Here is a 72,089-nt window from a genome sequence, read left to right on the forward strand (position 1 = left end):
CGTTCTTCACCTGATCTAGTTGTCAGCTTGTTCAGCCGATCCGGCCCATGTTGAGCTTGCCTCTCAACACTCCCCCTCAAGCTCAACTTGAGGTTGCTTCTGCTCTGCTGGTTTCTTGCCTCGGCTTCTCTTGGCGTCTTCACGCCTTGCTCACGCTCCTTGTCAGGTCCGGTCTCACGTTCCACGACCCCACTGGTCCTGTGCTTCTTGACCCATCCGACTCCGCCCATCTCGACCGCTACGATCAACTTGTCTATTCATCATGCATATCTCAGGTCCTTTGCTATTGTGACATTGGCACTTGTCAACCCGTCGGTTCCTCCGTGTCAGCATCAACTTCTGTTGCCTTCCTGTCCACTTGGCCTTCACTTGATTTGGCTCGTCAGAATCGAACCACTCGATCAAATCGACTGTCTCTGATTCGCCATCCATCTTCAATACCTTGACCACATCCGACCATGTCTTGATCCTAGTCTTTTTCTTCAAGTCGGCTTTGTCCTTCTTGAATTTGTCGCCTTTCCTGTTTGTTTCGAATCTATCAGATGCATCGACTTCTTCAATTGATTCAACATCTTGTTCTTTTTCGGCTTTCTCCTATTGCACTCCCCTTTTTTCTTTATCTGTTCTCCCCCTCAAGTGTGGCACGTCGAGATATTGTAACCCAAGCATCTTCGAAAATTGTTGCAACTTGTCCGATACGAGCACTTTATTGAAGATGTCGGCCACCTGTTGATCGGTTCGAACATACCGGATATCAACCTCACCGCTTATGACCCGCTCGCGCACAAAGTGATAATGTACCTCTATGTGCTTTGTGCGAGCATGGAACACGGGGTTCTTGGCCAACTGCATGCTACTGATGTTGTCATAGTAGATCAGGATCAGAGTGGGAACTTCGATCCGTAAGTCTTGCAGCAGTCGTCGGGGCCATATAGCTTCACAGGTCGTGACGGTGCCTCCTCGATATTCAGCCTTAGTGCTTGATAGGGCCACTGTCGGCTACTTCTAGCTGCTCCAAGCTATAAGTTGCGCTTCCAAGAGTGAATATGAAACTTGATGTCGATCGGCGATTCGACGCATCTTTGGCCTAGTCGGCATCCGTATAGCCGACTAATTGTTCTGCTATACTGTGTCGGTATAGTAGTTCTCGATCCTTCGTGCCACTCATATATCTCAGTAGTCAATGCACTTACTGAAGGTGCTCGATGGTCGGTCGCTGCATGAATTGAGTAATCACCCCGACCGGATAACTAAGGTTAGGCCGGGTGATGGTTAAGTATATAAGCCTTCTGACAATTTGTGGATGTGGATCACTTTGATCACTTTCATCCCGAAGAAGTAGTGAAGGTGCCCCTTCATCTCAAATGCGTCTGACAACTAAGACTTTACTCGGCCGATTTCAACGAGGTCGGGTCTGGTGACAACCAAGTCGTCGACATATAGTAGAATGCAAACTAGACCCTTCAGACCTTTCCAAATGAACGAGGAAGTGTCGGATTTGGAGACCGCAAACCTCATCTTACGCAATCGATGCGTGATCTTCGAGTTCCAAGCACAGGGGGGCTTGCTTCAAGCCGTTGTCGTGGGGAATTCCGTCTACACAAAGAAAATTCGTCGGATGCACGTGAATGGGGGTGTGTGTGAGTGCACACAAAATTTGTCTTTATGAACAAAGGTGTATAAATATCTAGGACTAAGAAGTACTAGGTAGTGAGACTCAGATGGGTACTTTAATGTCCCATGGAAGTAAGGAATAAAATATATGATGTGAGAGAGAATCAAGGGGGAAAAGCTGGCAGAAACGGTTGTCATTAATCGTGATGTAACGATGTAACGACCTCCCCTTGTTCTATAAAAGGGGAGGCTCTGCACTGTGTTAGGGATTCACGTTTTGGAGAATGAAGTGTTGCCGGACCGAGCTTTGCAGATTTTTGTTTTCTCTCATTCTCTATTTCAGTTTCTGGTTGTGCTGTGAGGCCTCCGTTTTGCATTGGTAGCCCGTGTGCTCCCAATCGGAGGCTCACCAACGTCAGTGTGTGTGAGTGTGAGGAGTTAGTAGCATTGTTGTTGGCCAAGTCTAGTTGTAACTCTTTCCCCATTGATTAATATATTATTTTGTTATCTTCATATTTTATGTCGTCTTCATTTTTGTAGTGTTCTTGTCACCTTCCCTTCTTGCTTGTGTGCGCATGCCCAAGTGTGTGAGCTCGTGAGCTCATTATTCGTTGTCTAGCGCTGCTCCAGAACCAATAAAGCATGTTGCCCCGTGCACGCACCATAAGGCAACCAGAGACCGGTCTGGTCCGGATACTTGTCCGGACTGCGCTTTGGCGAACTTATCTAGGAACTGAACCGGGTAATCCCTTTTCCTTACCAGCTCCGGAGCTGTGCTCTAGAGACAATCAACCAGACACTGATCCGGATAATCCTTCTTCCGTTACTGGCAGCTCGGTCTGAGACCCTGATGGTCCCACCCCGTTCCAACACATCCACGCAGAAATCCATGACACTGTAAAGCGACTTCTTCAGTTGACATACTACCGACATGTTCACCTCCGACTAAAATCTGGGTGGTTGGACTATGTATACTTGTTCTTCAAGATCTCCTTGAAGAAACTCATTCTTCACGTTGTCGTGAAGATTTCTGGCAATGGTAAGAAAATTGGGTACGACGAATAAAACAAGGATGTGCAACGACTTGCACATGCACAGGAGAAAATGTGTATAAGAATAAGAAAGAGGGAAAATTAAATGGGAAGGGGCACCTCTCCCCTTGGGCTATAGAAGGGGAAGGGTGCTCAAAAGAGAAGGGTCACCCCATTTTGGTGAGGGGGAGGTGCACCATGTAGATCTAGGGTTTCTCTTTCTTCCCCTTCTTTAGGGTTTGGTAGTTTTGTTGTTCTTCTTACTTTCGGGGTTCTTCTTTGAGTGAAGGTTTAGGGTTTCTTTTGGTTCTCCTCTCTCTTCTTGGTTAGGCTTTCAGTTGTTCTAGGTTTCTTCTTCTCCCTATTTCGGTTTTAGGGTTTTGGGTTTCTTCTTCCTTGTCATCTTGAAGAGTAGATTTAGGGTTTCTTCTTGTGGGTTTTGGGTTCTTCATTTTCGTGTGAGTTAGGGAGGGTCATGGTAGGGTTTCAGGCGTTACTCTCTTCTTCTTATTTGTGTGAGAGTTTGGTTTGTTTTGGGGTTTCTACAATGGCGGCTCTTTCGGTATTCCGGTGGCAGCCTTCTCAGTGGTTTGGGCGTCCTCTCCTCAACGGAGAGCATTTGGTGCGGTGGAGATTTTGAAAAGAATGGCGTGTGGAAGCAATATAGGAAACTAAACAACAGAAAATGCAGGTTTAATGGAAAGCTTAGGTTTGCATAGTACACACGAGAGAGAGAGAGAGAGAGAGAGTAAAACACAAGAACTTAATTCAAAATAATGCTCAATCTATACATCGTGTGTGTTCAATGAACACTTTTATACAAGTCCTTTTCGGACTGACAAAAGTATTGATAGTACTTCATTGCTCATTGAGGAACCCCTACACTAACTCCCAAATATATTCCTTGCGGAATATCTTTTCGATGGCCTCTCGGTTTCTGCACCGATCCGGCCTTCCTACGCACTGGTCTGCGTACCGGTTTCCAACCGATCCGGCCTAACCGATTGGTCCCAACCGATCCGGTCCTCGGCTTGCTCAGCCGATCCGGCCGATGTTGAGCTTGTCTCTCAACACTCCCCCTCAAGCTCAACTTGAGGCTCTTCGGGATCTTCCGGATCACCGCTCCGGTTCCTCTTGGCTCCACGCCTTGCTCGCGCTCCTCGGCCTGTTCGACTCCGCGCGCTTCGACCCTTCCGGTCGGCTTGTGTGCTCCCATGGCCCTTCACAGCTCTCTTGCTGTCACGGTGTTGGCGCCTCTCCTGCTGCCTTCTTTTCCGCTTGGCCCTCAGTTGATTCAGTGTATCTGAATCAAACATCCGAACCGACTCGGCTACCTTCGATTGGTTTTCGCTCTCGTCCGAGTTGGCTGTCTCCAACTCATCTTCGGTCTTCTCGCCCTTGACGGCGTCATCTCCCCCATGCTTGATTGGCTTCGGCTCTTTCTTTCGGTTGTTCCCCTTATGTCCACTTTTGGACTCTTCCGCGGATCCGCCCTCGGCTTCTACAGCCGATCCAAAGTCAAATTCGTCATCCGACTTGGCGTCGCGGTCTTCTCTCCCCCTTCCATGGTCATTCGAGACATCTCTCCCCTTGAAGTTCGGCACGTCGAGGCGACGCAACCCAAGAGCACCCGAGAATTGCCACAACTTTTCCAGACCAAGAGGCTTGGTGAAGATGTCGGCGGTCTGCCGATCCATCCGAACATACTGAAGTTCGACTTCACCAAAAAGGACACGCTCACGGACAAAATGGTAGTGCACCTCAATGTGCTTGGTTCGTGCATGGAAAACGGGGTTCTTCGCGAGCTGGATGTTGCTGAGGTTGTCGCAGTAGATCGTTGTCAGATCGGACACCTCCTCTTGCAGGTCCTTAAGTAGCCGCTTCAACCATATGGCTTTGCATGTCACGATAGCCGCTCCTCGATACTCAACTTCGGTGCTTGACAGTGCAACTGTCGGCTGCTTCTTGCTACACCACGCGATCGCGACACTCCCAAGAGAGAACGTGTATCTAGACGTGGATCGCCTATCGGCGGCATTGCCAACCCAATCAGCATCGGTGTAGCCGACCAACTGCGAGGCTGTACCGGTCCAATATAGCAATCCCCGGTCCTTAGTGCCGCTTACGTACCACAATATGCGTTGCGCACACGGGCTTGCTTCAGTCCGTAAAGGGACTTCTTCAATCGGCACACTGTCGATGTGTTCGTTCCGGAGTGAAATCCGGGGGGTTGTACCATGTACACCTGTTCCTCAAGCTCACCTTGCAGGAACGCATTCTTTACATCCATCTGATGCAAGTGCCACCCCTTTGTCGCAGCTACCACGAGCAAAACACGAACGATCGTCATCTTCGCGACCGACGCAAACGTCTCATCACAGTCGATGCCGTGTTTCTACGCGTAGCCTTTTGCCACTAACTGGGCCTTGTATCATTGAGTCTCCACTACTCGCCGACTCTTCATCGGACTGGTTGAACCGACTCAGTCGTCCATGTGGTCCACTTAAGTGAACTGAAGTCGGACTCTCTTCGCGGGTCCCGATTTCAGGCTCATCCGGAGGCATCTCGGCCTCGCTGACGTCATTGTCAGAACTCGGATTGGAGGTGAGGTCCGGAGTCGGAGGCAAGTACTAGGACGCGGACTCGTCAAACACAACATTGCGGCTCACGCGCGCTTGTTTGGTGCATGGGTTATAACACTTATAACCCTTCTGCTTGTCTGAATAGCCGACCAAGATACTCTTCTCGGCCTTTGCGTCCAACTTCCTCCATTTCTCCTTCGGCACATGCACATACGCAATGCTACCGAAAACTCTCAAGTGTCGTAAATCCGGCTTCCTTCCGAAATATAGCTCATGCGCCAACACTTTGTCTCCGATCCGGTTCTGGATGTATACCGCGGTCCTTACCGCCTCGGCCCAGTAGAACTTGGGCAAGCTCTTCTCCTCCAGCATTGCCCGTGCCGCTTCCACAACCGACCGATTTTTCCTCTCGGCCACGCCGTTTTGCTCCGGCGTGTATCTACAACTGAATTCGCGCCGAATTCCCATATGTTGTAGATAACCGTTGAATTGACCGGAAAAGTATTCTTTTCCGTCATCCGACCGCAGAAACTTGATCTTCCTTCCTGTTTCCGTTTCCACGAACCCTTTAAGGTCCTAGAAACAGTCGAAGACTTCGCTCTTCCTCTCAATGAGGTAGATCCACGTGTGCCGCGTGTAGTCGTCGATGAAGGAGACAAAATATCGGCTCCCGCCAAGACTAACGTTTTGTGTTGGCCCCCACAAATCAGAGTGTATCAAGTCGAGCTTGTTCCGGCTCCGGTTATGCTCATTGGGGAAAGGAAGTCGGTGTTGCTTCCCAAGCTGGCAAGCTTCACAAATTTGTGCCTTCCGGCCACTAAATTTGGGCAATCCGAACACCACCTATTTCGATTGCAGGTCCTAAAGCCGTTGGTAGTTGACGTGGCCTATCCGCTTGTGCCATAAGTCGATGTCTGACTCGACTTTTTGTCCCTTCGCGAACATTGCGGTGCCACCGTCAGTAGAGTCGAGGATAAACATCCTCCCATCTTTGCGCCCTTGTGCAATAACACGACCTTCTTCCTCAATGAAGCACCCGAGGTGTGTAAACCGGACCTCCATCCCTTGGTCGACGATTTGTCTGACCGACACCAAATTCTTCGTGATTGTCGGAACGTGTAGCACGTTCATGAGTTTCCCTTTCTGCCTGACATGGCTCAGGGGAACTTCTCCTACATTCGCGATCGGATGCTGAGTGTTGTCTCCGGTTGCGACTACTCCCGGTTGCATCAGTTTTTCTAGGTACGAGAACCACTCCTTATGGCTCGTCATGTGATTTGACGCGCTGGAGTCGACGTACCACACCTCGTCCGATTTCGGGGTGGTCTGCTTCATTGAGTTTGCTTTGTGTCTCGTCACGAAGGTAGACACTTTTCCGGCTTTTCCGGATCCTTCGGCGTAGTGCGATCATTGCAGATTTCCTTTGTCGGTCTGTCCGGAACCTGTTCCGGACCCGGTTCTCTCCAAATCGGCGTGCTTCTTCCAACAATCACTCTCCCTGTGGCCTTTCTTGCCACAATACCAGCATTCCGCGACAGATTTCCCTTGCCGGTTCTTGTCGCCTCAACTCCCCCTGTTTCTGGAGGGTCCGGAATTGTTGTCGGCATCATTTCGGTGCCTCCTTCCTTGATCTCGTCGGCCGCCTCCATTGCGCAACGATTTGCCTCGTCCTCCACGTCCATGGGGCCTATCTCCCTCTGTGTACAACATCTTGCTGTCGGTGTGCATGCTCGTTGACGCACCCGCATGGTTCTCCTCTACCAGGAGCATTGACTGTAAGTCGAAAAAGGACGACGTATTCTCCCGGGTACACACAGCAGTTCGGAACGCCCCGAACTTCAACGCCAAACCCCCGAGACAGACCTGGACCATCTCGCTTTCCTCAATGTTCACATCGATGGAGGCTAAGGAGTCGCATATGTCCTTGATCTTCGAGGTATAGTTAGCCACCGACAAATCGCGTTGTCGTAGGTTGCTCAACTCCTATCAGAGCTGAAGTTGGTTGTGGTGCTCGCCACGAAGATCTTCTTCAAATTTTCCCACGCACCCTTCGGTGTTTTTGCATCCCGAACGTAGCTTAATAGCTGTTCACCCACACAAGACGCGAGACAGTACAACACTCTACTCGCCGATTGTTCCCACGTCGGGAAGTCTTTGTGTGTCGAATCGGGTGTTGTGTCATTTGCTCCATCGACATAGCTCCAGTAACCGTGTCCGAGCAGGTACTAGTGCATCTTGTAGGACCAAGATGCGTAGTTGGTTCTGTCGAGCTTCTCCGTCGGAAGCGAGCTGGCTATTCCTCTGTCCATCGGTTTTCTTATTCTTCTTCGTTGGTTTTTCCTTCAAGCAAAGTCGACTGCAAAGGTTCTCAACCCTCGCGCTCTGATACCATGAAAAGAATGGCGCGCTCTGAAACCGAACAACAAAAAACACAGGTTTAATGGAAAGCTTAGGTTTGCGTAGTACACACGGGAGAGAGAGAGAGAGAGAGAGAGTAAAACACAAGAACTTAATTCAAAATAATGCTCAATCTATACATCGTGTGTGTTCAATGAACACTTTTATACAAGTCCTTTTTGGACTGACAGAAGTACTGGCAGTACTTCATTGCTCATTGAGGAGCCCCTACACCAACTCCCAAATATATTCCTTGCGGAATATCTTTCTGATGGCCTCCCGGTTTCTGCACCGATCTGGCCTTCCTACGCACTAGTCTACGTACCGGTTTTCAACCGATCCGACCTAACCGATCGGTCCCAACTGATCTGGTCCTCGACTTGCTCAGCCAATCCGACCGATGTTGAGCTTGTCTCTCAACAGATTTTGACAAAGGCGGACTAACTCGGCGGCCGGTCGTCGAAGGGAGACCAGACTGACACGAGAACACTCCATTGTCTTCGGGGCTTGACCAATGGTGGGAGTCGCGGTTCCGGTGGCTCACTCGACTCACCTTCACCGGTCTCGTTTAGCCCGTTGTTGTATCTCGTTTAGCCTTTTGTTGTACCTTAGCTTATTATTTGTAAAAAGCTACCAGAATCGTGGCATTAAGCCGGTTCATTGTAACCCATTTTTCTTGTATCATAAATCGTGTATATTCGTTTCCCAAAAAATTTGTCTAATCTTGTGCTTGATCCCTAACCACGGGTTAATCTTCATGATGGTCTCAGAGCTAATCGAATAGAAACCCTAGGTTTGTTTGAGGAAATGAACGCCGATGTGGTCGGAAGACAACGTGGACGAAACGTGACCTTCCCCCCACCAACTCCCTAGTCAAAGATTTCCACAACAATGTCCATTTGGTGGAGATGCCACCCTCTTGCTGTTGTCGTCCTCTTCACCACCGGTGCGAAGGTCTCGTCGTAGTCGATTCCGTGGGTCTATGCATATCCTTTAGCCACCAATCGGGCCTTGTACCGGTTGACCAAACTGTCAGTGTTCTATTTCGCCTTATATACCCATTTGCAACCGATTGGTTTGCAATGTCGGGGAGGGTCAACCAGGTCTCATGCGTCGTTGGCATCCAGTGTCCACATTTCTGCCTCCATAGCGGCACACCAATTCGCGTCTTTCGTCGCTTCTGCGTAGCTCTTCAGCTCACACACTTCCGCCACCTTCGTCATATACGCATAATAATGCACCATGTATTCATTATACCTGTACCATCATGGCTACACCGTTTTACTCTGATGTATATATACAACTGAATTCTTGCTGAATTCCCATATGTTGTAGGTAACAATTGAACTAGCCGAAAAAGTATTATTTTCCGCCATCCAACCGTAGACACTTGATCTTTCTCCCAATTTTCACTTTCAACAAGGCTTTTCAAATTCCGAAAACAGTCAAAGACTTCGTTTTTCTTCTCTATGAGATAGATCCATGCGTGTTGGCTGTAGATGTCGATGAAGGAGACAAAATATTGGCTCCCGCCTAGGCTCATGTTCTGTGTCGGTCCTCATGTTCTGCAACATGTATCACAAGTCCGAACAAAATCCTCGACAAATTGTCGCATACAGGGCCACCAGAATGATCGTTGTACTAAATGTAATGTTTTAGTACTACCAAAATGCCCAGCTGTATATGTGTCATGACAGTTTTGTACTACTCGAAGGTGGCAAGAACCATTAGGAACATTCAAAAGTTCTTTAAAGAAGAGTAATCCATCATGGTATTTGAATTTCCGATAGTCCGTACCTGGTGGTTGCGACTGTGAACACGACGCTCGAGAGGGATCAATTTGTGCTAGTATAGCTTGGGCGAACGCATCTGTCTTCAAGTCTTCACGTATGGTATCGATAACGCGGGAATCCATAGGCATGTCAAAGATTTGTGTTGCTTGTAATCGTGCCGGTCCCAAGATGACTTGTTTTTGGTTATCGAAAGCTGGCTCGCCGGGACGGGGTGCTAGATACGAACGTCGTGATAATGCATCTGCCTTCCCTTGGTGCCTCCCCGGACGATATGTAATTTTGAAGTCGAAACGCATGAGGAAGTGGGCCCACCGAGCTTGACGTCGATTCAACACACGAGCATCCTGAAAGTAGGCAAGATTCTTGTGGTCACTAAATACGGTGACTGGATGAGAGGATCCCTCCAGCAAATGCCTCCATTGCATAAAAGAATCCACTATTGCCAACAGCTCCTTATCATGGATTTCGTAGTTGATTTCGGCGGCATCAAACTTGCGTGAGTGAAAAGCCACAGGATGTAGCTTTTCATCATTCCCCTGTTGTGACAGAATGCTCCCCAATGCAAAATCCGATGCGTCAGCTTCGATAATGAATGGTTTCTCCAGATCGACATGAGCTAGAATTGGAGCCGATGTAAATGCTTTTTTAAGACTCTCGAAAGCCATGTCCGTTTCTTCAGACCAGGTGAACGGTTGTCCCTTCCTGGTAAGTTGTGTGAGAGGTAGAACGATCTTTGAGTAATCCTGTATGAACTTCCGGTAAAAATTGGCAAAGCCTAAGAAGCATTGCACATCCCGTACCGAACGCGGAGTCTGCCATTCTACCACCGTTCTGACCTTAGCTGGGTCCATGGAGATGCCTTCTGACGAAATGATGTAGCCGAGAAATTCCACTTGGTTGCACCCGAAACTACATTTTTCTAGCTTTGCATACAGACCATGTTCTCGAAGTCGTTTTAGTACTAATAATACATGAGAATCATGTTCTTCTTGGGTCTTTGAATAAACCAGTAGATCATCCAAATAGATGATCAAACAATCATCCAATAGATCTCGGAATATATCATTAGCCATGTGCTGGAAGACTGCCGGCGCATTAGTGAGGCCGAACGGCATGACAGTATACTCGAAGTGCCCATATCTGGTGCGAAACGCGGTCTTCCATTCGTCTCCTGGTCGGATCCGTACGAGGTTATATGCTCCTCGTAAGTCGATCTTCGTGAAGAACCTGGCACCATTGATCCGTTCTAAAAGACTTGAGATAAGGGGAAGAGCATACCTATTCCTGATTGTAACCTTATTCAAGCCACGGTAATCTACAACGAGACGAAGCGATCCATCTTTTTTCTTGACGAAGAAAATGGGCGCACCGGCTGGAGATTTCGAATGCCGAATGAAACCATTTTCCAAATTCTCCTCTATATAGGCCCGAAGGACTTCCAGCTCGGTTGGTGACAAATTGTAGATCGGTCCCCATGGCGGCTCTTTTCCCGGTTGTAAATCGATGGGGCAATCGTACGGTCGATGATGAGGAAGTGTGTTGGCTTGTACTTTATCGAACACATCGGTGTAATGGCGATACTTCTCGGGAAGTTGAACAGTGGATTCTTCTTTAGTGGTGTTGGAGGGGTTTACTGATATTGCAAAGAGGAACATTTCCTCCTTGTGCCCTTCTTTACGCAACTGACGTAGCGAAATGGTTGCCATCTTCTGAGTTGACCCTTGGGCTTGTCGACACCGGATTTCTCTTGTTCTCCAATCTATGTCAGGGTTATGTAACTCGAACCACGGTAGTCCTAAAACTATAGGATGTTCTGGGATACTAATAATATTAAATGATACTACACATACTAAGTTATCTAGGACAATATTAATGGGCTCTGACTCTTCTAGGATATTTCCGGAAGCAATGGGACGTCCATCAATGACTACTACAGAGGCTGGACACTGGAGTTTTCTTAGGGATATCTTATGAGCTTGAGCAAATTTCTTATCCATAAAGCAAGAGTTAGCTCCGGAATCTAGGAGTGCTAGGACATGTACTGGAGGGGTACTTTTAGTACTAACTATTACTTGGGCTACGAACACATCACTAACTTGCTTAGAGGGAATGGAACCACTAATGGGCTGCACAGATCTAGGGCTGTCCAACCAAACGGCTCCTATTTTGGCTGGACTTAGTCATTTAACTCTTCTTCTAACTGACTAAGGACATCAAATTTGTTTGCTAGATCTGGGATATTAGTACTATTAGGACTATCAGATATCCCTACTGAAATAGGTTCGGATTTAGTACAATTAGAACTAGCGACTATTTGGTTTACCTGTCTTCTTGGCCTATGGGGGCAATTTATTGCGATATGTCCTGGTCCACCGCAGTAAAGACATAGTCGATTTGTACGGCGTCGCTGCTTTTCTTCTTCGGATAATGGCCCTCGACGACGTGTAGTGTCAATCTCCATCGGAGTCGGAGTATTCGCTGGAGACGCATTATATGACTCCCTCGGAAAAGGTCTTGCTACCACTGAGGCGTAGGTGGGCTCTGATCTTGCCCTCGGCATCTGTAGCTGTCGTTCCGAACGTCGCTCAAAGAGGCGGTTGTCACATCTCACCGCGCGACTGATTGCTTCTGTTAAGGACTTTGGCTCTTCGGGGAAGGTCAAGAGTAAATCCTTGACGTCGTTGCGTAAACCATAACGGAATTGCTCCATCAACGCTTGATCATCCCAAGGGATATCGGCGGCGAGTAGGCGAAAATCTGCAGCGTATGCGGAGGCTGGACGGTCACCTTGGCGTAATCGCCGGATTTTGTTGATTGCGGTCCTGATGCTGTCAGTATCTCCGAAACATGCTTTAAACTCACCTAGAAACTCTTCAAAATTGTTGAGTAACGGAGATTCCTTTTCTAATAGTGGAGCAAACCATGACAACGCTGAGCCACTTAACAAAGTGCCTACTAAACCCACTCGTGATGCATCGGTGGGATATCGGGAAGGATGCATTTGAATAACTAATCGTACCTGGTTAAGGAACCCTCTAAACTGCGATCGCGTTCCATCGAACTTCGTGGGAAGGCCAATCTTAGGTTCTTTATGAATCCCTTGTGTTCCGGGCCCATGTTGTTGCATCGCTACGATGGTGGCTTCGAGTTGTTGCACGCGTAACGCAAGTTCCCCATGTTGTTGTTGCGTTTGCTGCTTTTCTAAGGAGATTTGCTGAAGATCCCCCAGCAACCGTTGGTTTTCTTGTTCCAAAGCATGGAACTTCTCCTTCAAGCATTGGAATTCCGAGAAAACAGATTGATATTCTTCAGCGCTAACAGTGGCCATGGGATGAAAGAAAAGAGGAATAAAAGATTAGTAGGAAATGAGAGAGACAGAAGGTAGGAAAATTGGTTCAAACTGTCATGAACAGTACTGAGACAGAGAAGGAATTAGTACTAAACGAAGGATTAGTACTATGAGAGGTGTGGAACTTCTTCGAGAGAAGGAAGAAGTGAGCGAGACAGAGAGAAAGAGAGAGAGAGAGAGAGAGAGAGAGAGTGATGATAAGAAAGATATTTATTATATGAAGAGAATATACAACGGTGGCTAAAAGGCTTAAGACTGGCGTTGAACCAATTTGGTTCAACATAATGCCTAGTGCCCTCTTTTATAGTGTTTTCAGGAGTAATCCTGAAGCTTCTAGAATGTTCCAGAGAAATCTGGAATATACACTAATTTCCTATAATAAAATGTAAATGAAAATAATATCCTACGTATTACAATAGATGGTCTAATGGTCAAGAGCTCGACCCATATAACCTAAGGTCATGGGTTCGAGTCTTGCCATATCATGACAGATACAACGCGTTCTTGAATCGTCCGAGTCATGCGTTCTGCGATTCCGTTCTGCTCCGGACTATATGGTGCCGTATATTCATGTCTAATGCCGCGTTCTCGCAAAATTTGACGAATTCATCAGATTTGAACTCACCTCCATTGTCGGTTCGGAGACACTTCAGTTTCCGACCGGTCTGGTTTTCAACCATTGCGAGCCAATCTGAGAAGATCGAGAACACCCGATCTTTGGTTCTGATGGGGTAAGCCCACACCTTCCGAGTCGAGTCGTCAATGAAACTGACGAAGTACGAGGCACCACCGAGTGACTGATGTGGCATCGGGCCACAGACGTCCGAGTGGACCAAATCGAGCGGGCTCGACTCTCTTGGTTCTGATGTCGGGTGTGATGCAGCTACCTGTTTGCCGTACTGTGCAATGCTCGCAAAACTGATGGTCCGAGAAGGAGAGTTTCGGGATGTATCCGGCTCTGGATAGGTGCGTGATGCCGGCCTTGCTGAGGTGTCCGAGTCGTCCATGCCATAAGGATGACACAGGGATATCTACCAGAAATAAGTTACCCTCTCTGAGTGTGACATACAAAGGGTACAATGAGTGTACCTTTGGTCCTCTAGCAAGCAGGAGGTTCCCTCTGTGGAGTGTCCACCCTCCTGATGAGAAACCAACACGGATGCTAGCTTTATCAAGTTGTCCGACTGAGATCAAGGGTCGTGAGAGCTCAGGAACGTGTCGAACGTTGTGTAGTACGAGTGTAGAGCCACCCGGAAGGTTGAGCTCTACGGTGCCGATTCCGATGATAGCACAGTGCTGCGAATTTCCGACCCGAACTGAGTCGGAGTGCCGGTCTGAATATTGCCGAAACTATGATCGGTGAGGTGTCACGTGATACAACGCGCCCGAGTCCAGAAGCCATGTGCTCGATGTTATTCTCTGACCGGACAAGGCCTAACACAAGGTGTCACGGAGACACTTCACAAGGGGTGATTACGGCATAGGATTAAGATTCAACGATTACACCGACTTACGTAGGTTACACGATTAGAGTGCTTTGGTTAATTACACGCGTAAGATATAACAGTAATTACAGAACGGAAATCAACACAGAAGTATAAACACCATATGCTCTATTAATTATCCGCTGCGATTACAATGGGGTCCGAGCCTTTAAATAGGTTTCCGGCCCGTAGTACAAAACGGTGCCTATCGCACCTATTCGGGATCCGTCCGGATCTGGAACGGCATACCGTTTCCAGTCCGTCCGTCCACACTATGCTTATTTACAACCATACTTAATTAATTCCTTCACTCCGTATTTTGGACTCCTTGCCGGCCGGTAACACATGGCACGCCCGTGGGACAGTACCTTGTACGTCGAACCCTTCTCGGCCCCTTCATTGTTCACCCAAATTGTCCAAAATACTTTGTTCCAGAATTTCCACTTGTTCTTCCGGTTGTGGTTGTTGCGGCTGTGCTTGTTGCTGCTGCTGTGGTTGCGGTTGGGACTGAGGCTGCTCCGGCTGCTCTATAGGCGGCTGCTCCGTTCGTTTCTCTGACTCCGGCATCTCCGTTTGACTGCTTCCGGTCCGGTCTCCTTCCAGTAACGGTTCCTCATCACCGAGGTTGACCGTAACCGGTTCTCGTGCTTTCTCTTCCCGGATCCGGGACCTCTCGTAGCTTTCAAACTGGATCTGCGCCTCCAGCCTGTCGTCGTCCAGCTGAGCTACAAGTTGCCGGACTTGCCCTAGTTGGTCCTCTGCCAAGGCTTGAAAGTCTTCGGCCAGCTCATCTCTTATGCCGGTGAAGTCTTCGGAAGTCAGCATATAGCAATCATCTCCCTCCTTCCGCCGGTTCTCTACGTCGGCCCGGAGCAATTGGAGTTCCGCCGCGTTCGTGGCCCACTTGGTCCACCATTTGACGGAACCGTTGTCAATCAAGCTCTTGGTCTGGTTCAACCAGGCCCGCATGATATCCTGGATGCGACTTGCTCCCATTTGCGCTCTACTTTCCACAACTTGTCGTTCCTCCTTCAACTGCTTGATGAGATTCGCCGTATCCTCCGCCTGCTCTCTGTAGCGCGTCAGCTGCCCTTGATATGTTGTCTGCAGCCTCTGCAGTACCTCCGCCGCTCTTTCTTTTTCCGCCTGCTGTTGCCTGAGGAGCTCTGTCCGAACCTTCTCCGCCTCTTCCAACCGTCTTCTGGTTTCCGCTTGTTCATTAGCGTATGCCGTTGCGGTCCGATCAACTGCTTGCCGGAGCTCATCCGTCCGTTCCTTGTGCTCCGTTTGCAACCGTTTATACTCCCGGTGCAAGTGCTCAAATTCCTCCGTTTTTTGTTTGAGCTTGCCGTTGATCTGGCGATGGTTCCGGTCCTCCCGGTCCTTTAGCTGCCGGAGTTCCTCTTTCAGGCGCTCTATTTTTGTTTCGGCGTTTCTCCGGAGCCTGTCCTTCTCTTGCAGCATTTTCTCCTTTTCCTCCTTGAGCCGGTCGTACGCTTGGTGGCCTTTTCGTAAACTCTCCTCAGCCCGGCGTAGATTCTCAGCAGTCTTTTTGAGTTCTGCCTCCGCTGCCGTCTTCAACTCTCTTTCGCGGCTCCTCAGCGCTTCTTGGGCAGCTAGCTCATCCTTTAAGTCCGCAAGCTCTTGGGCTTGTGCCGCATTTCTCTCCGGAACGGTTTCCGTTGCCGGGGTCTGATTGCTATGTACAGGTTGATCTGACGCTTTATTCTGTACATTGCCCGGAGTCACCGGTGCTTGGACTTGTGTTGTCAAAGCCAATTGAGCCATTTCCCTTGTGACCCTGTCCAAGTCTTGTTCAAGGCTCCGGATTCTGGACCGGGCCGTCTCTAGATCTACGGTTGTGACGAGCAACCGTTCGTGGTGCGCTCTCTCCTCCGCCTCTATGTACTCGACCGCTCCGGCGATCTGCTCGCCTACCCACCGTAGCCACATGCTACTGGTGCCTTGCTGCTGTACTGGTCGGGTCGGCTCGTTCACTGTGGAATTGTCTGGCCTGAGTGCCTGTATCTGCCGTTCTGGTTCTACTTCTTGGCCGCCGTGTGTGCTGGCTGGGCTCGCCGGCTGTTGAGTTCCGGTTCTCGCCGTCTCCGGAGCCGTTGGAATGACTTCTTCTATAGAAGTCGTCAAGGCCGGTTCTATACGCACCGGTTCCGGTTCCTCCCTTGTGATTTGCTCAGGTTGAGTTGGGGGCGTTTCCTCCTTTTGCGGGTCCGAACACTCCCCCGCTGTCCCGGCGGTCCTACTTCTTGACCGTCGTTGGAGGTGCTCTTCTGGCTCCTCCGTTTCCTCTTCCTGGGTAATGGCATGTTTCTGTGCCGTCAAGGGTTCCGGTTCCTTCTGTCCCGGTCGCCGTATGGTTATCTTAACGGGTCCCACCGGTGACACCTCCTCCGGTTCTGGGAGCCGTTTCTTCCCTTTCGTCGCCTTCGACGCCAGCAGCTGCTGTCGTTTGGACGCGAGTTTACTGTAACCGAAGAGATTCCTCCGCGACTCTCCGGATCTTGTTGGAGAACGAACGATCCGAGCGAATTTCGTGCGCTGCTTGCTGGAAAGTCTCACGCCGTCTTTGCCGTTCGGCGAGGCGTCGAGCTCGGTCTGTAACCAGGTCGTGCGTTGGTCTCGTCATCCATTAAGCCGTCGTTCGCTGCGAGAAAGCAGGAATCGTGGTCGCCAAAACTGTGTTATTCTCTGACCGGACAAGGCCTAACACAAGGTGTCACGGAGACACTTCACCAAAGGGTGATTACGGCATAGGATTAAGATTCAACGATTACACCGACTTACGTAGGTTACACGATTAGAGTGCTTTGGTTAATTACACGCGTAAGATATAACAGTAATTACAAAACGGAAATCAACACAGAAGTATAAACACCATATGCTCTATTAATTATCCGCTGCGATTACAATGGGGTCCGGGCCTTTAAATAGGTTTCCGGCCCGTAGTACAAAACGGTGCCTATCGCACCTATTCGGGATCCGTCCGGATCTGGAACGGCATACCGTTTCCAGTCCGTCCGTCCACACTATGCTTATTTACAACCATACTTAATTAATTCCTTCACTCCGTATTTTGGACTCCTTGCCGGCCGGTAACACTCGATTCCTTAGTCGTATGCAGAACTTCTGATTCGACTAGATTCTCTATGGACAATATGTTCGGGTCGGTCGTCAATATCTCGACTGAAGAGCCAACGTAGTTGACTTCCTCATGTCGGTTACTCCTCTGATCAACTCTCTGAGCTTTGTTTGTCCTTGACTTGAGTACCCGATAGTCGGCCTTGATGTGTCCCGGTTTCTTGCAGTAGTTGCAGATTCGGGTTTCCCGGGACTTGCTGCGCCTTCGCTGATTTGTCGGCGGTCGGGAAGAGCTTCTTCCCCGGTTGTTCGATCGGTCGGTCGAACCTTGTACTACATAGGCTTCTTCTGCCGAGTCTTTGGTGAAAGACTTTCTCCGAGCTGCTTCAGTCAAGATTGCACTTGTGACTTCGGAGTACTTGATGGCAGTCGTAGAAGCGTTGCACACAGTTGTAACGAAGGTTTCCCAAGAGGAGGGGAGACTGCTCATGAGTATGATTGCTCTGAGTTCATCCTCGATTGTCGTCCCCTGTGACGAGATTTGGGAGCTCAAACTTTCGTACTCGTTAAGGTGTGCCTGAACCGAATCGGAGTCTTTCATCCGCAAGTTGTAGAGGTGTCAGATCAAATACATCTTCGTTGAGGTGACCTTCTTTTCGTAGGTTTCCGACAACTTCTTCCAAAGTTCGAAGGCTGTCGTGCACGATTGCACTGTGAAGTACACTGACTCCGACAGGTGCATTTGAATCGTGGCGCGGACGATTCTGTCCAGCTTCTGCCACTCATTTGCCTTGTATATTTCTGGAGCAGTTTCATTATCAATCGGATCGATCTGACCCTTGACTATAAGATAGTCCTGCATTTGCTCCTTCCAAAAATTGAAGTTCGAACTGTCGAACCTCCTTAGACTCATTTCTGGTGAGCCGGATGTTGATGCCATCAGATTTGGTTTCGGTTGACGAAGCTCGGTTCGGAGTTGACTACGAACTTTGTTGGAGTGCAGCTGGTCGGCTCACCCGATATTGTTCTAGTCGGATTTGAACCCGAGTCGGTTCGGTTTTGGATATATGTATTGTTGAACTTGCTTGAATTGACTCCGGTAACTTGAGGGACATAACCGACTGGTCTCCCCGAATGTTGCCGAGTCGGAGTGAGCCCGGTTCGCTTCCGGATATATATGCCAAATACCGATTATTGAAGCCGATTGTCTGGACCGATTCTGCTTCGGGTGACTGCAGTGACGAGAGAGACGGATCCAATTGATCCTCCCGAATGTCGATTAGTCGGATGAAGCACGAATTGGGGTTGTTGTCTTGAGACCGATCTGCACCGAGTGGTTACAACGGGCGGCGAGCAACATTCGATGACCTGTTCGGATGCCGTTTAACCGAGTGGGGCACGATCGTGTCAATGTTGCACAAGGGGATTTCACCTCGAGCGGTTACGATCACGAGGAACAGAGTACAGCCGGTTGGATTGCTCCAAGCGAAGATGATCTAACGCGATGAGATGCAAGCCTCGTTTTTCTTCTTCTTCTCTCTTCTCTGTTTCTTCAAATACAAAACAGAAAAAAGAAGGAATGTTGTGATCCAAAGATTCGAATGGCGGCCGGCAGCGGGATGAAGGACATCCAAGCTCTGATACCAAATGTAGGGAATGAACAAGGCCGTCAGTGCGGAAGAGATCACACAGTATGATACTGTGAGGAAGAAAATACCTGCGTATGAGAAAGGCAAGAACAAAATACGTACATAGAGAGAGAGAGAGAGAGAGAGAGAGAGAGAGGCACAAAGAATATATATCTATATTCACAAAAGGGCAACAACTCTATCAATGAACATCCAACCTTTACAAAAGGTTGCAAAGTCACTATATATAGTGACTCACTTAGGGCAACTGCCCTTTAAGTTATTTACAGAAATAGCCCGAACTTGGGCTCTCTAAGAGGATACTGTGAATACGTCCATTATACATTTGTATTCGACAGCTAGGATCGTAGGCCTCTAATGGCCTACTGGCTCTCCAAACTCACTCTCGATCCGATATGGGCCTACCCGATCGGTCTTCACCCGATCCAGCTGTCGGCTTGTTCAACCGATCTGGCCCATGTTGAGCTTGCTTCTCAACACTCCCCCTCAAGCTCAACTTGAGGTTGCTTCTGCTCTGCCAATTTCTTGCCTCGGCTTCTCTTGGCGTCTTCACGCCTTGCTCGCGCTCCGTGTCGGGTCTGGTCTCGCGTTCCATGACCCCACCGGTCCTGTGCTTCTTGACCCATCCAACTCCGCCCATCTCGACCCCTACGGTCAGCTTGTCTACTCATCATGCAAATCTCAGCTCCTTCAATGTTGTGACATTGGCACTTCTCAACCCGTCGGTTCCTTTGTGTCGGCACTGGGCCTACCTGATCGTTCTTCACCTGATCTAGTTGTCAGCTTGTTCAGCCGATCCGGCCCATGTTGAGCTTGCCTCTCAACACTCCCCCTCAAGCTCAACTTGAGGTTGCTTCTGCTCTGCTGGTTTCTTGCCTCGGCTTCTCTTGGCGTCTTCACGCCTTGCTCACGCTCCTTGTCAGGTCCGGTCTCACGTTCCACGACCCCACTGGTCCTGTGCTTCTTGACCCATCCGACTCCGCCCATCTCGACCGCTACGATCAACTTGTCTATTCATCATGCATATCTCAGGTCCTTTGCTATTGTGACATTGGCACTTGTCAACCCGTCGGTTCCTCCGTGTCAGCATCAACTTCTGTTGCCTTCCTGTCCACTTGGCCTTCACTTGATTTGGCTCGTCAGAATCGAACCACTCGATCAAATCGACTGTCTCTGATTCGCCATCCATCTTCAATACCTTGACCACATCCGACCATGTCTTGATCCTAGTCTTTTTCTTCAAGTCGGCTTTGTCCTTCTTGAATTTGTCGCCTTTCCTGTTTGTTTCGAATCTATCAGATGCATCGACTTCTTCAATTGATTCAACATCTTGTTCTTTTTCGGCTTTCTCCTATTGCACTCCCCTTTTTTCTTTATCTGTTCTCCCCCTCAAGTGTGGCACGTCGAGATATTGTAACCCAAGCATCTTCGAAAATTGTTGCAACTTGTCCGATACGAGCACTTTATTGAAGATGTCGGCCACCTGTTGATCGGTTCGAACATACCGGATATCAACCTCACCGCTTATGACCCGCTCGCGCACAAAGTGATAATGTACCTCTATGTGCTTTGTGCGAGCATGGAACACGGGGTTCTTGGCCAACTGCATGCTACTGATGTTGTCATAGTAGATCAGGATCAGAGTGGGAACTTCGATCCGTAAGTCTTGCAGCAGTCGTCGGGGCCATATAGCTTCACAGGTCGTGACGGTGCCTCCTCGATATTCAGCCTTAGTGCTTGATAGGGCCACTGTCGGCTACTTCTAGCTGCTCCAAGCTATAAGTTGCGCTTCCAAGAGTGAATATGAAACTTGATGTCGATCGGCGATTCGACGCATCTTTGGCCTAGTCGGCATCCGTATAGCCGACTAATTGTTCTGCTATACTGTGTCGGTATAGTAGTTCTCGATCCTTCGTGCCACTCATATATCTCAGTAGTCAATGCACTTACTGAAGGTGCTCGATGGTCGGTCGCTGCATGAATTGAGTAATCACCCCGACCGGATAACTAAGGTTAGGCCGGGTGATGGTTAAGTATATAAGCCTTCTGACAATTTGTGGATGTGGATCACTTTGATCACTTTCATCCCGAAGAAGTAGTGAAGGTGCCCCTTCATCTCAAATGCGTCTGACAACTAAGACTTTACTCGGCCGATTTCAACGAGGTCGGGTCTGGTGACAACCAAGTCGTCGACATATAGTAGAATGCAAACTAGACCCTTCAGACCTTTCCAAATGAACGAGGAAGTGTCGGATTTGGAGACCGCAAACCTCATCTTACGCAATCGATGCGTGATCTTCGAGTTCCAAGCACAGGGGGGCTTGCTTCAAGCCGTTGTCGTGGGGAATTCCGTCTACACAAAGAAAATTCGTCGGATGCACGTGAATGGGGGTGTGTGTGAGTGCACACAAAATTTGTCTTTATGAACAAAGGTGTATAAATATCTAGGACTAAGAAGTACTAGGTAGTGAGACTCAGATGGGTACTTTAATGTCCCATGGAAGTAAGGAATAAAATATATGATGTGAGAGAGAATCAAGGGGGAAAAGCTGGCAGAAACGGTTGTCATTAATCGTGATGTAACGATGTAACGACCTCCCCTTGTTCTATAAAAGGGGAGGCTCTGCACTGTGTTAGGGATTCACGTTTTGGAGAATGAAGTGTTGCCGGACCGAGCTTTGCAGATTTTTGTTTTCTCTCATTCTCTATTTCAGTTTCTGGTTGTGCTGTGAGGCCTCCGTTTTGCATTGGTAGCCCGTGTGCTCCCAATCGGAGGCTCACCAACGTCAGTGTGTGTGAGTGTGAGGAGTTAGTAGCATTGTTGTTGGCCAAGTCTAGTTGTAACTCTTTCCCCATTGATTAATATATTATTTTGTTATCTTCATATTTTATGTCGTCTTCATTTTTGTAGTGTTCTTGTCACCTTCCCTTCTTGCTTGTGTGCGCATGCCCAAGTGTGTGAGCTCGTGAGCTCATTATTCGTTGTCTAGCGCTGCTCCAGAACCAATAAAGCATGTTGCCCCGTGCACGCACCATAAGGCAACCAGAGACCGGTCTGGTCCGGATACTTGTCCGGACTGCGCTTTGGCGAACTTATCTAGGAACTGAACCGGGTAATCCCTTTTCCTTACCAGCTCCGGAGCTGTGCTCTAGAGACAATCAACCAGACACTGATCCGGATAATCCTTCTTCCGTTACTGGCAGCTCGGTCTGAGACCCTGATGGTCCCACCCCGTTCCAACACATCCACGCAGAAATCCATGACACTGTAAAGCGACTTCTTCAGTTGACATACTACCGACATGTTCACCTCCGACTAAAATCTGGGTGGTTGGACTATGTATACTTGTTCTTCAAGATCTCCTTGAAGAAACTCATTCTTCACGTTGTCGTGAAGATTTCTGGCAATGGTAAGAAAATTGGGTACGACGAATAAAACAAGGATGTGCAACGACTTGCACATGCACAGGAGAAAATGTGTATAAGAATAAGAAAGAGGGAAAATTAAATGGGAAGGGGCACCTCTCCCCTTGGGCTATAGAAGGGGAAGGGTGCTCAAAAGAGAAGGGTCACCCCATTTTGGTGAGGGGGAGGTGCACCATGTAGATCTAGGGTTTCTCTTTCTTCCCCTTCTTTAGGGTTTGGTAGTTTTGTTGTTCTTCTTACTTTCGGGGTTCTTCTTTGAGTGAAGGTTTAGGGTTTCTTTTGGTTCTCCTCTCTCTTCTTGGTTAGGCTTTCAGTTGTTCTAGGTTTCTTCTTCTCCCTATTTCGGTTTTAGGGTTTTGGGTTTCTTCTTCCTTGTCATCTTGAAGAGTAGATTTAGGGTTTCTTCTTGTGGGTTTTGGGTTCTTCATTTTCGTGTGAGTTAGGGAGGGTCATGGTAGGGTTTCAGGCGTTACTCTCTTCTTCTTATTTGTGTGAGAGTTTGGTTTGTTTTGGGGTTTCTACAATGGCGGCTCTTTCGGTATTCCGGTGGCAGCCTTCTCAGTGGTTTGGGCGTCCTCTCCTCAACGGAGAGCATTTGGTGCGGTGGAGATTTTGAAAAGAATGGCGTGTGGAAGCAATATAGGAAACTAAACAACAGAAAATGCAGGTTTAATGGAAAGCTTAGGTTTGCATAGTACACACGAGAGAGAGAGAGAGAGAGAGAGTAAAACACAAGAACTTAATTCAAAATAATGCTCAATCTATACATCGTGTGTGTTCAATGAACACTTTTATACAAGTCCTTTTCGGACTGACAAAAGTATTGATAGTACTTCATTGCTCATTGAGGAACCCCTACACTAACTCCCAAATATATTCCTTGCGGAATATCTTTTCGATGGCCTCTCGGTTTCTGCACCGATCCGGCCTTCCTACGCACTGGTCTGCGTACCGGTTTCCAACCGATCCGGCCTAACCGATTGGTCCCAACCGATCCGGTCCTCGGCTTGCTCAGCCGATCCGGCCGATGTTGAGCTTGTCTCTCAACACTCCCCCTCAAGCTCAACTTGAGGCTCTTCGGGATCTTCCGGATCACCGCTCCGGTTCCTCTTGGCTCCACGCCTTGCTCGCGCTCCTCGGCCTGTTCGACTCCGCGCGCTTCGACCCTTCCGGTCGGCTTGTGTGCTCCCATGGCCCTTCACAGCTCTCTTGCTGTCACGGTGTTGGCGCCTCTCCTGCTGCCTTCTTTTCCGCTTGGCCCTCAGTTGATTCAGTGTATCTGAATCAAACATCCGAACCGACTCGGCTACCTTCGATTGGTTTTCGCTCTCGTCCGAGTTGGCTGTCTCCAACTCATCTTCGGTCTTCTCGCCCTTGACGGCGTCATCTCCCCCATGCTTGATTGGCTTCGGCTCTTTCTTTCGGTTGTTCCCCTTATGTCCACTTTTGGACTCTTCCGCGGATCCGCCCTCGGCTTCTACAGCCGATCCAAAGTCAAATTCGTCATCCGACTTGGCGTCGCGGTCTTCTCTCCCCCTTCCATGGTCATTCGAGACATCTCTCCCCTTGAAGTTCGGCACGTCGAGGCGACGCAACCCAAGAGCACCCGAGAATTGCCACAACTTTTCCAGACCAAGAGGCTTGGTGAAGATGTCGGCGGTCTGCCGATCCATCCGAACATACTGAAGTTCGACTTCACCAAAAAGGACACGCTCACGGACAAAATGGTAGTGCACCTCAATGTGCTTGGTTCGTGCATGGAAAACGGGGTTCTTCGCGAGCTGGATGTTGCTGAGGTTGTCGCAGTAGATCGTTGTCAGATCGGACACCTCCTCTTGCAGGTCCTTAAGTAGCCGCTTCAACCATATGGCTTTGCATGTCACGATAGCCGCTCCTCGATACTCAACTTCGGTGCTTGACAGTGCAACTGTCGGCTGCTTCTTGCTACACCACGCGATCGCGACACTCCCAAGAGAGAACGTGTATCTAGACGTGGATCGCCTATCGGCGGCATTGCCAACCCAATCAGCATCGGTGTAGCCGACCAACTGCGAGGCTGTACCGGTCCAATATAGCAATCCCCGGTCCTTAGTGCCGCTTACGTACCACAATATGCGTTGCGCACACGGGCTTGCTTCAGTCCGTAAAGGGACTTCTTCAATCGGCACACTGTCGATGTGTTCGTTCCGGAGTGAAATCCGGGGGGTTGTACCATGTACACCTGTTCCTCAAGCTCACCTTGCAGGAACGCATTCTTTACATCCATCTGATGCAAGTGCCACCCCTTTGTCGCAGCTACCACGAGCAAAACACGAACGATCGTCATCTTCGCGACCGACGCAAACGTCTCATCACAGTCGATGCCGTGTTTCTACGCGTAGCCTTTTGCCACTAACTGGGCCTTGTATCATTGAGTCTCCACTACTCGCCGACTCTTCATCGGACTGGTTGAACCGACTCAGTCGTCCATGTGGTCCACTTAAGTGAACTGAAGTCGGACTCTCTTCGCGGGTCCCGATTTCAGGCTCATCCGGAGGCATCTCGGCCTCGCTGACGTCATTGTCAGAACTCGGATTGGAGGTGAGGTCCGGAGTCGGAGGCAAGTACTAGGACGCGGACTCGTCAAACACAACATTGCGGCTCACGCGCGCTTGTTTGGTGCATGGGTTATAACACTTATAACCCTTCTGCTTGTCTGAATAGCCGACCAAGATACTCTTCTCGGCCTTTGCGTCCAACTTCCTCCATTTCTCCTTCGGCACATGCACATACGCAATGCTACCGAAAACTCTCAAGTGTCGTAAATCCGGCTTCCTTCCGAAATATAGCTCATGCGCCAACACTTTGTCTCCGATCCGGTTCTGGATGTATACCGCGGTCCTTACCGCCTCGGCCCAGTAGAACTTGGGCAAGCTCTTCTCCTCCAGCATTGCCCGTGCCGCTTCCACAACCGACCGATTTTTCCTCTCGGCCACGCCGTTTTGCTCCGGCGTGTATCTACAACTGAATTCGCGCCGAATTCCCATATGTTGTAGATAACCGTTGAATTGACCGGAAAAGTATTCTTTTCCGTCATCCGACCGCAGAAACTTGATCTTCCTTCCTGTTTCCGTTTCCACGAACCCTTTAAGGTCCTAGAAACAGTCGAAGACTTCGCTCTTCCTCTCAATGAGGTAGATCCACGTGTGCCGCGTGTAGTCGTCGATGAAGGAGACAAAATATCGGCTCCCGCCAAGACTAACGTTTTGTGTTGGCCCCCACAAATCAGAGTGTATCAAGTCGAGCTTGTTCCGGCTCCGGTTATGCTCATTGGGGAAAGGAAGTCGGTGTTGCTTCCCAAGCTGGCAAGCTTCACAAATTTGTGCCTTCCGGCCACTAAATTTGGGCAATCCGAACACCACCTATTTCGATTGCAGGTCCTAAAGCCGTTGGTAGTTGACGTGGCCTATCCGCTTGTGCCATAAGTCGATGTCTGACTCGACTTTTTGTCCCTTCGCGAACATTGCGGTGCCACCGTCAGTAGAGTCGAGGATAAACATCCTCCCATCTTTGCGCCCTTGTGCAATAACACGACCTTCTTCCTCAATGAAGCACCCGAGGTGTGTAAACCGGACCTCCATCCCTTGGTCGACGATTTGTCTGACCGACACCAAATTCTTCGTGATTGTCGGAACGTGTAGCACGTTCATGAGTTTCCCTTTCTGCCTGACATGGCTCAGGGGAACTTCTCCTACATTCGCGATCGGATGCTGAGTGTTGTCTCCGGTTGCGACTACTCCCGGTTGCATCAGTTTTTCTAGGTACGAGAACCACTCCTTATGGCTCGTCATGTGATTTGACGCGCTGGAGTCGACGTACCACACCTCGTCCGATTTCGGGGTGGTCTGCTTCATTGAGTTTGCTTTGTGTCTCGTCACGAAGGTAGACACTTTTCCGGCTTTTCCGGATCCTTCGGCGTAGTGCGATCATTGCAGATTTCCTTTGTCGGTCTGTCCGGAACCTGTTCCGGACCCGGTTCTCTCCAAATCGGCGTGCTTCTTCCAGCAATCACTCTCCCTGTGGCCTTTCTTGCCACAGTACCAGCATTCCGCGACAGATTTCCCTTGCCGGTTCTTGTCGCCTCAACTCCCCCTGTTTCTGGAGGGTCCGGAATTGTTGTCGGCATCATTTCGGTGCCTCCTTCCTTGATCTCGTCGGCCGCCTCCATTGCGCAACGATTTGCCTCGTCCTCCACGTCCATGGGGCCTATCTCCCTCTGTGTACAACATCTTGCTGTCGGTGTGCATGCTCGTTGACGCACCCGCATGGTTCTCCTCTACCAGGAGCATTGACTGTAAGTCGAAAAAGGACGACGTATTCTCCCGGGTACACACAGCAGTTCGGAACGCCCCGAACTTCAACGCCAAACCCCCGAGACAGACCTGGACCATCTCGCTTTCCTCAATGTTCACATCGATGGAGGCTAAGGAGTCGCATATGTCCTTGATCTTCGAGGTATAGTTAGCCACCGACAAATCGCGTTGTCGTAGGTTGCTCAACTCCTATCAGAGCTGAAGTTGGTTGTGGTGCTCGCCACGAAGATCTTCTTCAAATTTTCCCACGCACCCTTCGGTGTTTTTGCATCCCGAACGTAGCTTAATAGCTGTTCACCCACACAAGACGCGAGACAGTACAACACTCTACTCGCCGATTGTTCCCACGTCAGGAAGTCTTTGTGTGTCGAATCGGGTGTTGTGTCATTTGCTCCATCGACATAGCTCCAGTAACCGTGTCCGAGCAGGTACTAGTGCATCTTGTAGGACCAAGATGCGTAGTTGGTTCTGTCGAGCTTCTCCGTCGGAAGCGAGCTGGCTATTCCTCTGTCCATCGGTTTTCTTATTCTTCTTCGTTGGTTTTTCCTTCAAGCAAAGTCGACTGCAAAGGTTCTCAACCCTCGCGCTCTGATACCATGAAAAGAATGGCGCGCTCTGAAACCGAACAACAAAAAACACAGGTTTAATGGAAAGCTTAGGTTTGCGTAGTACACACGGGAGAGAGAGAGAGAGAGAGAGAGTAAAACACAAGAACTTAATTCAAAATAATGCTCAATCTATACATCGTGTGTGTTCAATGAACACTTTTATACAAGTCCTTTTTGGACTGACAGAAGTACTGGCAGTACTTCATTGCTCATTGAGGAGCCCCTACACCAACTCCCAAATATATTCCTTGCGGAATATCTTTCTGATGGCCTCCCGGTTTCTGCACCGATCTGGCCTTCCTACGCACTAGTCTACGTACCGGTTTTCAACCGATCCGACCTAACCGATCGGTCCCAACTGATCTGGTCCTCGACTTGCTCAGCCAATCCGACCGATGTTGAGCTTGTCTCTCAACAGATTTTGACAAAGGCGGACTAACTCGGCGGCCGGTCGTCGAAGGGAGACCAGACTGACACGAGAACACTCCATTGTCTTCGGGGCTTGACCAATGGTGGGAGTCGCGGTTCCGGTGGCTCACTCGACTCACCTTCACCGGTCTCGTTTAGCCCGTTGTTGTATCTCGTTTAGCCTTTTGTTGTACCTTAGCTTATTATTTGTAAAAAGCTACCAGAATCGTGGCATTAAGCCGGTTCATTGTAACCCATTTTTCTTGTATCATAAATCGTGTATATTCGTTTCCCAAAAAATTTGTCTAATCTTGTGCTTGATCCCTAACCACGGGTTAATCTTCATGATGGTCTCAGAGCTAATCGAATAGAAACCCTAGGTTTGTTTGAGGAAATGAACGCCGATGTGGTCGGAAGACAACGTGGACGAAACGTGACCTTCCCCCCACCAACTCCCTAGTCAAAGATTTCCACAACAATGTCCATTTGGTGGAGATGCCACCCTCTTGCTGTTGTCGTCCTCTTCACCACCGGTGCGAAGGTCTCGTCGTAGTCGATTCCGTGGGTCTATGCATATCCTTTAGCCACCAATCGGGCCTTGTACCGGTTGACCAAACTGTCAGTGTTCTATTTCGCCTTATATACCCATTTGCAACCGATTGGTTTGCAATGTCGGGGAGGGTCAACCAGGTCTCATGCGTCGTTGGCATCCAGTGTCCACATTTCTGCCTCCATAGCGGCACACCAATTCGCGTCTTTCGTCGCTTCTGCGTAGCTCTTCAGCTCACACACTTCCGCCACCTTCGTCATATACGCATAATAATGCACCATGTATTCATTATACCTGTACCATCATGGCTACACCGTTTTACTCTGATGTATATATACAACTGAATTCTTGCTGAATTCCCATATGTTGTAGGTAACAATTGAACTAGCCGAAAAAGTATTATTTTCCGCCATCCAACCGTAGACACTTGATCTTTCTCCCAATTTTCACTTTCAACAAGGCTTTTCAAATTCCGAAAACAGTCAAAGACTTCGTTTTTCTTCTCTATGAGATAGATCCATGCGTGTTGGCTGTAGATGTCGATGAAGGAGACAAAATATTGGCTCCCGCCTAGGCTCATGTTCTGTGTCGGTCCCCATACATCCGAATGTATCCAATCGAGCTTATTCCGACTCCGATTGCACTCGTTGGGGAATGGAAGTCGGTGTTGCGTCCCGAGTTGGCAGGTTTCACAAATTTGGGCCTTCCAACCACTGAACTTCAGCAAACTAAACACTACTTGTTTCGTTTGCAATTCTTGAAGCCTTTGATAGTTGACGTGGCCTATCTACTTGTGCCACAAATCGATGTCCGACTCGACTTTTTGTCCTTTGGGAAACAAAGTGGTGTCAACATCATTAGTATTGAGGATGAACATCCTCCCTTCCCTGCACCCTTGCGCGATGGTCCAGTTCTCTTCCTCGATGAAGCACCCAAGGTGGGTGAATCGGACTTGCATCCTTTGGCCGACGATTTGTCTGACTGACACCAAATTCTTCGTAATTTTCGGGACGTGCAACATGTTCATAAGCCTCCCCTTTTATCCAACATGTCTTAGGGGTACATCGTCGACATGTTCGATTGAATGCGGAGTGTTGTCACCGGTTTCAACAACATTTGGTTACTCTAGTTTCTCTAACTAAGTATGAGAACCATTGTTCGTGGCTCATCATATGGTTTGATGCTCCGGAGTCAACGTACCACATCTCGTTTGGTTCGGTGGTGCTCTTCTTCATCAAATTTTCCTTGTTCTTCATCACAAAGGTTAGGCCCTTTCTGGTTTTGGGTTCTTTCGACCCTTCGGCGATTGTTGTCAATTCCATGTTCGGTTCTGTCAGATCCGGATTTGTCCAAATCGGCCTTCTTCTTCCATCACTCACTTTCTCGATGACCCTTCCGGCCACAGTGCCAGCACTCCGTGTCGGCTTTCTCTTGCCGGTTTTTGGCACCGCCTTGACTCCCCCCCTGTTTGTGGAGGGTCTAGAGCTGCAATAGGCATATCAATTATGCCTTTGACTCTGCTCTTGTCGGCCACCTCCATTGCATGTCGATCCACCTTGTCCTCCACAACCACGGGACCAATCTGCCTCCGTGTACAACATTCGATTGTTAGATTGTGTGCTCCTTGATGCCCCCCCATGTTTTTCTTCCACCAGAAGCATAGATTGTAAGTCAAAGAATGACGATGGCTTCTCCCGTGTGCAAATAATTGTCCAGATCAGCCTGTACCTTTGTGCTAGACCACTAAGGTAGATCTGTATCATCTCGTCCTCATCCACCATCACGTTGATGGATCCCAAGGCGTTGCAGATCTCTTTTATTTTGGTAGTGTAGTTAGTCACCATCATATCCCTTTGTCGAATATTGTTGAGCTCTTGTTGGCGTTGCAACTTTCGTGCCGTGGTACTGGCGGCGAAAATCTTTTTCAGATTTTCCCAGGACTCCTTCAGCGTCTTTGCAGGCCGAATGTAGCCCAACATCAGGTCATGCACAGTAGAGATCTTTGCTAGCTCCTTGTTCCCAAACCGGGAAATCCTTGTGTGCCGATTCTGACGCTACTTAGTTCACTCCTTCCACATAACTTCAGTAGTCGTGCCCTAGTAGATGTTGGTGCATCTAGTAGGACAAAGATGCATAGTTGATCCTATCAAGCTTTTCCGGTGGAAGCGACCTAGCCATTCCTCTATCCATCTTCTTCTTCTTTTCTGTTCTCAACCAGGTGTTAGGGTTTGTCTGTGTTTGAGCGTTTCTTTGCAACAAAGGATTCTCAACCTTGTGCTATGATACCAGGTGAAGATTAGCCTTTGGAAGCTACAATAAACACAACCTGTTCAGCCATACAACAATAGAGAATGGTAAACACAGAGAACATTGGAGAAAGAGTAGGTAGGGGGGGGGGGGGGGGGGGGCGAGAGATAGAGAGAGAACACCAAAAATTCTATTTCAAAATGACACTCTGTACATACTAATGTGCTCAGAGAGCACTTTTATACAATTCCTTAAAAGGATTGACAAAAGTACTAACATGTAATTGAATGCTCATAACTGAGAACTGTCACTAAATCCAAAAATATGCCTATCTACTAGGCTAGGATCGTAGGCCTCTAACGACCTACCGTCTCTCGATCTGATCCGGGCCTAACTGATCAGTCTTCAGCCGATCCAGCTCTTGGCTTGTTCGGTCGATTCGGCCCATAACACCGGGTCATTTGAAACAGGTAATATGTCGCATTCTCTTTTTCATATCTTAGTGAGATGTTAAAAAATGTCTCATTTAAGTAGAATTTCAAAAAGGCATGACACATGCGTATGTGGTTTATGAAAACATAGCGAAAAATAGAACTAACTAATAACACGTCAACAAAATCATTCGACGTATATTCTATCTCCCATGTTTTTGTCCAAATCTTAGATAGGGGTGTATTTGTCAACGCAAGTATAATAGTAACACGAGTTCTTATGCATATTCTTAAAAGCATACCCCATTGAATAAGTGACTTCTTCTAATTATGTGTGTATATTTATATATAATATATCTTAAAGCAAATTGTGAACCTTGCAATTAAGAGATAATACTATGTCAAGAGAAAATTTGCATTGACACGTGATACATGACACCATCAATGTATAAATAAACTAGTCTACAATAACATTTCAATCATACGAGTAAATGATAGAGTATAAATTTATCTCCAATATACCGCAAATGATAAAGGAGAGTTTAGACAGCATGTACACATACAAGTATACTTAATCTCTAAGTTCAATGATTGTTACACGAAAATTATAAGTAAGCTAAACTTCTTTTTTTTTTTCCATAAAAATATGCTCCATTGGTATTAAAATTAACAATGCCAAAGGCAATGTACCAATTGTACATAATAGTTTCCACTCCATAAGTATATATCGTAAAAAAAGGGACCAAATAATGATGGCATTTGTTATGGCCTCTAAAAACATCATGTTGCAGCCAACATTGGCTGAATGTGATTCCACATATACTAAAGCTCTTTTGTATACCCATATTCAACCTATAAACAAATTCCTGCGGTCCAAGTGAATACATATCTTGGTGGTAATCATGGCTAGTAGTCTAAAAACTCCATGTTTGCATTTGGTTCCGCATGTACTAAAGTTGTTCACCATCACCTGGTTGTCCAATAGCTGTTCCCGTTCCTTGGCCTTTAATTTTCCCTTGTGAATGTCCTTTTGTACCACTTAGGTAATACAAAACTGCTCTCTCCAATCAAGCCATTGAGGTAATCTGCTACTTCTTGGCCGTAGTCTTCTTCAAGCTGACTTTCCAAGCTCATAAATCTGTCCAACCTCTTGTATCTTTGTCTGTCTTTTCCCATGCAAGATTGAACCTTCCTCGGTTGTTGCCGTTGAAAACACAACACCAAAACAGTCCCTGCAGCACATCCACTCGTGATGATTGGCTTCGACCCTCCCCACCATCTTCACTCATCCTCACCACAAATATTTCTTCCTTTAGTCGACATCAGCCATCTCACCGATTAACCTGGTTCCAATGTCCACGCATATCCTGTATAATCAACAAAAACTTAGGTTAAAACATGTCCTCACCCACTCCTGCACATTGGCTTCGACCCTCCCCACCATCTTCACTCATCCTTAACACAATAATTCTTCATTCAGTCGACATCAGCCATCTCACCAAATACCACGGTGGCAATGTCCACGCATATCTTGTATTGATCAACACAAAGCTAAACTTATATATTACGTCAAAATTTAACAATTCATATTGTTCAAAATTTACAATAAGCCATATCCATTCAATCGAATAATAAGTCTGGTAAAGCCGTCTCCTTAGGATTAGCTCTTTCATCAGGATTGTCCTCATTGGCTTCGTCAGTATGCTAAGTTGAATCGTTAGTATGTTCATACATTATATTTTAGTCTATATAACTAGAATCTAATGCAATGCATTATATTAAAGTCGAAAATCCTTTTTTCTTTTTTCAGTGTTATTTATTTATTTATTTTCCATATAAAAAAATAATAAATGGCTTTTCAACTGAAATCCGATGCATTGCATCAAATTGTAGTCTATACAACTAGACATCAATGCATTGCATCAAATTTTAGCTGGCAATACTTTTTCTTTTCAATTGTTTTTCATTTTTTCGAAAAATAAATTAAAATATATTAAAAAAGTGGATTTCCAACTGATATCTAATGCACTACATTGAATTTCAATTAAAAATCCAACTTTCTTTTAGTTTTTTCATAAAACAATTTGATAGTAAAAAACATATTGCATTTTCAATGAAAATCTAAACCATTGAGTTGGATTTTAGTTGAAAATTAATGATAAATGAAAAAACAAAAGAAAAATATTGGACTTTCAACGGAAATCCGATGCAGTGCAATGGATTTCCGTTGAAAGTCCCCTTCAAAATGATGAACTTTCAACGGAAATCCAATGCACTGCATCGGATTTTTCGTTGAAAATCCTGTTGAAAATGATGTGTTTTCAACGGGAACTCGTTGCACTGCATTGAGTTCCCGTTGAAAGTTGCCCCCTTCAACAGGAACTCGATGTAGTGCAACAAGTTCCCGTTGAAGGGGGGACGCTTTCAATGGAATCCATTTTTTCAATTTCTACATATTTATTTATGACAAAATTTTTAAAAAATTAAAAAAACTCTAAAAAACATTCTAAAAATATCAAAATTTGATGCATTGGATTTCCATTGAAAAACCATTTTTTCAATTTTTATTTATTTATTTATGGGAAAAAATAAAAAAATAAAAAAAAATACAAAAAATATTTAAAAAATATTAAAATTTGGTAACAAATAGCAAAAAGTGGACTTTCAATGGAAATCCGATGCAATGCATCAGATTTCCATTGAAAATCCATTTTTTCAATTTCTATATATTTATTTATGAGAAAAAGTAAAAAAATTTAAAACAAATACAAAAAATATTTTAAAAAATATGAAAATTTGGAAACAAATAAGGAAAGGTGGAATTTCAACGGAAATCTGATGAAGTGCATCGGATTTCCATTGAAAATGCATTTTTTCAATTTTTATTTTATTTTTTTATGTGAAAAATAAAAACAATTCAAAAAAATTAGAATTTTTTTTCACAAAACATGAAAATTTGGAAACAAATATGAAAAAGTGGACATTCAACCGAAATCGGATGTAGTGCAATGGATTTCCGTTGAAAATCCATTTTTTCGATTTTTATTTATTTTTTTATGGGAAAAAAAAATAAGACAATTTTCAAAACAATAAGAAAAAGTGGATTTTCAATTGAAATCCGATGCACTGAATTGGATTTCTATTCAAATATATTTTTCAAATTTTTATTTATTTATTTATTTACGGGAAATCCATGCAATGTATCATATTTTAGTCTATGTAGCTAGAATTCGATGCAAAGCACTATGTGTTAGTTGAAAATGAAAGAGTATTTTTTTAATGGAAAATTTTTAAAACATTCTAGGACTTACAAAAGGAATCTGATGCACTACATACAATTCTAGATGTATAGAGTAAAATTCGACATGCTGCGTCAAATCTAGATGGAATGAATCGGATTTTTGTATGACATCAAAGGCTTACTATGAGAATCTATGAAAAACGAAAAACATCTTTATGACATTTTTAGATTCTAATGATTTTGGTAGAAAGCTTCTCTCACATAATCAAATATCGTAAATAGAAAGTACATAATTAAATATCATAATCAAAAAGTGAGGACAAAAGATGCATCAAGCACATCTACTCTTACATTGGATAATGTTTATATACTAGTGTATGACTTATCTTTGAACAAAACAAGTTATCTGCGACAGACTGTCAAGATTCGAACTCTTGACATGACCATGTTATAATCGAGTGTTATGTGTTAACCACACATCTAGCATATAATCATGTATATATACTTCCTCATTGTAGGTTTTAGCTAACATCATGTGCATAATTTCTCCCTTGTATTATTAACACTTGGCACATGCATGCGTACCTACTGCCTACATGCTCTATTGTATCACATGCGTGCAATAGGTATGCATGCCACTTAGTATAAATAGTCGAGTTCACCTTGAAGGAATTGAAGGTGAACAATGCCAATCATGGACATATCAATCTAGTATTCTCGTTTCGCCCATCTTCTCTCCTTAATCTTCATCTCTATCTTTATGCTCTTGTGTCATTTCGTCATCGCTCCGTCGTAGCCTCATCATTAGTGCTCCGTCTTAGTCCGCACTTGGTGTGTCCGTGACAGTTTGTTCACCTTCCAACTAGAAGCATCACCTGTCTCCGTCATCGCCCTTGCTTCTAGAGTTACCATCGTCACCGTACCATCATCAACATCACTTCATTGTCTCTATTTTTTAGTTTCTCCTCATCATTGTCTCTATTTTTTAGTTTCTTTCCCGTTCGTGTTCATGTTCTAGTTCCCGGTGAGGGCCGCACAAGGCCGCTCACTCCCGTTGGTGTTCATGTTCCAGTTCCCGATGAGAGCCGCACAAGGCCACTCACTCCCGTTGGTGTTCGTGTTCCAGTTCCCAGTGAGGTCCGCACAAGGCCGCTCACTCCCGTTGGTGTTCGTGTTCGAGTTCCCGGTGAGGTCCGCACAAGGCCGCTCACTCCCGTTGGTGTTCGTGTTCGAGTTCCCGGTGAGGGCTACATGGTTGCTCACACCCATTCGTGTTCGAGTTCCCAGTGAGGGCCGCATGGTCGCTCACGCACATTCGTGTTCGAGTTCTTGGTGAGGGCCGCATGGTCGCACACGCCCGTTCGTGTTCGAGTTCCTGGTGAGGGCCGCATGGTCTCTCACGCATGTTCGTGTTCGAGTTCCCGGTGAGGGCCGCATGGTCGCTCACGCCCGTTCGTGTTCCTGTTCCCGGTGAGGGCCTCACATGGCTGCTCACTCCCATTCGTGTTCCTGTTCCTGGTGAGGGCCACACATGGCCACTCACTCCCGTTCGTGTTCCTGTTCCCAGTGAGGGCCGCATGGTCGCTCACTCCCGTTCGTGTTCCAATCTCCGGTGAGGACCGCACATGGCCGCTCACTCCAACTATTGTTCATGTTCTAGATCCCGGTGAGGACCAACATGGTTGCTCATGCTCGTTGTTGTTCATGTTCCAGTTCCTAGTGAGGACCACACATGGTCGATTACTCCCGTTCGTGTTTCTATTCCCGGTGAGGGCCACATGGTCGCTCACTCGTTCGTGTTCCATTTCTCGGTGACGACAACATGGTTGCTCATGCCTGTTGGTGTTCGTGTTCCAACTCTTAGCGAGGACTGTTCCAGTTCCCGTCAAGGAACCCACATGGTTACTCATGCCCCTTGGTGTTCATGCTCCCCGTGAGGACCGCACATGGTCGCTCACAACCATTGATATTTGTGTTCCAGTTCTAGGCGAGGACCACACATGGTCGCTCATGCCCATTGGTGTTAAATACCTCATCTTGTGGAAGGGTTACTCCTTGTCTAGGATTTACAAAATACTTTGGAGGTGATCTAAGATTTTCATCAACAATATCCCCTTAAGTTGGCAAACGATTTGGGAAGGCATCGTTGGAGGGGGGATAATGTCAAGATTTGAACTCTTGACATGACCATGTTATAATCGAGTGTTATGTGTTAACCACACATCTAGCATATAATCATGTATATACTTCCTCATTGTAGGTTTTAGGTAGCATCATGTGCATAATTTCTCCCCTGTATTATTAACACTTGGCACATGCATGCGTACCTACTGCCTACATGCTCTATTGTATCACATGCGTGCAACAGGTATGCATGCCACTTAGTATAAATAGTTGAGTTCACCTTGAAGGAATTGAAGGTGAACAACGCCAGTCATGGACATATCAATCTAGTATTCTCGTTTCGCCCATCTTCTCTCCTTAATCTTCATCTCTATCTTTATGCTCTTGTGTCATTCCGTCATCGCTCCGTCATAGCCTCATCATTAATGCTCCGTCTTAGTCCGCACTTGGTGTGTCTGTGACACATACCACAATGAAGATACTAAAAGAGGATCTGGAATGTGGCTTTAGACACAACACAAAGACAAACAAGAAGCATGACTCATAACCTCGATGAGGTTGGATTGCAATTGGATGAAGACAATGCATTAGTTGCCATTGATGATGAGGATGAAACCTCATAAACTCGTACTAGTTCATCTAATGGGTATGAAGATGATGGCATAAACTTGAAAAATGATTGTCCTGATACGTTAATTGTAAATATTGTATTGTACATCAAGATTTGGATTCATGAATTTCTATAAATATTGGTGTTAGTCATTTTGGACATTCATTTGTAAGTTTGGCATGTCCATTATTTATGCATTTTTTTGAACACCTAAATTCTCGTACATGCTAAAAATCAGTATATTTTTGGGTCATTTTTAAAAATCCTTTACGCATGCGGCACCCATTTTTGTGAATCACCCTAATTTGTGTCATTTTTTGATGGTCAGTTCTCAAAATGCGACATATTACTTGTTTCAAATGTCCCGGTGTTCCATGTTGAACTTGCTTCTCAACAAGGGACTTAATATATGTGATCCACCTCAACATGGCTAGGTTTGGTGTCGTGCATCCTGATATCATTCTCAGGATCTGGAGGCAATCCATTTCTATTATGATCTCCATCCCGATTAGGCAATCCTTGTCAGCCTTCACCACTAAAAAGATATAGCCAAGAGTTCTCGTTTAACTTGGGCGTATCCCCATTGTCGCTCACTTAGCACCTTCGCTCCGAATCGGATGGCGAACCGCACACCACCTTCTTTTGTGTGCTCTCTCTCTCTCTCCATCTCTTTTGGTCGGTAGTCTCCGGTGCACGTCTGGAATCGCTCTGGTTTATGCCACAGTTGGCACAGCCGGTGTCGTGCCTTTCGGCTCCGGATCGTTTGCGTGAGTCGGGTGGGAACCACCGGGGTTTTGGACTAGGAGAAAGAAGAATATGAGATTAATCTTGTGAATCCCACAAGTATTACATTAATCAATATTTATGTAAGAATATGAATTTAGATTGAAAGAGATAGATTATCTTAAACTTCGTGAATCCCACGAGTATATTTTATTAATTGGTGTTTTAGGAAATATATCCAATTTCCCAAATATTTCACACACCTATTACATTGTGCTCCCCATCCTTATGTAGTGATGGGAGAGACTAAGCATAGCTACATGCTTTTTTTTCTAATATGTTCATGCACACTAAATGTGCATGTGATGCTTTTCTAATCCTTGCTTTTATTTGCTAAATATAGTGCTCATGCACGCTAGATGTGCATGAGTCACTTTTTAGTCGCTTGCGTTTTTCTATAAAATATTCACGCACTCTAAAAATGCACGATTTACCTTTTAATAAAGGTAGGCGCAAATAAAGCACTTATAGTTATTAAATCTATTTATAGAACACTAAAGATAAGGTAGCATAATGGTAAAGTTGAGGTTTGGCTACGTGGAGGTATAGGGTTCGAATCTTGCCCTATGCACGTGATAAATATTTTGATATTCTTATTTTATTTATTTATATGTAATTAAATCGTTTATATTATTTTTACTTTTTCACGTAGTGTACGAAATACACTACGACACTCGCCCCCTCCGAACCCGCACATCCTCCGGTATGTGCCGAAGTTGCCGATGCTCGTTGTCTCCCCTTCATCCTCCGTTTGTCCCGCTATGTCAACTTTGTCTCTCCATTTTGAGTAGACGCATTCTTTCCACCCGAACCATTGTCGCCATCCAATCCACCATATTCTTTGTTCATTCTTTGCATTGCCATGAGTGGTTGTCATGGTCCCTTGTGGTACTCTTGAGCATCTCGGTGTGTTGTCTCTCTCCACTCCGCGCTTGTCTTCCGTAGGTTCTACCCACGCGTCGATGTCGACCTCCGAATACGCGCTCGCTGTTAGGTCCTTGTGCGGCTTTAATGCATGCTTTATTTCTCGATGTTGCGCATGCGTCGTATTAGGCCGTAGCGCATGCTTCGTATTCCATCGTAGTGCATGCGCCGTATTACCCCGTAGTGCATACTTATTTTTGCACCGTAGCGCGTGCTTCTTTTTGCGCCGTAGCGTGTGCTTCTCTTTACGCCGTAGCACGTGCTTCTTTTGGTGCCGTAGTGCGTGCTCCGTATTACATGCTTCTCCCATCGTAGACCCGACCTTCGCGTTGTCATGCTTTTGTTTACATCGGAATTTCAGACGGATCATCTTCCATCCGAACCGGCTTCCGACTTTACCTTCCTTGTTGCCACCTCCCGTCTCTCCGGTCTCACGTTGGTTCTCGGACACAACCGCCGAAGTCTCTAGAATTAGTGGGTAGGAATCCTCGGTATTATCATCTTCCGTTGTTTCACCCATAGCCATGTTCTCCTTGGCTATCTCTCCTTCGTATGCATCGGCTTCGACCTTCGTTTCGTTGCCGCCACTTTCCTTATCTTCGGTGTTATGTCGACACCCGGGCTCGAGTACCGAAGTCTCCGAAACAATGGTGAAGGAATCCCTTCGTTCATGCTCATTTACTTTGTCTTCCTCGTTGCCCTTCCGGTCCTCCACTTTTCCGCCGACACATTCCGTCTCTCCGGTCTCACGTTGGTGCACGGGCACAGCCGCCGAAGTCTCTGGAACCGGTGTGGGGATACCCTTTCGTCCTCGATCTTCCTCCTCCTCGTCCTTTGTTGGCCTCGACTTTGGTTCGGTTTTAAGCTCCCCTTCAATGTCGACTTGCGACTTTTCATGCATCTCCGAACCCTTCCGCATCAAGCTCTCCTTCGGTGGTAGTCGGTGGCCGCTTTTCACCCACTGTTGACCGCCGTTCGTGGACCATGTCCTCGTCCGCTTCGGTCTTAGATAGTCATATGTGTCTCGTATAGCTTCTTCAAAGGACTCCCACATCGGGCTTTGTTGTCGTATCTCGTGGATTCTCTCTTGAAGCTCATCCGTAGCCACCCGGTTGAAAGATAACACTTGCAATCTTTCTGAGATACCATATCGCAACATCTCCATTTTGTAGTCACGTAGATAGCGTGACACGTCCTTTCCATCGAATTGCCCGTTCTGTTGCACGAGCCGTTGTACTACTGTCGTGATCTCCGACATCTCGCGTTGTTCTTGTAGCATTCTCTCGAACATCATCATCATCATGTTCATCGCCTCTTGTTGATTCTCCATCTCCTTGCCACCCGCCTTCACGTCGGGTTCACCAACTGTGTCGTGCCTTTCGGCTCCGGATCGTTTGCGTGAGTCGGGTGGGAACCACCGGGGTTTTGGACTAGGAGAAAGAAGAATATGAGATTAATCTTGTGAATCCCACAAGTATTACATTAATCAATATTTATGTAAGAATATGAATTTAGATTGAAAGAGATAGATTATCTTAAACTTCGTGAATCCCACGAGTATATTTTATTAATTGGTGTTTTAGGAAATATATCCAATTTCCCAAATATTTCACACACCTATTACATTGTGCTCCCCATCCTTATGTAGTGATGGGAGAGACTAAGCATAGCTACATGCTTTTTTTTCTAATATGTTCATGCACACTAAATGTGCATGTGATGCTTTTCTAATCCTTGCTTTTATTTGCTAAATATAGTGCTCATGCACGCTAGATGTGCATGAGTCACTTTTTAGTCGCTTGCGTTTTTCTATAAAATATTCACGCACTCTAAAAATGCACGATTTACCTTTTAATAAAGGTAGGCGCAAATAAAGCACTTATAGTTATTAAATCTATTTATAGAACACTAAAGATAAGGTAGCATAATGGTAAAGTTGAGGTTTGGCTACGTGGAGGTATAGGGTTCGAATCCTGCCCTATGCACGTGATAAATATTTTGATATTCTTATTTTATTTATTTATATGTAATTAAATCGTTTATATTATTTTTACTTTTTCACGTAGTGTACGAAATACACTACGACACCGGTCCCGGAGAGAGTCGGTCTCCTAGTATCCATCTCTTCCTGGTCTGTGACACTAGTGGTCTTGCTGATTCGATACATACGCGCGGATTTTTGCGACAACCTATGTCTTGTGCTCCGTGAAACTCTCCAACTACCGAGCCGAATAGCCATTGCAAGCAGGTCATAAAGAAATTACAACATAGGAAGACCATGGACCACACAAGATTGCGAGCAGAACACATTATATATGCGAGAGAGTGCCTCGCTCCCTTGCTAACTCTAATCTTCAATCATGCCCTCACGGAGGGTTTTCCACCACAATGGACTATGAACACAGTGGTCCCCATACATAAAGGGGGGAACCCCATGGATCCAAATACATATATGACCATTATGATAGGTCATACCCTTGCTAAATTATATGGTGTAGTAATGGAAGCAGAGCTTAGCGATTATATGGAGACCCTAAATCTTCGTGCACCTGAACAGGTGGCTTTAGACGAGCCTTCTCCACTATTGATCATATCTTCACACTTAGATGCTTAATTGACCAAACTAAGGCTCACAAGAAGAAATTATATTGTTGTTTTGTGGACTTCCGCAAAGCCTTTGACACAGTCCCTAGAGAGCGGTTGTTTGATAGGCTTAAAAGCTTGAGGATACCAGATGATATGGCCTGGGCCATCTATGCACTATATGAACAAGTGTCCATGTGTGTCTGATGCCCAGGTGGCCTATCTAATTGTTTCACTAACACTATTGGTGTAAAACAAGGTTACCCCCTATCACCGACACGTTTTGGGATCTACATTGATGAGATCATAGATTTTATTGCTCGTAAGGGAGGCAATGGAGTAGTCCTTGGGGATACATAGGTTCGTATCTTGCTCTATGCAAATGACATAGTTTTACTCTCTGAATCCAAACACGACCTACAAAGGCACCTTAATGCCTTAGATAACTTTTGTGCACAACGAGGATTGGTAGTGAATCTAGGGAAAACTAAAGTCCTTATCTTCCACACATCGGCCCAAGTTAGAGCTAAGTGTCACCTAACTATCTCTCATAGCCCAGTGGAGGTGGTTGGATCATATGTCTATCTCAGAGTCACTTTCAGTGCCCGCTCAGGTAAATTTTTTATGACACAGGCAGCGAAGGATAGACTTACGAGAGGACATGCATCCCTCTCACTACTTGAGAGACAATGCCACCAAGCATACTTTCAAGAGCCACAGACTAAAAGGTGGCTCTTTGACTCATTGGTGACCCCCTCCCTCATGTATGCATCAGCGGTTTGGGCTCCAAGATTACCATATTTCATGTGGACGCAATTAGAGAGACCATTGGTGATGATGTTATCACGCCAACTCCGAATCAAATCGACAGTACCACACGACATTATTAGGGATGAGTTCACGTTACCCCCAATGTGTAGAGGCACTTTTCCAACTTGTAGTTTTTATTCACAGGATGCATAGCCAACCACATGATAGAATATCTCATCAAGCCTTTATGGCCTCTCGATCACTGTATGAGTCTGGCTATACTAGCTCATGGTATGGCATGATGATGAGTTGGCTTCTTGCAAATGGTCTAGACATTAATAACCTACCTCCCCTTAGGTACAACCACACGATTGATAACACTTTAATCTCTCATGAGGACTGCAATAAAGTAATACACCAAGAAATATGGCAAATTTACACTCGGTATAAATGGATCACCCCACTAGAGCCACTCCCATTAAAATGTTGTACTATTAAGGAACACTTCATGCACTTCTCTAAGTTAGGTTTTATCACGCGGCCAAAATATCTAGATGTATTCTTACCACATGCACTAAGGGTTGCCATTGGACAACTTAGAATATCATCTCACCAACTTGAGATTGAGAATTGCCGTACTAATGGAGTACCTAGGGAGGAAAGGATATGTAGGTTATGCCACATAGAGATAGAGGATGAGTATCACTTTACATGCAAGTGTCCAACCTACGCCGAGATAAGGGAAAAATACCAAGACATACTTGGTTCCTCTCCCACCTTCCCCAAACTATTAGATACTCTAGATATAAATAAATTAGGCAAATACATTCTAGAGCTAAAACAACACAGAGAGAATACATTACAAAATGTTGACAATAATGTTGCTAATGTTCACCAACATGTAACAAATGAAGTTTTTCAGGAACAGGGGGAGACAAGGAATGTCAACACACCTGCACCACTCGGTCTTTCCCTTGATGAGGCAGAAAACCAGAGAAGAACTAGACGTCCTCGTGTGCCAGGTTTCAAAGGAACTTGACGTGGTGTAGAAGCAATAATGAAAATAAGGGAACGTGAGCTACACCGCCTAGAAGCCATGGCTAGGGCACTCTCTACATTGGGACCACGGGTCACACCCACACCAAAACCCTTTGACCTCCCACTTCTTTTTGAGAGGCTTGTGTGGAAATAAAATTAGGCTTAGTGTAAAGTCACTTCCTTTATTGAGTATACCACGTTTTGTACACTACTAGAACTCTTTTAGCTTAAGTTCTATTTTTACTTTATTTTATTTTAGTTATGATGATTGGATAAATACTAATTTTGTTGTAAACCAATTGTCTCATGGGCCAATTTTGGCCTTAGAAGACATTAATATATCTTTCTTTCTTTCTCTCTCTCTAGCTCCTTGGTTCAAGGCCCTGGTGGTTCTGCCCGATCCAACATGTACACGTGGATATCCACGGCAACGCTTCTTTTGTCGTCTTGGTTTCTTGAATGTAGTCGATGTCATGAAGATTTTCAGCTACAGTGTGAAAATTGTGAGGAACGGACAATATCGAGAAGGTGCAATATGCACGTGTGAAAGGGGTGATGGTCACACACGTACGCTAGCATGTTGTAATTAGGAACGAAATGAGAATTGGAAAAGAAAGGCTAGATGTAAGGTTAAACATGTGCACGTGTGATGTGCGCTCAAACATTTGTAAATATAAAAATAAGACTAAAGCCTAATAACATTTGAGTACATACAGAGGGGTGCAAGCAAGGTTTGAACCTTGCAACCTCCAAAATAGAAGACAAATTGACTTATCACTAAAGCTACTAGTAAGTGCTTTAGATTTTGTACATTTTCTTTTTGAATATTCAGTATTCCATAAGAAACAAACTTATAAAAACCGTGTGCACAAAACCATGGTTTTGCCCATGGTTTTGGCATGAAGAGACTTATAAAAGCCTCTAGTTGGGCTTGTGTAAAGGGGGCAAGCTATGTATTGAAGAAAGAAACTTTTAATAAAAGATCTATTTATCTTATTGGTGATGTATCTTGTCTCTAAAAATTGACGTCAAGGGTTCAATCTCTCTCTCTCTCTCTCTCTCTCTCTTAGAATTGGAATCTCCGTCTCTCAATCTCTCTCAATCTATTTTAAATATTGTCTCGCTAAAGCTCGTACAAACTTTGAATCCTTCCGGTCCAAGACCCTGGTGGTCCCACTTCATTTTGCAAACACACGAGGATTTCCTTGACACCGAGCATGTGGTCATGAGCACGTGACGCTAAGCAGTACAACACTCGTCTTGCTGCTTGCTCCCATGTTGGGTAGTTGACATGTGTTGAGTTGGGTTTCATTTCTTGTGCTCCTTCAATATAACCCCAAGATGCAAAGGTGTTTCAATCCAACTTTTTCCTAGGGAGTGAACTGACCATTTGAGTATTCACGGTGGTCGGAATGGGTTTTCTTCTTCTTCTTCTTTCTCAGATAAGAGTTATGTAATGATACTACAAAGCAATGAGCCGGTTCTTCTAAAACGTCAGTGTATGACACAAAACACATGCAGATGGGATACATCAGACTACCAAACAACTCTGTTACCATGTAAATAATCAACTTTTAGCGATTATGTTGTGTAGAAGTAGATTAGTGATGTATGTGTGTATGAGAGAAGATAGAAGATAGACACAAGGTAGAAAATAGAAATTGTATATTCACAAGAAGATGAAAGACAACCATCATGACAAAGGGAGAGAGGAGGGTGCTTATAAGGTCATGCTCTCACTATACTCTCTCACTAAAACGACCTTCTCAGGAAAGGGGGGAAACCTTAACTAACTCTTTAACTATGTGTCATGGAAGCTATGTACCACTATGTAACATAGCTTCCATGACACATAGTTATTGTTACATAGTGGTATGTGTTCACACACTTGATTGTTCTTAAGGTGAGTTTACACTCTAGTTGATTTTAATTCTCAACATTATGGAATCAAAATCAACCAAATATAAAAGGCATGTAAGGTATGCAAGGAAGGGATATTAGAGGATGAGTATCACTTGCCTTTTACATGCTCTACATATAATGCAATTCGTGAAAGTTATGATGATATATTAAGAGGGGGGGTGATGACTTGAGTGTCACACTAAAGATAATACCTAGAAGGTTGAGCTCATATGTGTGTGCCTTATTCACACGTCGAGACTTGGTGCTTCTAAGTATGAATATCCCTTCTGAGGAAGGAGAGATACATCATTGAACCATGAAACTTATTTGTAGAACTTTGGGATGTTAGTACATCAATGTGGCTAAAATTTTACTACTTGATAAACAAAGAAACTCTTCCATATATGTTGTACTCACTAAGGCTTAATTTCACATTCACAAAAAACTCAATTGCTCCTAAACTAGTGAGTTACAATTTGAGTTGGGTTGTAGATGAGTACATGAATGGATGATTGAAGGATGCATTATTGCCTCCCACTCATAGAGATTGGACAATCACCTACATATGTATGGACCATGATTTGAGTTCAAACCTAGTTAAACTTGAAAGAGACCCCCTTCCTCTTAACCAAGGGCATTCGGGGAGGTAAGAAGAACTTATAATCACGTAGGGAATAATGAAAAACTTGGGTTAATTTCTAAGTTTTTCCCAAAACTAATGAACCCAAGTCAAGGAATGGATTAAACACGTCCTACATTTGTGTATATTAAACCCATTTGAAATGTTTGTGTGCATAACACATAAGTGTTGAGCTAAACCATTGCTATCAATAATGATGAAGGTGGATCTATGAATGTGGAAGAGTGAAGATAACATATTAGCTCTACCTACTAAACCACATCCAACGAAGGTACCATCATTAATGGTTTTGTTCATTGGACTATGTAACAACATTCTTACACACCTTCCCTCCTCTAGTGTTACGAGGGACAATTGTTACTTGATAACCCACTTACATTTATGGGGATAAGAGTGTTATTTTAGTACTCACTTCAACTATAAAAGTATGTCCATAAATTTCTTCTTTTAACATCATAATCATGATAATATAATGATGGCCCTAATACTATGTCTATTAATTTCTTTGTTGTTTCTGTCATTATCTCTACTAATCACAAGGGAACCGACAATGGTTGCAATTCACCAAATTGTATACTTGAAGAGCCAAATCCAAACATTACTATTATTGGAAGAAAATCTCAAATCAATTGTTGCAACTTCCAACTTCCCATTTGGCATTCCTTGGTAATCGATTTGTTGTAGATGCATTCCAATATTGAATCTTTCATGTGAGAAGGTACATAAAGACAATGGATTTATGACATTTATTGATATTGAAAGCATTTTAGATCACCATCACCTACATTTGGGTTTAATGTTTAAAGGTGTGGAAGAGAATATACAAGAAATGTATAATGTGGCAAATGCTCATATGATTCATTTATGTCAAAGATATATTACATATTTTGATTACTACATTTTGTGAGCTTTTTTCGTAACAACTTTGACATATTTGAAGGTGCAATGTTCTCTTGTCGAAAGTACTATGATAAACCTTTGGACAAATTAGATGCATATCCAAGAGAGTGGTTATAAGTGTTAAACAATCATTTTGGGAAGGGTACATGTGCATTGTTTAAATAAGAAGAAAGATGATTGTATTATGAGGACAATAAATTTTTGTAGAGATAAAAAAGTCACAAGTCGTTGAAATATTGTTGCACTCGTGATGAATAGGAGTAATCCTTGCATGGAGAACAAATATGTACAATCATTTTTTGATTTGTCACTATCCTTAATTTCATGTGAAAGAGGATTTTCCAAGATGCTTAAAATAAAAAAACAAATTGAAATCAACTCTCTCTCAAATGTTTGTGGGCATTGACACTAAACAAGAACAATTTTGAAGAGGCTATGTGGGGCAAATGCTTTTGAAGCTTGAAAGGGTATGGAGAAGCTAGAAGAATTGGATCGTCGGAACCAACACAATGTTGATCAATGAATGATGTATGTGTATAAATATCATCTTTTATAATATCATACGACATGTGTAGCTTTTTTTTTTTTGAATGTGGTGGATTACATCTTATTTATACAATGTGATGGGTTTTGTAAGTAAATTTTACCTTTGTTTTTATTATGGCACACTATGAAAAGACAAATATTATGTGTATTTATGAAAAGTCGTACATTTGTTCTTTTGGACAATTAACAAAGTTTTACCATGAAATGCATGTTTCACCATTGCATTTATAGCAATTGTATCATCAAGGAAATCAAGCAAGAAATTTTACCATTCCAATAAGGTTTGCATGTTTTAAAACTACATATCCAATGAAAGTGTAGCCTGCACACCATATAAACATTGTACACGATAAAATTAATATCCTTTCATGTTGGATATAATACTAATCATAATCCATCTTTCTCTAAGAAGGTTTCAAGTGTTTATAGTTTATAGTTTATGTTAATGTATGTAGATTATAGCTAAGTTGCCTCTTTCTAGTAGTTGATTCCTAAAGCTAAAATTATCCCTGTGTTTGCAAATAAGAGTGGTGCATCATATTGTATTTTGCATGTTTTGACTTGTCTTATCAAAGGGAACTTCGGGAAGGAGTTTCTCCCAATATCTATATCTTGAATATGATACAACTTGTGTCATATTCAAGATAAATAAATTTTACTAACACTTGTGTCACACGTGTTAGTAAAATTTAAAATCAAGCCTCGTTAGCATCGTGTTACAAAACAAATGTTATCAACAATCAAGTCATGGAAAGCATGTTTGTAAAACCATTTTCAATCAGAACTTGTTAGCTTAAAGAAACCCAAAACATCGTGAATACTTTTGTAATGAGTTCAACATTGGATGCATTGGTTCATGCTTGAAATCTGCAATTTAGTACAAGAAAACTAGTTGAAGGGCTCCATGCTTAAATTCCAGGAACAACAAATAGCATGCACACCTCCCCCTCATGCTATTTGGAATGAAATGAAGGACAATTGAAAGAGATACCAATAAACACAACAAAGACTTCAAATCATGCATGTTGAGACAACCCAAATTGGCATTGTAGGAGGAAATCAATATTTCATCATTGTAGGTCAATGACATGAGTTATGGATTTATCCCATGAGACAAACATGAAGTATTGTTGTGTTTGAGTCCAAAAAAAATTCTAACTTTATAAACAGAATTCACTTTTCAAACCTATGTAAAGTAGCATTAACAACATATTAGATCAAATTAGATCTAATATATAGAAAGTTCCAAAACATAATCGATCAAATTTACAAAATTTTAATATATATCTTCTATGAAGTCCTCGATGCCATCATCATACTCATGAGAAGTTCGTGTAAAAATATGACGATATGCCTTGCTTTCTCGCCACAACAAAATGTTGGCACTAAAGTCATGTTCTTCTAGTTCAGGTCCTTCAATAGAGATTCGTATCAATGCATCAACCACATTGTTTTTTAGCCTATTTCGAAACTTATTTTTTATTAGATTTAGGCAACTAAAGCCTCTCTCACATGTTGTTGTAGAAGAACATTGAATTAACCTATCAATGAAAGCTTTAGAAGTTTGGGTAGCTGTTCTTTTCACACATCATTACAATTTATCATACCCCAAACATCTAAGGAATCTCTTCCAAGCCATTCCGTGGTAGCTTGCCTTTTGAAAATTGCATATTCATCACACAATTTATCATTATCTATTATGAGAGAAAACGCTTTCCCATCTACCATTTTTTGAATGCCATAAAAATTTCCAAGTGTTTTCAACTCATTAAGACCCATAGTTTTTCGTGCTAAAATGTTTGTAGATCTAGTAGAAATGTTCATTGGTGATAACATTTTCAATGCGGAAAGGGTTACCGGATCTTGAAGCCTCTTTTTTATTGTCTCAATTAATGCCTTAAAAAACAATGTTTGGAATCGTATGGCTTCAATTAAGTCCTCACCATCAATACTTCTATCCATGAGGATGCTTTTATACATATTACCTTTAATAACATCTCTTAAAGCTGAAAGCATTCCTTTTTCTCTACCATATTCTGGAATAATTGGATAATTATAGCGATCCTTCTCAAAACCATTGAGATCCATCATAACATGATGTAGAAATTGTTCTTCTATCTCCCCAATGGCTATCATAACCAAACCTCCAATGCATGTCACATCCACATATTCCTTTTGGAATTCCATACTTAACATAAGTACATCTACAAGGAAGTGAAGCATATACACTACTTTGCATTTCTTAAACTTAATAATACATTGTATGCATCACTTTGCGATTGCAAAGTCTTCATCAATGGTTCATACATATCACATACCCTCATGATAACACCATGACGACTAAGCCATCGTGTCTTCACAATCCCAAGAATATGCAAATGTGTGTATTCTAACACATCTTGCATCTTACTTAATTCACCTTGGTGCATTGAGCTCCTCGAGAAATGTGCAGCCACCCAATTCACAAGGGCATCTAACTGCTTGCATGTTTCTTACTTGTAGACATACCTACCATAACAGATGCTCCATCACTTCCTATTGAGAATCGAACTCAACTTCCCATAGAAATAGGTTTCACACTAGCTCATGGACATACCCGGCTAGTTTTGTAAATAGTAGAAAGGGCCCTTGCCCTAGATTAGTTGGTATTTAAACCAACCTTTTGTAACTTTGTTATTGTTAGATGTAATACATATTTTTCTCATCTTAAGACTCTCTCTCTCTCTCTCTCTCTCTCTCTCTCTCTCATAAGTGCTCACACACACACACACACACACACACACAGTCCTACCACTGCATATAATCAGTCTCCTTTCTTTACATGGTATCAGAGCGTGTGGTTTTCTAATCTAGGCTAATCTACTTTGGTGTTCTACATACCGACGATCAACAAAACCAGTTCAAGAAACAGAGAAGAAATCATCATGAATACTCAAATGGGAAGCGCTCTTCCTACGGAGAAGCTCTAGAGAACAAAATTCACATCTTGGGAGTACAAGATGCATTAGTACCTTGTCGGACACGGATACTAGAGCTATATTGAAGGAGCTCACGAAACGCAACCCAACCCAACACATACCGACTATCTCGTTTGGGAGTGGGCCGCAAGCCATGTGTTGTATTGCCATGCATCATGTGTACATGATCACATGCTCGTCTATATTCGAGAGACGAAAACGCCAAAAGAAGCGTGGGGCAATCTCAAGAAGATCCCCGCGGCCAATACGGTTGCCTGCAAGCTCCAGCTTCGTCAGGAGTTGAATGGCATTCAAAAGGGACATGTCAATCGGCGGCCACGCCTTGAAGATCAAGGAGTTGTGCAATGCCCTCGGGTTGATCAATGTTGGCATTGACGACGAAGAAATGGTGCATATATGCCTCGAAGGCTTGGCACCTCGATTCAGCGTAATAAGGTTCGTCGTCCTCGCAAGAGAGAATCCTCCCACCTTTTTCGATCTCCACTCAATATTGTTGTTCGAGGAAAATCACGCCTGACAAAGGAGCAACGCACCAGAGGGTCAGATGCTCTACTCCCAATCGAATGATAGAAGAAATTTCAGCTGTGGAAATAGAGGTCGATTCGGACAAGCCCGTCACGGTCAGCAGACCCAAGACCATAACTCCCACCAATGACAAGCGGACATGAACAATCCCAAAGAGTTCGGCAGAAGGGGGAGTCATAACGCCGGACCAAGCAATCGTGATAACCCAATCAAATGCGAATATTGCGGAAAACTCGCTCACTACGAAGAGGAGTGACGAAAGAAGAAGCGAGAGTCGGCTTCAATCAGCGGACAGCTCACAAACTACGCATCGAATTCCGACTACGACAATCGTAGCGGAATGTTCACGAATTATGCATCGAATTCCGACTACGACGATCTTAGCAGAATGTTCATGATGAGGCACAAAACGCACTCAATGGCGACACAAGGTGAAACAAGCACCACACCCTCAGAGAATGTATGGTTTGTTGACTCGGGAGCATCCAACCACATGACATCTCATGAAGATTGGTTTCAGGAATTACGAAAACTTGAACGTCCTGGATATGTCGAGACAGACGATGACACAACTCATCCAATACAGCATATCAAGAACATCCCATTCGGAAACGACGACAAACAAACCTACCTCAAGAACGTACTGTGTGTTCCTACCATCACGAAAAACCTAGTTTCAGTCGGCCAGATTGTCGAACAAGGAATTCAAGTACAATTCAACAATGATGGGTGCTTTATCGAAAGAGGCGATCGAGTCGTAGCTCACGGCCACCGTGAAGGCTGTATGTTTTTCCTCAAATCGAACGAGGTAAAATCGGCCATGTTTGCAAAGGGCCTCGAAGTCAAAACCAACCTAAACTCATGGCACAAGAAAATTGGTCACATCAATCTCCAGAAGCTTCAAAACATGCAATCGAAAGGAGTCGTAATCGAACTCCCGAACTTTACCACGAAGGAGATTACGGGCGTATGCGAAGCGTGCTAGTTCGGAAAGCAACGCCGACATCCATTCCCGAAAGAGCGGAATGTGAGCAAAGAGATCTTGGATGTCATACATTCAGATGTATGGGAACCGGCCCAAACAACAGAAGATAAAAATCGTTGCCGGCCACAACCGGTTTGTGTGTGCGGAATAATAGTTAATCTAATGGAGAGGAAAATCAGAATACAGAAACTGAGAATGACACAGATTTTAATGTGGAAACCTAAACTGGGAAAAAACCACGTGGAGTCCACAAACTCCGAAATAGAACACTATGAGAGAAAAGGAATACAATCAGAGATCTCAAAGGCAACGACCTCGAGATCCTGCTTCGCCTACAGGCGGCTATGGAGCTGACACGCTTCCACTCTCACTGTTACAGAGGCCACGACCTCAACAACCGTAACTTTACAATAATCCACTCATAACATGATTGCCCTAAGTGCTTATATACTTATGTAACCTTTCGACTATTTACAAGTTTAGCCTTCCGGGTTGGCTATCTCCACGATTTCCTATTTCGGCCTCGACCGAGTTGCTCATCAACATGGTTCTTCTCACTTCCCATCCGGAGGGACCTGTTTCCTAACAAACTCCCCCTTCACTCCGGCATGGGATGTCTTACTAGTCCGATCCGCTTCCGACATGCATCCAGCTTGTCGGGTATCAGTACTTTGGTCAGCATATCTGACCCGTTCTCGGCCATGTGGATCTTCGTCAGTGCGAACTCTCGATCTTCTACTCGCTCCCGGATCCAGTGATACCTACGTTGTCGCGAAAATACGACGAGGATACGTGAACTTTGAGGCAAGACCTCGGGGCCTCCAACCGGAAGATATCAAATTCGTATGTTTATATTAAACAATTAATGGAAAATGAGAAAGATGGACAAATTTCATTAACAAATAGAAAGAAAGATTACAATGAATCTCAAGATTGAGATTACAAAAAATTTACTAATGGAGATAGCTAGAGTAATAGATTAGAAGAAATGAGATATGGATTTTAATTAGAATATTAGGGTTTTTAGCTTCAATTCGAATATTAGGGTTTTTAAGTTGTATGGCTTTGATTAGGAAATTAGGGTTTACTTGAGAGATATGGCTTCGATAAGATAGGGGAGCTCAGAAGGAAAAGAAAAGAAAATTAAGATCATATGGAGAGAGCATATCCGTGTAGGAAAAAAAATGGAATTTTATATGGAGTTTTCCCTTGATTATCTGCATGTCCACTTTTTGTTGCCTGGCCTCTACTTTTAGTTGCTTAGCTTTTTCTTTTAGTTGCATGCGACCGTCCACATGACCTTTACTTTTTGCATGCACTCCAACCTTAGTTGCTTGCGTCCACATGTGTAAACGATTACTTGTGGAAGTGTTAGAAACAGAGAAAGTAGGGAATACATAGAGTACGCGGGAGAGACAGAGAGAGCAGAACGTAAAAGCTATATTCAAAAACGATATATGCCTCTATACTTTACAATTGTGCTCAGTAGCACTATTTATACAAGTCCTCATGGGACTGACAGAACTACCGCGTACTTCAATGCTCACACGAGCTTCTGACACTTACTACGAGACTATAATTTCCTAGTAGTCTAAACTAATACTAGGCTTCCGGTTACCGATTGGACCCGGCTAACCGGCTCCCTAGCTCACCGGCTCTATTGCTTGCCGGCTTACCGATCCGTCTCGCTTGCTGGCTCAGGCTTATTCAGCCAATCCGGCTCCAGTTGAGCTTGCCGCTTCAACACTCCCCCTCAAGCTCAACTTGAGGTTGGATCCTAGTGTCAGTCTCTGTGGCAGTCGGTTCTTCCAACCGACTTCTCTTGGCGTCGCTCCGCCTTGCTCACGCTCCTCGTCTGGTCCAGTTCTGTTTGCTGCGACCCCTCTTGTTATGCGCGCCTCGACCTTCTTAGCCGGTATGTCTGCTCAATAGGCCCCTCTCAGCTCCTTCGCTGCTATGACTCCGGCACTTATCGATCTGTCGGTTCCTCCGCGATGGCATCGACTTCCGCTGCATCCGTGTCTGCTTGGTCTTGAATTGATCCGGTTCTTCCGAATCTGTCTTTTGAACCGAATCGATTGTCTCCGATTCGTTCCAGCTCTTGTCTGAATCGGTTGCTCCCGATTCGTCTTCTGGTTCCAAGCCCTTCACCACATCGAACCATGTCCGGGTCTTGGCCTTCTTCCTTCGGTCGGCTCTGTCCTTCTTGACTTTGCCGCCTTCTGTTCTTCCCTCACCGGCGCAATCGGCAGTCTCTTTGCCTTTGCCCGTTCCGGTGTCTTTGCCCGTTCTCCCCCTCAAGTGTGGCACGTCGAGATGCTGAACACCAAGCATTTCGATGAAGTGCTGCAACTTGTCCGATCCGAGCGGCTTGGTGAAGATGTCGGCTACTTGCCGATCCGTGTGAACATACCGTAGTTCAACTTCACCGCTCAAGACCCGCTCACGCACAAAGTGATAATGCACTTCTATGTGCTTTGTGCGAGCATGGAACACATGGTTCTTGGCGAGTTGCATGCTGCTTATGTTGTCGCAGTAGACCAGAATCGGGGTCGGTACCTCAATCCGTAAGTCTTGCAGCAGTCGCCGAATCCAGATGGCTTCACAGGTGGCAATGGTGGCGCCCCGATACTCAGCCTCAGTGCTTGACAGAGCAACTGTTGGCTACTTTTTGCTACTCCATGCAACAGCCGCGCTACCTAGGGAAAACATGTAACCAGAGTTTGATTGGCAATCTGATGCATTGTCGGCCCAATCGGCATCCGTGTAACCAACGAGCTCTTCGGTTATACCTCGCCGGTATAACAGTCCCCGGTCCTTCGTGCCGCTTATATATCGCAGTATCCGCTGCGTGCACTGAAGGTGCTCGACGATCGGCTTCTACATGAACTGACTTATCATTCCGACCGGATAGCTGATGTCAGGGCGTGTGATAGTCAGGTAAATAAGGTTTCCGACAATTTTTCGGAACTGTTTCTCGTTGTAGGCCGGTCCGGTGTTGGGACGGAGCTTCTGGTTCCGGTCCAAGGGTGTGGAGACAGGTCGGCATTCTATCATGCCGAACTTGTACAACATATTCAAGACGTAATGTCATTGTGAGAGTAATATGCCATCGGGGGTTCGGATCACCTTGATCCTTAGAAAATAATGAAGGTCCCCCAGGTCCCCCGACAACAGGGACTTGACGCGGTTGATTTCTGGAACACCCGGTCCGGTGATGACTAGATCATCAACATACAACAATATACATACCGGACTGGTTGAGCCTTGCCATATGAACAACGAAGAGTCCGATTTGGAGGCCATAAACCCCATCTTACGCAACCAGTGCGTGATCTTTGCATTCCAAGCTCGAGGGGCTTGCTTCAGGCCGTACAACAACTTCTTCAGCCGGCATACCGCCGACTTGTTCATCTCCGATTCAAAGCCGAGGGGCTGAGTTATAAAGACTTCTTCTTCAAGGTCACCTTGAAGAAACACATTCTTCACATCCATCTGGTGAAGATGCCACCCCCTTGCTACAACAACCGCCAACACCACACGAACCGTCGTCATCTTCGCTACCGGAGCGAAGGTCTCGTCGTAGACGATTCCGTGGGTCTGCGCGTATCCCTTCGCCACTAACCGGGCTTTATACCGGTTAACAGAACCGTCAGCGTTGTACTTTACCTTGTATATCCACTTACATCCGATCGGTTTATAGTGACAAGGAGGGTCAACCAGGTCCCATGTCTTGTTGACATCAAGTGCCCACATTTCTTCCTCCATAGCAGCACGCCAATTTGCGTCCTTGGCCGCTTCTGCGTAGCTCTCCGGCTGACGCACTTCCGCCACCTTAGTCATGTACGCATAGTGATGCGCCATGTACTCATTGTACCCGTACCGCTTGACGGGATCCTTGTGGCGGGTGGACCGGCGTAACTCACCGTTACCCGGTTTGAGGCCCTTCTTAGCCAGTTCTGTCTTCATTGTCGAAGATCTGCCTCTCTCCTTGCCGGAGTCGGACGTACACTGATCCAACTCATCGTTGCCAGATTCGAATTCCTGCATCTTCTTCTTCCCCTTCTCTTTGTGCGTGAACCGTCTCCTCGGTTCCTTATGCGGGGAGTGCATGGCAAAGTTTCCACTACTCGCCGGTTCCTCATCGGCTGGTCAGATTGACTCTGTCTCTCATTCGGCCCACTCAATCGGAACGATTCCGGACTCTCATCCTGATTCCATGCTTCATCATCCTCTACCTGGGCCGGTTCAGGATCACTAGCCTCATCCATCAGCATCGGGTCAGAGTCGGTAAGGAGTACCACGATGCCGATTCATCAAACTTGACATCTCAACTAACTTGGACATGCTTTGTCGGGGTGTTATAACACTTATAACCCTTTTGCTCTTGAGCATAGCCGACTAGGATGCATTTTTCCAATTTTGCATCCAGCTTCCTCCACTTCTCATCCGGTACATGCACAAATGCAATGCTACCGAAGATCTTAAGGTGTCTCAAATTCGGCTTCCGCCTGAAATACAGCTCGTGAGCTGACACCTTGTCACCGATCCGGTTCTGGATGTAGATAGCCGTTCGGACTGCCTCCGCCCAGTAGAATTTGGGCATGCTCTTCTCCTCCAGCATTGCCCTGGCCGCATCGATAAGCAACCGGTTCTTCCTCTCGGCAACACCATTCTGTTGTGGTGTGTATCTACAACTGAACTCTCGCCGAATACCCGTTTGCTGCAGATAATTGTTGAATTGGCTGGAAAAGTATTCTTTCCCGCCATCCAATTGCAGGCATTTGATCTTCCTCTTTGATTCCCATTCCATCATGCTTTGGAGACTCCGGAAACACTCGAAGACTTCACTCTTACGCTCAATGAGGTAGATCCATGTGTGCCACGTATAGTCGTCGATGAAGGAGACGAAATATCGACTTCCGCCAAGACTAACACTCTGTGCCGGTCCCCACACATCCAAATGGATTAGGTCGAGCTTGTTACGGCTCTGGTTTCGTTCGGTAGGGAATGGAAGCCGGTGTTGCTTCCCGAGTTGGCAGGCTTCACATACTTGGGCCTTCCAACCGCTGAACTTCGGAAAACCGAAAACAACTTGTTTCGTTTGCAGGGCTTGAAGCCTCCGGTAATTAACATGACCTATCCGCTTGTGCCACAGGTCGATGTCCGATTCGACCTTCTGTCCTTTTGCAAACAGAGCGGTGCCGACGTCATTGGTGTCAAGGATAAACATCCTCTTGTCTCTGCACCCTTGCGCAATAATCTAGCCCTCTTCCTCGATGAAGCACCCAAGGTGCGTAAACCGCACCTGAATCCCCTGGTCGACGATCTGTCCTACCGACACCAGGTTCTTCGTGATTGTCAGAACGTGTAATACGTTCATCAGCTTCCCCTTCTGTCCGACGTGGCTCAAAGGGACTTCTCTAACATGCACGATTGGGTGAGGAGTGTCATCTCCGGTTTCGACTACTCCTGGTTGATCCGGTTTTTCCAAAAAGGAGAACCACTCTTTGTGGCTCGTCATGTGGTTCGATGCACCGGAGTTAACATACCAGACTTCCTCTGATTCGGAAGTGGTCTTCTTCATCGAGTTCGCCTTGTGCTTCATCACCAAGGCTGACCCATTACCGTTCTTGGATCCTCCCGATCCCTTCGCGTAGTGCGAGCTTTGCCGGCCATCCTTGCCGGCCTTGCCGGATCCAGATTTGTCCGTATCGGCGCGTTTTCTCCAGCACTCACTTTCTCTGTGGCCCTTTTTGCCACAGTACCAACATTCCGTTGCAAACTTCTCTTGCCGTCTTCCGGTGTTGCCATGACTCCCCTTGCCTGTGGAAGTCCTGGAACTGTTGTCGGCACGTTCTCTGTGCCTTCGTTCTTGCTCTTGGTGGCTGCCTCCATTGCGTGCCGACCCGCCTCGTCCACCACGCCCACGGGACCGATCCGCCTCCGTGTACAGCATCCGGTTGTCAGTGGGTGCGCTAGTTGACACACCGGCGTGGTTCTCCTCTACAAGGAGCATCGACTATAAGTCGAAAAATGACGACGTATTCTCCCTTTTACACACCGCCGTTCGGAACACTCTGAACTTCGACGCCAGGCCCCCAAGACAGACCTGTACCATCTCTCTTCCTCTACGGTAACGTTGATAGAGGCAAGCGAGTCACGGATCTCTTTGATCCGGGCCGTGTAATCCGCCACCGACATGTCCTTCTATCGGACATTGCTCAACTCCTGACGGAGTTGCAGCTTCCGGGCTGTTGTGCTCGTGGCGAACACCTTCTTCAGGTTCCCCCAAGCCTCCTTCGGCGTCTTAGCGTCTCGGATGTGGCTCAGTAGCTGGTCTCCGACACTAGACGTGAAGCAGTACATCACTCTACTTGCCGATTGTTCCCACACTGGGAAGTCCTTATGTGCCGCATCAGGTGCTGTTTCGTTGGCTCCTTCGACGAAACTCCAGTAGCCATGCCCAAGCAAGTACTGGTGCATCTTATACGACCAAGATGATAGTTGGATCTGCTAAGTTTCTCCACAGGGAGCGAGCTAGCCATCCCTCTATCCATCAATTCTCTGTCTGCTATTTTACGACCTGTTAGGGTTTGTTGTCAAGCGTTTGTTGGTTGCAGAGGAGGTTCTCAACCCTCGCGCTCTGATACCATGTAAACGATTACTTGCAGAAGCGTTAGAAACAGAGAAAGTAGGGAATACACAGAGTACGCGGGAGAGACAGAGAGAGCAGAACGTAAAAGTTATATTCAAAAACGATATATGCCTCTATACTTTACAATTGTGCTTAGTAGCACTATTTATACAAGTCCTCATGGGACTGATAGAAGTACCGCGTACTTCAATGCTCACACGAGCTTCTGAAACTTATTACGAGACTATAATTGCCTAGTAGTCTAAACTAATACTAGGCTTCTGGTTACCGATTGGACCCGGCTAACCGGCTCCCCAGCTCACCGGCTCTGTTGCTTGCCGGCTTACCGATCCGTCTCGCTTGTCGGCTCAGGCTTATTCAGCCGATCCGGCTCCAGTTGAGCTTGTCGCTTCAACAACATGGCCTTTACTTTAATTCTCTTCACTTTACTTTAGTTTGTTGCATGATCCAATCTTTCGTTCGTCCACGTTCAACCTCGTCCGGTAGCCGGTTCCGCCCGATTGCCGAATCCCTCGCCGGCCGGTTCCATTTTGCTTGCTGGTTCTGGTTCCAATTTTGCTTGCCGATCGGCTCTGGTTCCGATTTGCTTGCCGATCAGTTCTGGTTCTGGTTCCGATTTTGCTTAACGGCTAGCTTCCAATTTTGCATACCAGCCGGTTTCCAGATTCCGGTTTTACTTACCGACCGGTTTCCGGATTTGCATACCGGCAAGTTTCCGGATTTGCTTACCGGTCAGTTTTCGGATTTTGGGAACTTGGCCACCATCATCCATCAAGACAAAGTGGCCAAAGTGCTCTTAGCACAAATGAAAAATGAGGGAGCTCGAGGTGCTTATATAGCCAGGGCCTTAAGTTTCCTTTCTATGTGGGATAGTTCTAATTTCCCTATCTTCTCAAACTTCATTTTCACATAACTTGATATATATTTCTCCATTTTGTATATAGTAAAATATGTTTTGAAGCTCTTTAGTATATCCATCTTTATATAGTAAGCTACTAATCTAATCTATAATAATTATTTCATTATTTTTTTACATAGTGTAAGAAGATTCACACGACAACGCTGGATGTGCTTCGTCCTGGAATGGTACGCTGCGTTCTTAGCAAGGTGAATGGCACTTTGACTGTCGCAATAGAGCCAGTATTCATCTTGCCGGATACCGAGCTCTCCGATGAAGTCCTTCATCCATAGTATTTCCTTGCCGGCTTCAAAAGCCGCCATGTACTCCGCCTCCGTGGTTGACAACGCAACCGTATTCTGCAGCCTCGACTGCCACAAAACAGCTCCCCCTGCATATGTCATTACATACCTGGATGTAGACCGGCTGGTATCCACATCAGCCGACATATCCGAATCGGTAAAACCGTCAAGTTGAGGTTTACCGGAGCCGAATCGGAGACACATATTCGAAGTTCCCTTCAAGTACCAGAGTATCCATTTGACCGCGTTCCAGTGCTCCTTGCCGGGATTGCTCATAAACCGGCTCACCACCCCGACTGTGTATCCAATATCCGGTCGAGTACACACCATTGCGTACATTAAGCTCCCGATGCCAGAGGCATATGGAACCTTCAACATATCCGCCTTCTCTGCTTTTGTCTTCGGGCTTTGCTTACTCGATAATCTGCAGTTTGCCAGGAGTGTCGATCCGACCGGTTTCGCTTCTAACATGTTGAACCGCTGAAGCACCTTTGTCACTTATTTCTCTTGTGACAACCACAATTGCTTCTTTGACCGGTCCCGGATGATGTGCATCCCCAGTATTTGTCTTGCCGGGCCCAAGTCTTTCATTGAGAAAGTTCGGTTGAGAGCCTTCTTCAACATCCATATTTTGGCTTGGTCCTGTCCGATGATCAACATGTCGTCCAGGTACAGAAGGAGTATCAGGAAGTCGCCTCCTTCAAACTTCTTCACAAACACGCAATGATCGGTTTACGTTTTGTGATACCCTTGGTCGGTCATGAAGGAGTCAAACTTCTGATACCATTGTCGGGGAGCCTGCTTCAGTCCGTACAGGCTCTTCTTCAACCGGCAAATCAGGTGCTCCTTCCCTTTCTCCACGAATCCTTCCGGTTGTTGCATGTAGATCTCCTCTTCGAGGTCACCGTGAAGGAATGTCGTCTTCACGTCCAGCTGCTCTACCTCGAGGTCCATGCTTGCCGCTATACTCAGCACCGTTCGGATGGAGGTCATCTTTACTACCGGGGCAAATATCTCGTCGAAGTCCACACCCTTCACCACGATCCTGTTGGAACCCCTTCACCACGATCCTGGCGTTGTATCTCGGGGGGTTGTCGGCATCTCTCGGTTTCAACTTGTACACCCACTTGTTTCGGAGTGCCCGCTTTTCTTTCGGCAACTCCACCAATTCGTACGTATGGTTCTCATGCAGGGAATCCATCTCATCATGCATGGCACTTAACCATTTGCGGCTATGGGCGTCACTTTTAGCTTCCTCGAAGCTTTCTAGCTCCCCCTCATCGGTTAGTAACACGTGCTCTGGATCAGGAAATCTCCGGGGGGCCCTTCTCTCTCTTAGAGGATATCTGCGTCCTTGGGCTTTGGTAACCGGCTCCTCCATTTGCTCTTCATCCGAATCCGATTCGGGGTTTTTCTCTTCGTCCGAATCCAATTCGGGGTTTTGTCCGGTTTCGGTTTCACCTATTCCTTCTTCTTCTTCGACAGGTTTTGTCTCCTCACCGTCACCGTCCGGTTCATCGAGTGCTAACCGGCTTCTTGCCGGTTGGAATTGCATTTCATCAAATCAAATTTTTTCCTTACTGGTCGACTCGGAGTTCATTATCTTCTTCTCCAACTCCCAGTCGTCGAGCGTCTTGTCCTCCATGAAGATAATATCTTGACTTCGGAATACTTTCTGGTCGACCGGGTCCCACACTCGGTAGCCGAACTCATCATCGTCGTAACCGAGGAATATGCATGGCCGGGTCTTCGGATCTAAGTTTCCTCTCCGGTCCTTAGCTACATGCACGTACGCAACACACCCGAATACCTTCAGATGCCGGTAGGACACTTCCTTACCGGTCCAGACTCTCTGTCTCCATCCAAGGGTATTGAGGGTGATCTGTTTATCACATATGTCGTCATCGACAATGCCTCGGCCCAAAACGTCTTGGGTAATTTTGCATGCACCAGCACACTCCAAACCCTCTCCATTATGGTCCGGTTCATCCTCTCAACCAGCCCGTTTAGTTCCGGCATCTTCGGCACGGTAAATTCGAGCCAGATTCCCTTCGAGCGACAGTACTCCTCGAACTGCCCCCGGTATTCTCCTCCGTTATCTGTTCGAACCGTCTTCAGTTTCTGACCGGTTTCTCTTTCCACTCTTGCGTGGAGCTCTTTGAAGACGGATAGCACCTGATCCTTCGCCTTCAACGGTGTGGCCCACAACTTCCGGTTGTGGTCATCTATGAACATCACGAAGTACTGCGATCCGACATGTGACTTTGTGTCCACTTGACACACATCAGTATGCACCAACTCCAGTGGTGCATTACGTCTCATCGGTGGCCTCGATCGGAAGGAGGTCCGGTTTTGTTTACCGACTAGGCAGTCGGTGCACCTCTCAAGATGCACGTTCTTCACTGGAATGAGGTTGTCATCGGCAAGCCTCTTCATCCCCTTCACGCTCATGTGACACAGTCTCTTATGCCACAACTCATCGGCAGTGTCGGAAGCCACGTTTAGTTCTTCCGGGCATAACCGGGCATTCATCAGGTACAACGTGTTGACCTTCCGGGCCCGAGCCACAATCAGGCTCCCTTTGCTAAACTTCATAACACCGTTCCGGATGCTGCCCGTGTACATAGCCTTCATCATCTAGCCGACCAGATGATATCAGGTTCAATCGAACCTTCAGAACGTGTCAGACATCCTTCAGCAACAGCTTGCATCCGATTGGTGTTGTCAACCACACGTCTCCTATGCCGACAATTCGGCATGTACCTTCATTTCCCATACGGACACATCCGTGATCACCGGCTGAGTAGGATGAGAAGCATTTCCAATCCGGGGTAAGGTGGAACGACGCTCCGGAATCGACAACCCATGTTGTCTCGTCGTCGGCAAGGTTCAACTCACTCTCCTCGGTGATGAGCATCAACTCTTCTTCACTTGCCGCGATTGCCGTCGTTCCCTTCTGGTCCGGCCCCCTCCGATCTTTACCGTTCCGGTCCAGTGTCCGCTTCGAATCGGTACCGTCGGTTTCCTTGTCTTTTCGGAAGTGCCGATATTTCTTCTAGAAGTGTCCCGGCTTGCCGCAATAGAAGCAAGTAGGCCTCCCCCTTGACTTTGACCATGTCCCCGACTTTTCCCGGTTCTGGGGACTACGGTTCCTTTGCCTTCCGTGTTCCGATTCGGTAAGGAGCGCTTTGGAGTCGGAGCTCGTATCCTTATCTTTCTGATGCACCTCCTCATCTAGCAAGCTCGACTTCACTCTTGCTAGGGATAACCGTTTCCCTTCCGGCCCGGTGTTGCCCAAAGTGACGACCAACGTCTCCCAGCTATCTGGGAGGGAACCGAGTAGGAGTAGTACTAGTACCTCATCGGCAAGAGGTACTTCTAATGATGTTGCCTGGTGTATCAGCCCCTAGAAGGCATTCATGTGCTCCGCCATGCTGGAGCCATCTTGGTACCAGAGTCTTACTAGCTTCCGAAATACCGAAACCTGATTAACAACATTTTTGTTCTGAAACATAATGTCGATCTTCTCCCAGAGCTCATGAGCCTTGCTCTCTTCATTGAAGTTGTTGTATAGACTCATGTTGATGAAGCACCGTATGTACGTCGTTGTCTTCATGTGCATCACCTCCCATATTGTGGCATCAATTTTGTCTGGTCTCTTGTTCCCGAACTGAACCGGCAACCAAAGATCTTTAACCACGAGCATGTCCCTCATCTTCGACTTCCACACTGAATAGTTGGAGCCGGTGAGCTTGAACATGCCTCCCAACGAATCGTCCATTTTTCTGTGTCGTTTCGCTCTGATACCAGTTTGAAGATAAAAATCGTTGCCGGCCACAACTAGTTTGCGTGTGCGGAATAATAGTCAATCTAATGGAGAGGAAAATCAGAATACAGAAACTGAGAATGACACAGATTTTAACATGGAAAACCGAACTGGGAAAAAACCACGTGGAGTCCACAAACTCCAAAACAGAACACTATGAGAGAAAAGGAATACAATCAGAGATCTTAGAGGCAACGACCTCAAGATCTTGCTTCGCCTACAGGCGGCTATGGAGCTCACATGCTTCCACTCTCACCGTTACAGAGGTCGCGACCTCGACAACCGTAACTTTACAATAATCCACTCATAACATGATTGCCCTAAGTGCTTATATACTAATGTAACCTTTCGACTATTTACAAGTTTAGCCTTCCGGGTTGGCTATCTCCACGATTTCCTGTTTCTGCCTCGGCCGAGTTGCTCATCAACACGGTTCTTCTCACTTCCCATCTGGAGGGACCTGTTTCCTAACAACAACCACACTCGGCGGATGCCGATATTACGTTTTTTTGAAAATCCGTCACTATGTGCGGATCGTGAGACGGAACCGCCGGGGTTCTGGATTAGAAGGATTTAGTGTAACACGTACAACACAAGAAAGTTTTAAGCATAAGACAAAAGGGAGAGACAAATCATTAGTTTATTGCAAAAGAAAATCAATTCTTTATAATTTCAGAATCGTGTTACAATGGGTTGGGTATGGAAATGAGAGATTAATTTTTCCAAGAAAGGAGCAAACAACCATGCAGGGAGTGGTCCAATATGAATACGAGAGATAATTTTTGACAAGAAAGATCGAGTAAACAAAGCTAGGAGTTTGATATCAATATGTGAGATAATTTGTTTCTCGAATCCGAGAGGGAAAAAGAAGGAAGAAATAAAACTAGAGGAAAAAAAAAGCATATATCGAGCTTCTTGTTGATCCCCCCGTTCCCAAAGTTACTTTGCATGTCCATTTTTAGTTGCATGGCCTTGGCTTTTAGTTGCATGCGACCGTCCGTATAATTTGGCCAAATGACCCAATCATCCATAAAGTTTAGCTCGTGCGCAATCTGCACGTGCGTCGCAACCAAACCGTAGACGCGTCCGCGCGCAAAAGTCTTGACCGCGTAGTGTACGCATCCATGCATGCGCACGTCCCGATCGCGCTATGTACACATTCGCGCGCTCGTTCCCATACATGCGTCCGTCCGAAACGTCCACGCGTACGCCCGAAACTTGCACATGCGTGTATGTCCGAAAACGTCCACGCGCATACACCCGAAGTGTTAACACGACCGTGCTCGTTCCCATACATGCGTCCGTCCGAAACGTCCACGCGCATACACCCGAAGTGTTAACACGACCGTGCATATGCGCGTATGCCCGAAGCATGCACACCACACAGTGTAGCCCGAGTCACCTTGAACATTCTGTGCTCCACACATTGATAGAATGAATATGTTTTGGTTTCCGTTATATATCCTGGGTTCCAATGTTGTCCTATCTATGTGGGATATCTCACAGTTTTGTCTTTTCTTTCTTCTTCTTCAAACTTTACACTCGCATAACTTGATACTTGTTTATCCATTTCACGCGTAGTAAAATACGTTATGAAGCTCTTGAAGATGTCTATCTATATGAATACATTAAACTAATCTTAAATAATTATTTTACTAGTTTTCATATCGTGTGTGAAAAACCACACGACGACGTCACATTCATCAACGACTTCTCCAAGCACACTTGGATCTACCCGATGAGATAGAAGAGCGAACTGTTCGGACACTTCCAGAGGTTCAAAGCTGAAGTCGAAAAAACTATGGGTCGGCATGTACGATGCCTTCGATCAAATGGAGGCAAAGAATATTTCTCGGATGAGTTTATGACGTATCTCCGAAAGGAAGGAATCCGACGAGAATTTTCATGTTGTCACATACCTCAGCAAAACGGCATAGCGGAGTAGAAGAACCGGCACATAGTAGAGGTTGCACGGGCAATGATGAATGAGAAGAACCTGCCAAAATCATACTGAGCAGAAGCGGCGAACACAGCCGTATACCTCATGAACAGGTGCACAACCTCGGGAGTACACGACGCAACCCCCCATGAGAAGTTTCTTGGTAAGAAGCCGGACTTATCACATGTTCATAGCTCAATCGCTTATGGGCATATTCCTGATGATACGCGACAAAAGCTTGACCGAAGTCGGAGAAATGTATCCTCGTCGGGTACTCGCTCGAACAAAAGGGGTACAAATGCTACAATCCATCTACCCGAAAATTTCGGACAAGTCGAGATGTCGTTTTCGACGAGTTCGCATCCTGGTACGCACCAGAGACAACTCCGACTCTGACTCCGCTTGACCCAGAATATGCCAAAATAGAGGCAAAAACCGAAGATCGACTTACGCGCATGTTCAACGAAAGTCCAATCACGACTTGAATAAGTGGACCACAAGAACCTATGAGAATAGTATGTAAAATTCGTGTTCGTCTAGCATAACATTCGTTTTCCTACGTTGGAAAATGAATGAGAATGTTATTCAAACATTCTTGTGTTTTTTTTTTGTTTTTTTCCATTTTTTAGGCTTATTTACCTCATAAAAAATAGATAATCCAAAAGTATGGTATTTATCATTCTTTGAGGGTGTTTTTCTTACGTGAATGCAAATGCACGTATGTTACATATGGTTCATACTATGCCTCCGAGTGATCAAAGCACATCTCGACCGAGTCCGAAGCTAGACAAAGGGAAGGCGAAAATGCCGGAGTATGAAGACGATCACTTCAACAGCAACGAATCGCCTCACTCCCTCGATAGTGAGTTTGAAGGCCTTGACATCCGGACAAATGGAGCGAAAGAAGCCTTAGTATCCGCAAACGAGAAGCTCTGTCGATCCACCCGTGAAAAGAACCCCGTAACCCGATTCGGCTACAATGATTAAATGGCATATCATTACGCCTTTATGATGAAGGTAGCGTTAGTACGGGAGCTGGAAACCTTTTCCGAAGCCGTAAAGGATCCGCGATGGGTCGATGCGATGAATGAAGAAATGCAAGCCCTATGCAAAAACGAGACATGGGATCTCATTCCTCACATTCGGCACAAGAAAGCGATTGGTTGTCGATGGATTTACAAAGTGAAACAGAATGCCGACGGCTCCATAAATCGTTTCAAAGCACGACTTGTTGCAAAAGGATACACACAAACGCATGGAGTTGACTACAAAGAAACCTTTGCCCCAGTGGCAAAGATGACAACTGTGCGAACCGTGGTTGCAATCACAACAGCAAAAGGGTGGCACCTCCATCAAATGGATGTGAAGAACGCCTTCCTCCAAGGGGAACTAGAGGAGGAACTGTACATGATCCAACCACCCGGCTTTGAATCGCGCCATCATCCGAACGCCGTATGCCGACTCAAGAAGCCACTTTACGGCCTCAAACAAGCACTGCGTACATGGCATTCGAAGATCACGCAGTATCTTCATCAAATCGGATTTCGAGTGTCAAAATCTGATAATTCTCTGTACCTCCAAAACGAATCAGATATCTCGATCATCATCATCCTATACGTGGATGATTTGGTCATCGGAGGAAAGGAGCTCGCTGAGATTAACAAGGTCAAATCACTTCTCTCTGGCAAATTCAAAATGAAAGACATGCACGAGCTCCATTAGTTCTTAGGCATCGAAGTAGTTCGGACACCAGTCAGGATAATGATCTCACAACGACACTATGTCCTCAACTTACTCTACAAGTTCGGCAAGACGGAGTGCAAACCTGTGTCCACCCTGCTTGACCGTAATCTCAAGCTTGATGTTGATTCTGGAACAACCGAGTGCGAGCCAACTCAGTATCGCCAATTGATCGGCAACCTCATCTACCTAACCATTATGTGACCCGACCTTAGCTATTCGGTCGGCCTACTTAGCCAATTCATGTAGAATCTGCAAAACCTTCATCTTGATTGTGCTAAGAGGGTACTTCGGTACGCCAGTGGTACCATGGATTATGGCATCAAATACAAGTCAAATACGATAATTCGACTCGAAGGGTACATAGACGTGGACTGGGCAGGTTATAAAGCGGATAGATGGCCAACATCAGGATTCGTCTTCTCCCTCAGTAGCGGAGCAATCTCATGGAGTAGCAAGAAGAAACTAATAGTCGCACTGTCGAGCACAAAGGCTGAATACAGGGGCACGACAGTCGTCGCGTGTGAAGCCGTATGGCTCAGGCGTATATTAAAGGATCTGGGTGTACCCATCAAGGATCCGATTTGTCTATACTGCGACAACATGAGCAGTATCTACCTGGCGTGGAACCTCGTATTCCACGCACAGACTAAGCATGTCGAAGTGCACTACCACTTCATCCGCGAACGCGTGTAGGCCGGAGATATAGACTTACACCACATCAACACGAATCTACAAGTAGCCGACATTTTCATGAAAGCCCTGGGTATCGACAAGCTGCGTCAGTTCGTGTCGAACCTTGGCCTATCTATTCCCAACCAGCCGAGCTTGAGGGGGAGTACAGAATGGTGAACCGATCGATTGATCGAAGCCGAACAAGGAGTACGCAACCGAAAAGCCGAACAATCGAAGTTCGAAGCATTCCGAAGACCGATCCGAAACAATTTTTCGATATCCGTAAGTTGTGTTTAAAGGGGCGTGTTGAGAATCGAACTCAACTTCCCATAGAAATAGGTTTCACACTAGCTCATGGACATATCAGGCTAGTTTTGTAAATAGTAGATAGGGCCCTTGCCCTAGTTTAGTTGGTATTTAAACCAACCTTTTGTAACTTTGTTACTGTTGGATGTAATACATAGTTTTCTCATCTTAAGACTCTCTCTCTCTCTGTTTCTCATAAGTGCTCACACACACAAACCCACACACACACACACACACACACAGTCCTACCGCTGCATACAATCACTCTCCTTTCTTTACACTTCCAATCCAATCATTTTTCTAACATCTAGCTTCCACTTTTTTAATAATGCTAAAATGCTTTCTGTTATTGTGTTTGATGTACCATCCTCTACTTCAAGTAACCCCAAATAAGAGGTTCTTACTTGTCGTCCTTCCGCAAATGTAGCGTAAAGAATCAAGTTCTTGGTTACTCTTACATCGGTAGCTTCATCTACCATAAGCCCAAACCAAGGACTTTTCCTCAACCTATCATAGACCTCAGCTTCAAGAGCCTTGCTAATGTGCAAGATAAAGCTTGCACAAGCCTTATTATCGTTATAATACATTCGTGGAAGGCCTTCCACACCACATTCTCTTAACAATCGTAAGAGGCTTTCCAACTTTCTAAATGCCAAATACTCTTTAGCTATAAAATATGCACATTTAAACAATTTTTCAATTGCTACATCCACACTAGCTTCTTTTTTTTATGCACATTTTTCAAGACCGTTCTTGTCTCGTTCTTGTAACAAAATGGCATGACAATGGGCCACACTTCTTGTATGTTCTTCTAATGCAGAAGTCTTAACGTTTTTGGCACCTGTTTTGCCAAATGAAGAGTTACAATGAGGATCACTCCTACAATAACTACACCATAAAAGACCAGTTTCCAAATCCTCTTGAAGCCACTTAAATTTAGTAAACCAATCTTCTTGAAATTTTAATTTGGCCTTACTAATTCTATTCATCTCATGAAGTAATTCTTTAGAGTGTTGACGATCCTTTATAGGCTCTTCTAGAGACACATCTTCATTGAAAGATGGCAAGTTTTTCCTAAAACCATGCATTGTAAAGAGGTTGATTTGCTTTCCTTCGCCTTTCGTATTTTTGTTGTGGGACATACTATAACAATAATGTAGAGAACGTTGGACTAACATAATCTATGGATTCCATTTACAAGAAGGCGAAACATACATACACAATCCATGTTTCCCAAAGAGAAAACACAAATTAAGATACCTGGGATATTTGAAGATTACAAGGAAATAAGGATCAAGTTTCCACTATAGATCTTCCAATCTATCACAAAATAAAGAAGAAAGAGGGTGGCTCACATTAGCTTACACACACATGCAAATCCATGTATGTAAATGTGAAAGACATTGAGGGAACAAATATATTGCAAACAATATTGAAGGAAAGGATGAAGAGAAAGAAGGTAGTGTATATATTAAAACAAGAGGACAATACAAATGCAATTAAATGAACATTTTGTCATGAACAATTGATCAATCAAACACTCTTGGTATTGTGATTAAAGATAAATGTCCTTGCTACAAATTTTGTGTCATGCAAATTTGTACATATGTGATAACATGTATGAAAAAAAATCGAGAATTTGATCAGACTTTGTATTAAAATGTACGAATACTATGATGGAAGATTGTATTGATAGTGAAAAATTCAGCTAGCATATCTAAAATTGACCAACTTTTGGGGCATGCGGAGAGCCATCTTCTTCAATCTAAAGGCTTGTAAGAAATGAAACACATTTGACAATCAAACATTGGTGCGGATACTTGGGTATAGAGAAATAGACATTCTTTGTTTTATAATTAAGTATCCGCGTGAAATATATCTATGTACATATGTCGGTGTATATCTATCTAGAATCTAGATACAAATTTAGATATTATGTTGTGAGTCGTGACAATTATATTGATTTATATTCAAAAGACAAACATAATACTTATAAGAAAATCTTGATACATTTTTAGAGCTTGGTGTAATAAAGAATAAAAAAACAAGCACACTGTTTTAACATTTGGCGAAAATTTTAACATTCAATGCATTCTCCAACATATACTCCTTGCATGAATGTAAATTCCTCATCGTTTGAAGGGTTTATGGTTGATGGAACTTAGAGGACCTTGACATGACTTTATCACCTGTTCCTTGCAATTAGGTGATTTGTGTGCTTTCACGAATGACACGATTTTATCATGAGCAAACGTGACAAATAACAATGTTGTAGATGTTTAAGCGGGCCAAAGGGGGGCTTGGCCTCATAGACCCCTTAATGCAGAGCCGAGCATTGCTAGCCAAAATGGTGTTTCGCTGCCTCCTGCCAAGTAAGGGGTGTTGGAAGGTTCTACTTCGCAATAGGTTGCAGGCAGGGACTCCCAAGTATGGTAGGCCTTGGCTCGACTCCTTGAATTGGTGTTGCACAAGCGGAGTCCCACCCAAGATGGCTTGTCTTCCGGAGGAGAGGGTCACGAACTCCATCTTGCGGGCATGGTGTCACGTACGACATCATTTGGTCAAGCACACGCCGGAGACACTAATCGAGTGGTCTAGACAACCATTATTTTGGAACCCTCAGGTGCGAACAAGTGACAACATGATGTTAGGCCAACTTAAGCGCCTAGCATGGGGAAAACTGGCGCAAACAGGGCTTCACTCTTTAGATGATTGGAGACACACGATGGCTTTAGGAGGAGCCCAAGAGGTCCCATTCCCTCCCTTCAAGGGAGCCATGAAAATGTGGAGATTGATAGTTGAGGCAGTTGATAGGGTTCTGATGGGGGAGGTGAGAGAAGATGCTTGGTTCGGTCTCTTTGATGAGGCTGGAAGGGTTAAGGCGCTGAAGGGCGTGAGCGGATCGGGAAGAGATAGGATTTTTGGGGAGAGTCAGAGTAGGGGCTCTTGGCACCCAATCCACGTGGTGGCGCAGGTTGGTAACATCTGGAAGACAAACCCGGATGTTGCTAAGGTGGAACCCCATTGGAAGTTAAGGGTATATGGTTGTCGTCCCCTCGTCGAACTAGAATGGGACCCAGGGGATTTCAAGTGGAAACATGATGGCAGATTTTGCCATTTCTTCGAGTACAACACTAAACTAGGTCGGACTTTTCAACTTCAGCTAGACGGCCCCTTACGCAATGGCTGGCGTACATTGGGCATCCCTGATGAGGTGCTTATTACCTTTTGGAAGGGTCTTTGGCGTCTCCACTTGCCGAAAAAGATAAAAAAAATTTGGTGGCAAATCGGTCATAATGTGGTTCCCGTTGGCGAATGGCTAGGTAAACGTGGCGGCCCGTTAGGCTGCCCACTTTGCCATTCACCTATTGAGACTCTGAGGCATTGTCTGTGGGATTGCCCTCACGCTCAAAAGGTATGGGATAGAATGACTCGCCTCCTTGCGGCATGTGAAGTGGAAGGAATAACATCGTGGAGTGTTGCGGCATGGCTTGATCACTCTGTTGATAGGTGGATGGATGCCTTCAATGCGGATGGTTGGTGCTACGTATGCATGAGAGGCAAAATCGCCAAGATTCGATTTGAGAGAGGCTTGCAGTCCGCATCCCCTAGGTTCCCAGACATTTGGATGTTGATCACAGGTTTCACCCTGTGGTATGTATGGAAAGCGCGTTGCCTAAAGGTCTTCCAGGATCTGGTGCGGCCCCCGGAGGAAGTGATCATGGACATATGGTTTGTGCTTATTAGCTGCCTACGAGGGCAATTGGACAAGGTTTGCAGCCATTCCTCTAACGTGGGTACTGCCCGTTTGCGCTTTTGACAGAAATGGCGGAACACCCCTATGGTGACACAAGGAGGAAGTGGCCCGAGGTGGAACTACCAGCCCCCACGTTGGTTGTTTCCGGCTCACTTACCACCCTCCCTTTGCTGTCGACCCCAAGAGTTGTCTCATACTAGCCATCACTGCAGGGCACCGTTTGAGCTGCAAGTACTTACGTAGTCAGTCTGAAAGGCAATGTAACTAGTCTCATTTTCTTGAACTTGATCAGAGGGAGATTCCCCGATCTATGTTTAAGCCTCCTTGTACAGTCTCTTTGTAATAATCCTTCCTAACTAATGGGAAAGTAGCTTCATTTTGGAAAAAAAGAAGAAGTTTTCATGACTATTATACGAATTCAATATTTTTTTAAGGGCAA

This window comes from Azolla caroliniana, unplaced genomic scaffold (genome assembly GCF_043228905.1).
Source record: "Azolla caroliniana isolate FFs.n. ecotype wild unplaced genomic scaffold, voAzoCaro1.0.p SCAF_4, whole genome shotgun sequence".
Classification (NCBI taxonomy): domain Eukaryota; kingdom Viridiplantae; phylum Streptophyta; class Polypodiopsida; order Salviniales; family Salviniaceae; genus Azolla; species Azolla caroliniana.